This window comes from Ursus maritimus, unplaced genomic scaffold (genome assembly GCF_017311325.1).
Source record: "Ursus maritimus isolate PB19 unplaced genomic scaffold, ASM1731132v1 scaffold_21, whole genome shotgun sequence".
Classification (NCBI taxonomy): domain Eukaryota; kingdom Metazoa; phylum Chordata; class Mammalia; order Carnivora; family Ursidae; genus Ursus; species Ursus maritimus.
The window spans coordinates 40720570-40792658 of record NW_024424564.1 but is presented as its reverse complement, the minus strand read 5'-3'; the positions used below and the strand labels follow the sequence as shown (position 1 = coordinate 40792658).

Sequence of the window (72089 nt, the reverse complement as noted above, 5' to 3'; positions counted from 1 at the left end):
TGACTTGGGGAAAGAAACGTATGTGCCATCTCTAGACCAGATGCTATCTAAAGTCTTGCTAAACTCCAAACATTCTATGTTCTGTGGGTAGCCTAACCTGGCTGGAAAATTGGGTTCAGGCAGGCAGTAGACAAGAGAGGAAAAGGTAAGAGGGAGGCAATTTCTATGTGTTAAATAGCTGCCATTTATACAGCGCCTACTATATACCAGCTATACCAGCCATGGTGCCATCTGCTCTCCACATCTTCTTATAGGGCGCGCACAAAGTCTGACAACATCAGCACTTATTTCCATTTTCAGATGAGGCATCTAAGGCCCAAAGAAGACTCAGGTAGCAAATGGCACCCCGAGATTAGAACTGAGGTCTAAATTCATAATATTCTCATGATATCTTGGATCCTCTCACATGGCTCTTCAGAAATGGCCAAGTAGGGGCGCCTGGGTGGCGCAGTCATTAAGCGTCTGCCTTCCGCTCAGGGCGTGATCCCGGCGTTATGGGATCGAGCCCTACATCAGGCTCCTCTACTACGAGTCTGCTTCTTCCTCTCCCACTCCCCCTGCTTGTGTTCCCTCTCTCACTGGCTGTCTCTCTATGTCAAATTAATAAATAAAATCTTAAAAAAAAAAAAAAAGAAATGGCCAAGTAGAGTTAGGGCTGTGTAGAGCAGACACGCTATGTTGCGGGTGGCTTTTGAATGGGAAATATCGGAGAGGTATGCCTCATGAGTGTTCAGTAACAAGGTAGGTTGGGTGACTAAGTCTATTGCAAAGTCTGAACATGAGATGAAGTCTGCACGTGGGTAAGAGTGGGACTGAAGAGGAAGCAGCTGGCAGTTCCAAATGCTGAGTCAAGATGTCCTACAAGTAGGACTTGGAGCACCGTGCAAGAGACATCTTCCAAAGGAACAGGGTAGATATTATTCCTGAAGCGTTTGAACAGCACAGGCCTGAGGCAGAAAACATATACTATTGGAAAACAAATGTCTTTCTTTTGGAACTAATGCTAGTGTTGATTTATTCCCATTATAATTTACCTACCAGTTGAAGGGAAATTGCCCTTTATGATGATTGGAGGGCTACCTGGCTGGCTCAATCTTTCTGTTGATCCAGTGGTAGAATCATATAGTTAGTCAGAGAGAGGGAACAAAGCTTACAGTGTGCTGTTGCTTGTATCGTGCCCAGCTTTGAATCACTGAGGTACATAACTCTAACATTAACTTAATACATTTGAAGCATTTGTGTATTGCTCTGTACCTTCTGGAATGCTAAATAAAGCAGAGGGACTCATTTTCAGTGTTGAATGTAACTTAAGTTTTCACCTTGTGGTCTTGGCCTGGACTGTTTAAACTGGACCCGTTTCATTATTGACTTTCTTTCCATCACTATACATTGTTCCATTAATTTCTCCAAAGTCATTTTTCTTGAGGTCCTGCCTTTGTAAACTTTGCTGGGGTGAGGAAGGGTGAACGAGTTGCTGACATGTCAAATGCTGACCGCTCCTGACCTGTTTGAGTTTGTGGTTTGACCGGTCTGTTAGCAACTTTATTCTTTCATTACTAGATCAATATTTTCTTCATTTTTTTCCTCCTAGGATGTAGGTATTGCAATGGTACTTTGGATCTCTAGATATGTTCAATGCCTATATGAAATCGTACTAAGGGACCATGTGGACATTCATGTATCATTCACTCCATAAATATTTTGAACAATGAACTGTGAAGCATTGTTACTCCACAAAATACCAATCCCATGAGGTGTTCTTAAAAAAAAAAGAAAGAAAAGAAAAGGATGCCTGGATGTTTGAGGCACCTGTCTTAGAGGATCACAAACGCACCTGAACCTATTACAAGAGTTGATCTGTGTCATAGTAATTTTAGTTTAATTAGTTAATTAATTAAGTTTAGTTTAATTTCTTATTGCGGTCTATCTGTCTGACCCTTAGAGACACTGTGTATGTTAGCTATCTCTGTATATCCTTGAATGTCAGGCCTCCCTGGCTTCCATTCCAACTTTGCTGATCCTTTCTGTAGTTCTGTTTACATGATTTCTGAAGTTAAGCACCATCTCCTGACCTCTCCCACCCCACCGCTGCTAGGAAACTCATACCATCAGCTCACCCTGCAGAAGACAGGCATCGCTAAGCTTCTGAATAATGCTCGTGCCCTCCTGTCCAACATATTCCTTTTTTTTTTTTTTAAGATTTTATTTATTTATTTGACAGAGAGAGAGAGACAGCCAGCGAGAGAGGGAACACAAGCAGGGGGAGTGGGAGAGGAAGAAGCAGGCTCATAGCGGAGGAGCCTGATGTGGGGCTCGATCCCAGAACGCCGGGATCACGCCCTGAGCCGAAGGCAGACGCTTAACCGCTGTGCCACCCAGGTGCCCCTGTCCAACATATTCCTAATCACCTTGGTAAACAGAATGTTCTCTGAGCCCTCCAAAGGAACATGGACAGCCAAAATATTCTCTGGTCTTCTTCAGTAGACCCTCTCTGAAATACCCACTTTCATGGGCTTTTTGGTCTTTTCCTCCACGATCTGTCCAGTAGGTCTTTTATCTACTTCATTTACTATTGACGTCCTAGTTTCCAATATCCATCTCAGGAGTCCCTATCAGACTGGTGCCCAGGTCAGTATTTTAACAACAATCAGTGTATTCCAACAATTGTTGGGGATCTGTATTACAGAGAATACCCTAACACTGCAAAACTTTTCCTTATCCAGTGTTACATGTTAGTCTCCTTGATCTAATATCATCACGATCCATCTCTCACACTCCAGTTCCTACTGGCGCATTTATCTCTATCTGTAGTCCAGTTGGTGTAGAGTTTATTTTCTGCTTTATCAGGCCAAGGACTTCCTCAGTCAGGTCAAGCTGAGATTTAACCCTAATTACGGGTCTGGTGGCCAGGAGGGGAAACTAGAGTCAGATCCTGAGAGAGGCAAGCATTTTCTTCTAATACATTTGTCTTGTTTGAGGTTTTTTGTGTAATCTTCAGGTAAGACTGGGTGGGGATAGGAGGCTCTGTCTTCTAACAAGGGGGTGGGGGTGGCTCAGTTCTGCAGGCCCAGAGTGTTCAAGGAAAACTGGTCGCTCCAGATTCTTAAGTACATCTACTCACTTATCCTCATCTCAAGCCTCTGGATCCCACTTCTTCATCAGAGCCTAACTTTGGTATTAGAAGACTTCATTAGAACTAGAAATCAACCTTCTTTGAAGTTCTACTACTTGTACAATTAGGTTTGAGCCTAGTTTTGGCTCAATCAGCCCTCTGCTACAAGATAAGAAAATGTCTTCAAGCGCTGTCAAGGAGCCCATTGGATTTCACACTTCTAGTGAATTGATGAGCAATCAATCTGAACCTATGATGTTCTCTTTTTTAGTGTATTAAGGGCACTCACCAACAGCTACCAATTTCACTACCTTTATCATTATTTTCTCATACTCTCCCTTGCACAGATACATTGCACCAGCCAGTGCATCTCCTTACACTTGTATTCTATCCAAGTTCGGGGGAAAGCATTTACTGTGCTGCAGCATGCCAGGGCCCATCAATCTCTAACGACCGGTAGAGGTGGGGGACCTCATTGCTGGCTGCAGTGACGTGGGTGACCCAACTCCAGAATCCTTTGAGGTGGTTTCCTGGGATAACTCTAGGTAATAACTCTTTTACGTTTGGCTTATTAGAAGCAGAGTCTAAGATGGGGATTATTTTGCAAGTGATTTGTGAAGGGAGCTCTCAGGAGAAATCTGTAAGGAAGTGAGAGAAAAAGCTTTGCAAAGACATGGGTTCAGCTGACGTCTAGCCTCAACTACAACCCATAGGGAGCTGGAGAGCATGAATGATGCTACAGAGTCGTCTCATCTTGAAGGAAGTGGGATGAGCCTTCTATGCCAGTATTAGACAGTTGTCACCATAAAGTGACCCTTTGGGAGGGAGGGCAGAATCTCTTTAAAACCCCTAGGCAAGAAGCTTCCCATAGGCTAAGGGCAATCTTTCTTTGTAAAGGGCATAGCTGTGAGTTGTTAGTAGCTAACAGATCGTTGAGAGGATAGATGCAGCAACTCAGGAAAGGAGATGTGGGTGGTAGAGCTAATAGCATCTCCTATCATAATGACCTTTGTTGATATCGTATGGAACCAGGGTTCTCTGAAACACCTTTTAGGAAGCATTATGCTATATGCCAGACGCTAGAGTGGGAGACACATGAACAAATAGTTGCAACACAGTCACCTGCATCCAACATTTATTTATTATGCCTCACTAGGTGACAGGCGCTGTGTTAAATGTAAAGTGACTAACCATCTTGGTTTATCCAGGGCTGAGCGGTTTCTCAGAATGCAAGACTCTCAGTTTTGCAACTATGACAGTCCTGGGAAAACCAGGATGAATTAGTCACTCTAGTGAGATGCTGGGAATATAAAGTGGAGTAGCAGCATTGTCTACTGCAAGAACCACAGCATTTTCTAAGTCCAATGAACGAAGTGCCAAGGATTCCTGGAGAAGATGGCTACTGACTTTGCTTGTGGAGAAGTCATAGAGCAAGAAGAGGCAGCGTGCTGACTTGTGCATTTCTAAAACCAGTAGGCTGTATCATTTTCACTGGGCCCAGAGAATTCAACCAGTGCTCTTCTCCTGAGATTTCACCTTCCTTCCAGGGGTCAGCCCTACCAGCAAATATGATCCTATTCTAAAAGACATGAAGGCTGCAGAAGTACTCCCATCATGTTAAGCCTGTTCCTTGATTTCCTTCGGGACAGAAGGGGCTAATCTAAATTGCAGCAGGTATATTGAAAATAGTGCCCACATTCCCATTGTGCACAAGGACAGAAGTTGAGTAGCCAATTGGATGTATGAATCTGGAGTTCAGGAGAGGGCTGAAAGGGCTAGATAATTTGGGGAGTCTTCCATTTAGGGATGGTATTGAAAGCTATAACCCTGATGAGATTGCCAAGGGAGAGGTGTACATGGAGAAGAGAAGAGGTACAATGACTGAGCTCTGGAGGATGAAGAAGAACCAGCATAAGAGACGAAGAAGGAGCACCAATGAAGTAAAAGCAAAACTGGGTGTGTGGATTGTCCTGGAGGCCACAGGAAGACAGTGTTTCAAGAATGAGGTCATGGTCACCTGCACGTCAAGTGCAATAAAGACTGAGAATTAGCCGCTGGGTTTAGCAACATGGAGGCGACTGAGAACTTTGATTAGTCCAAGTTTTGACTACTAAACTGGTGAATTGTTTCAGATCTCTCCCAACTTTACTATGCAAATGGCCCAAAGTTTCCAAAAGAGGGGCAAAGTTTAGCGTTTTGATTCTCAGTGAGACCACGGTAAACTCAAGTGTGGGGCTTTTATCTTATTTATCTCTAATACAATGCTTGGTACATAGTAGATACTCAGGAAATATTTGACATATAAATGAAATGGATGTGATATTCAGCACGAAAGTCTGCTCCTTCTCCTCCTTCATTTCCTTATTTTTCTGCTGGATACGGTCTTCTGCTTTTTAAATTTCTTCCTTGAAAGATGAAAGATTCAATCTTTCATGGATCCCCATTCTTGATAAAATGAACTCATGTAAGAAGAAAAACATACAACAACAATAATAACAACAATTACGCTCTGAGGGCGTATTGCACACCTGTCACTAGACCAAGCATTTCATAAATGTAACTCCACAAAAACATCATAAGGCAGGCAGTATTCTTCCAATTTTATCATCTTATAGGTTAAAAAATTGAGACTCATGGCAGTTAAGTAATATGCCAGGGTCTATGGAGTAGTGCTTGCTATGTGTTCGCCTAAGTTCATTTTATTTTCCTTCTGGACACGCAGCTTGATCATTTCCCAATCTCCTTTGCAGTTCGGTATGGCCATGTGACCGAGTCCACAGTGCAATGTGGGCACAATGATATGTACCCATAACAACCTTACATACATAATCTTCTCTTTCTTTCTGTATACAGGAGCTATATAGAGCAAACCTTGAAGCCTGGTGGACCCACAAGATAGAAGGAAACAGGGTTCCTGAATGACCGTATGGAGCTGTCTGCCAAGTAAGAACATGGACATTTGTAGGTGCAAGAAGTAAATTTATTTTGTTAGGCCATAAGATTTGGGAATTTGTTCCTACAGCTAGTATTACTTACCTTAAATGGTTATACAGCTTGCAAGTCTGAAAGCTTATTTTACGGAGAGGCACACCTGGAGGACACTGGACTAGGGGATACCAGGCGTGAAGTGTAGACACATATCAAAGAGAAGGGATTTAAGTGACCATTCATACAACACATGCTATATGCTGAGATGTCCCTCTCTCTTCCCCATTTCGATGAAAGAATGCCGTCAAGATCTTTCCCCCCCAGGCCAGAGATGAGTAGAGTATTCTCTGGGGTCTCTAAACTCCAGCCAAGAAAAAAGACTAAAAGGTACTGACCAAGGGGGTTTCCTAACACACAGTCCGGTAAAGTCAATGCTGATAGGCTCCACTGCTCAGACGAGAGCTTCCCATCAGTTCTTTGATTTCTCACTGTCATTCATAACAAGCAAGCAGGAGGGTTACCAGACATGAGAAGAGGCGTTAACATGAAACACAGAGACCAAAAAAATAAGCAGAGGAAATACAACAGAGAGGGAACACGGACGAGAGGAAATGTCAAAACATCTTTCACTAATGTTCTTAAGAGAGATAAGATGGTCCATGAACGAAATGAGAAAAAGATGCTCTAAAATAAAGAAAGAGAAGAAAACAAGTTTTTGGTCATTAAAAACATGAGGACAGAAACAAAAATCTTCATAGAAGAATCGGAAGATAAATTTGAAGAAATATCACAAAAAGTTGAGCAAAAGGACCAGGAAATAAAAATAGAAGTGAAATTGTGACAATATTAGAGGATTGGTGCAAAAGAAATCCCAGAAAAAGAGATTGGAGAAAGCCAAAGAGAAGGCTGGAAACAATCCGTGAAATGATTTAAGAAAATTTCCCAATACTAATGGACATGGGTTGACGGACCAAAAGAGCCGTCACCTGGTGCATAGGGGCTGCACGGGGGAATAAGTGATCTGCATAAAGGCTTATCATGAAATTTCTGAATATTGGAGACAAAAAAAGATTCTGTGAGTTTCTGGAAAGAAAAAAAAAAACAGATTACCTACAAAGGTTCAGGTATCAGAACAGCTTCAGATTTTTCAGCAGCAGTATCTCCAAAAATTCTAAAGGCAAACAATATCCAACTAACATTTATATATTTAGTCAAATAATTAATTATAACTGAAGGCTGAATAGTGATATTTTCTAATATTTAGGGTCTCAAAATGCTGTCAAAAATCCACTGGAGGACGTACTTCAACAAAATGAAAGTACTTCAATCAAGAACGACGGAGGCATGGAAATAGCACGCAGCAGAGCCCAAAGAGGAGGGAATGAGGGGAATCCCCAGGAGCACGGTCAAGAGATATCCCAGGATAAAGGCTGTGTCCACATATGAGGGGCAACCCGCCAGATCTGAGCAGAAACAGACCCACTGAGCGCTCTCAATACCATGTTCTGAGTAACCTGAGCAGAGAACACTCTGGAGAGTCTGGTCTGGACTTTGAACTAGACCTGGTTTCTCTTCACCATATGCTGAGGAAGTTCTTGCTCTCTGCTTCATGCCCTGGTGCTTAGATAAGCTGAGAACACTCATTTATGTAAGGAATGTTCTGCTTTGATCTGGCCTTGAGAGCTGGACTTAGCCCATGTAAATTCAGAGCAGCCCACTCACCCTATGTTCCTTCCGTACGTCTGGTTCTTGACCCACGTTACCGCCTTGTCAGGCAAGTTCCGGTGTTCCTGAAGTAAGCTCTATGTTTTTGAGGACTCGCTTGTGACCTTATCCAGTGACTTCCCCAGAAGGGGTTCTTGTGAAACCTCAGGGCAGCTGAAGCCAGACCATGACCTAGAGACTCAGCTCAGCCTGTTTTCTCATGTGGGTGTCTCTCTGGCAGGGACACACATAGCTTTGTGCTGCTATCTCATTTTCCAAAATGCTATTATTTGGATCTTCACGCGCAAGTGGAGACCCACAAGTAAAAGCTGGGGAATGATTAACACAGAAGGTGGGATGGTAGTTACTTCCGGGTGGGTGTGAAGGGGTAAAGGGAGAGGCACGTGACTGGGAAGGGACACAGTGGGTACCTAAGGGACTAGTAATGTTCTTGTTATTAACTGAGTAATAGTACAAGAGTACTTTAAATTGTTCTGTATGTATGATCCATTTCATAATTTTGAAAAATGAACGGTTGAGCCAAGAAATTGTCCAGGGTCCTTCCAACAATGATAAGTTCTGATTTTGTCAGGCTGTGATTGGAATTGGGTGGGAAGAATGAATCCGATGGAACAATTCACTGAAGTTTATGAGATCACTCTGGTGGGGAGAATACAGATTTGGTATGAATATTTGTAGGTCCTAGAGACCAGGGTGGTGAACTGCTGACGGACAGTAGGGGTCAGAGAAAACTCTGTAAGGTAGGTTGACCAGGAAATGCTTTGTCCTTGCATTACCTCCCCCAACCTGGTTTATTCTCAACAGTGTCCAGAAAGATTCCTTAGTAACTTAAGTCAGATGGTTTCACTTCTCTGCTCAAAACTCTCCATGGAGTTCCCATGTCTTACAGGGTAGAATCCAGAAGGATAATGCGTTATCTGGCCCCATGCCACCTCTGTGACCTCTTCCCAACTATCCACGTCCACCATCCACCATTCACAATGCTTCAACTCTTCTAATCTGCTACTCTTTCTCAAAGAGCCCAGGCACACCTCCACCCCAGGGCCTTTGCACTTGCCAGGTTCCTCTGCCTGAGGATCACTACCTGCGGATATTCGTAGGGCTTGCCTCCTCATTTCCTTCAGGTTCCTGCTGAAATGCCACTCTGTGAGGCCTTTCCTGACGATTATTTATGAAATTTCAATTCCTTCTTCCATCTTTAACATCCCCATCCCTTTGTATTTTTCTCATTTCATATATTTATTTGTTCATTTGTTACTGCTTTTTCCCTCCCCGTATTCCCCTCCTGACTAGAATATAGCCTCCACAGGGGCAGGATTTTTATCTGCTTTGTTCCCTGGAATAGTCCTGATATGCAGAGAGTGTCAAAGCAACACCTAAGTTTTCCTCTTGGTCTGCCCGCTCCTAGGACTCCAGTTTTCAGATCTGTGGTGTTTCCTTGCATAAGGAGTAATCGACGGTATGGCTAAACAGTGCATGTAGATAAAAAGTATTCCCCTGGGGAGCATGAAGATTGCCAGTCAAATGCCAAAGCTTATTACTACCATTAGGAAAACACAAGGACTTCTGATAGGCCTGGGAGTAGCCCAACCTTCCGGACTCCAATGGCACCTTCCAGATTGCCCGAGCTGCCCACTGGCATGCTCTGAGCCCTCATAATTCAGCCAGTTACTTGGCATGCACGCTCTTATTGCCTTATAATGCTTTCATCGAATTATGACTTACAACAGATCAGGACAAGCCTAAGTGAAAACAGAGCGTTGCTCTTTGGGTGGGGTGCGTCCAAGCCGACAGCAGAGCAAACACCAAAGACTGCTCAGGGCTTAATGGGAACTACTCCCCCGATTTGATTTGGAAGGCTTTGTTGATCCCAAATAAGAAAAATTCAGACTCCCTCATACCCAGAAACTGAATTTGCTTGAATGCCCCATGAGGGATGGGGAAGCTGGGATGAGTTTTTAGAAGGAAAAGTAAAAAAAAAAAAAAAAAAAAAAACAATAGTGAAAACTTTCTAAGTAGGCAAGGGAAAATTTGTGACCTGCAAAGCTCTTTGAATGGACCAGTGGATTTGCTTTGCAGAGACTTTGGTCACGAAGGAGGGGGGAATGGACCCACAAAACTTCCTCACCTTAAAGTTAGTCATGCTGAATGATGATTTATTACTTTAGAATAAAAGGTCTGGGGGCGCCTGGGTGGCTCAGTCAGTTAAGTGTCCGACTCTTCATTTCGGCACAGGTCCTAATCTCAGGGTCATGGGTTCGAGCCCTGTGTTGGGCTCTCTGTTGGCTTCTTAAGGTTCTCTCGCTCCCTCTGCCCCTCCCCACTTCCCCCCAAAAAGAAAAGAAATAAAATGCCTGGACGAATGCATTCTGGTTTCTTGGCAATAAAGCAAACCTGACCATCTTTGGTAAAGGAAACGATTGGGCTCTTATCACAGTCCTTACATTTGCATAATGTTTTATATTTTACAGAGCATGCATACTCCATTGGTTTACCTTCTCAATAGTTCTGGAACAGGGACAGGACAAGGAATACGGTCCCCATTTTGCCATTGAAGAAACAAGGGCTTAACTATGTAGTTTCGTCCAACATCCTTTGTGCAGTGCTGCCCGACTTTCTGTGCTATTTTGGAATATTCTATAGTTACATTGTCTCATGTGGTAGTCACTAGCCACAGGGGCTATTGAGCACCTGAGACGGGACTAGTATGATGGAGGAGCTGAATTTTTAATTTTTTAAACATTAATTAAAACATTTAATTTAAAAATTTTTAAAAACATTTTATAACATTTAAATAGCCATTTGTGGCTAGTAGCTACTGGATTAGATAGCTAGCAAGTAGACACAGCAGAGATTTTAATCAAGAACGGCTGACCACAGGACCATAGGGGAAGGGAGGGAAATCCAAAGGGGGAGAACTCAGAGAGGGAGATGAACCATGAGACCCTGGGAAACAATCTGAGGGTTTCAGAGAGGAGGAGGTAACAGGATGATGGGTATAGAGGAGGGCATGTGCTGTGATGAGCACTGGGTGTTATATTTAACTAATGAATCATTGAACACTACATCAAAAACTAATCGTGTGCTACATAGTAGCTAACTGAACATAAAAAAAAAAAAAGAAGAAGAAGCATGTCTCCGAATAAGACGCTATCGTCTTACCAGGGACAGTTCCTAGGTTACCTTGAGCCCCGGATTTGTATCTTTACAACATGGCCAAAAATAGTCTTCTTACTTTTAATAGGAATCCTGAATTTTTAAAAAATAGTCATCAAGAGCATGAAAGTTATATTTAACCTTAAAAAAAAAAAAGAATGCTGATTCCGTGCCCATTGTTTCCTAGCCTGGGCAAGTTGTAATTAATTATGTCACAGGAAGTGAAATTTGCTAAGAATGTCATAGCTTTAGGAAAGAGTAAAGCAGAATTGGTCCCAGAGGCCCTTAGTCCAGCATACCTGGGTTCAATCCCTCGGGCGTTTTCATGCAGGCAAGTGCCTGCAGCTTGGCTTTTCCAGGAAAGCACAGGATGAAATCTGGTTGCCATTATGCTTGCTGTATGATCTTTATGTGGCTTCCATCTCCTTAGAACAAGAAAAAAGGCCTAAGCCTCCCAACATGTGCTAGAATGATAAGTACCTATTTAATCTCTGTCACTGCAAAGAGAACAGAATATCTCCTTTGAAGTGAGGAAAGTTGTTTTGTGAATTTAGGCCAATTCCCTTGGGCTGAGGTGGGAGTGAGGGAGGTAGAGAGTTAGGCCAGGCCTCATGCTTCCCAGCAAACTTCTAGATCTGAGGATATGTTAGTATTCTGTGCCACAGAAGGAGGAAGGAAAGACCGGGGGGGGGGGCAGGGGGGAGGATTCCCACTTAGTGGGAGCAAGTTATTCCTTTGTTTCTACATCATCCTTGTGGGTTTGGAACTATTATAAAGCAGAGTTTCTCAACCTCAGCACTATTGATATTCTGGGCCAAAGAGTTTTCGGCCGTGGGGGACTGTCCTGGGCATTGCAGGATGTTTCATTGCACCTCTGACCTTTGTCCATCCCCCAGCTGTGACAACCAAAAAAAAAAAATGTCTGCGGATATTGCCAAAGAAATCCTGGATGCATCCAGGTTGGGAACCACCGTTGAAGAGTTACCTTACATGAATCTATCCAATATCACTCAGCCAGGATTTTGCCTGGAGTATTTTTTAAGCTCTGGTTCTACCTCCCACCCCCAAAGCCCATTATTTTTATGTCATACTGTTTTTAACTCTTGGTGGAGTTTGGGGAAATGCATTAAAGAAATTAAAACCAGAAAGAGAATAAGAACCTTTAACATTCTTCCCTTCCTTCCCTAATCCAGTAATCATGTATCCTTAGTGTTTCAAATAGAGCCTGATTCAGAGAGTGCATTCCATAAATATTTTCTAGACTGTGTGCATGAATGAATGAAGCTCAAAGATATTATGTCTTCCATGTTGGAACATTGGATGGGCAGGGCCAGGCACTATGTTCTAAAGGATCAGAAAGTAGAAATAGAAAGGCTTCAAAGAATCTGAGTTGGGGAAGTTCCATGCGGTGAACCCAAATTAAGAGTCTTTGGAAGATATTCTCAAATCGGTATCCCAGAGATGAGCCACAAAGACAAAACTTAAGCGGTAGGCATCCCAGTGGTGAAGAGCGTGAATGTGAAAGCAGACCGATCTGGTTTGGATTCTGGCTTTTTTGATTGTTTGGCATGTGACCGTCACTCTTTTTCCAATCCTAAAGAAAGAAAGATCCACCGGTGGGCGATCAGAAGAGAACAGGACAGGACGGAGCTGGAGTAGGTCAGGAAGGGAAGCCGAGGGCCAGGATGGCCGCCCTTGTGAGACTGCCAGGGCGGGGAGCGCTAGTGACTAGGCTGCTGAAAGATGCACGGTCTCAAGGAGTCGCCTTCACCTGGGCGTCTCAGGACAGGCTCCCCAGAAGCAGATCTTGAGATGGCCATTTGTGCACAAGTAACTTATTAAGAATATGCTCCCAGGGGAAACGAGAAAAGGAACAAGGAAAGCAGGTTGGAGAAGAGAAAGTTGATCAAGGGTACAATTTCAGGCACAGTTCCAGGCTCAGCCTGCTCCTGTGGGGGCCTCTGGAGTGTAAATTACATCCTGAGAGTTCCTTCTGCCTCGGGGCCAGGGAGCTGGGCTTTCCTACTCCAACCACTGGCCATTGGCTCTAGGATGCCTTGAGAGCTTCTGGCTCTCTGCACATTCAGGCAATTTGGCTCCCTCGCTCAAGAGTACTTCTCTAAAGAAAGTTGTAAATAAAAGTAATTAGAAGTAAAGCCTACAGGAGCTGGAGCTATAGATGTACAAAACCTGTACACGACACATGTGAATGAATCCGGGCGCGGCATTCAAAGTGTCCGCTCCAGGTGCTGAGGGCTAAATTGAGCTGCTCCTTGATCAAAGTGCTGAGTAGCCTTATAAATGGTTGTGAAGCTGTCGGGAGCAAGGCAACTGGATAAACCAGGGCTGCTTGGGAAGGCAGATTGAGGGACAAAGCTTCAGAGGTGGCCAGCCCTCGGTCCTGAATTCTCTCAAGGTATTTCTAAGCACACTGGGGATCTTGACCCTTTTTTATGGATTCGGGACAACTGTCTTTCTGGGCCCTGGGCATGGGCATACGAGGCTGGTCGCACAGACGTAGAGGGCTAATTTGATATAACAACTTCCATCGGCCCAGTGAGAATAATGAGAATAACAATAATAAGTAACCGTTATTGGGACACTTCCTACCTACCAGGCAGCGGGCTAAGGGCTCGGGGGGCATCAACTTATCCTTTATCATGGGCCTGTAAGGCAGTTACTATTACCACCGCCGTGATTTCTAGATTAGAAACTGAGGCTGGAAGGGGCTGCTTTTGCAGGTTATGTAGCTCTTGAATGATGGCGTCAGAAGGCAAATTCAACTCTGAATCCAAAGCTCCTTTTCTTAACTCCCAAGAGACAAACGCCCCCCCCCCCCAGTTGTCACTAAGCATTTATTGAGACTCTTGATTCTCTCCTGGTTCTTGGAGGGTTTGTGATCCAGGGGAGGGAGGCGATAAGTGAGCTCTGATTACATGAAAGCCAGCAAGAAGGGTTCGGACATATATCATCAGACCAGTATAATGGTGTTGGATACCTAGAAGCTTTTAGTTTGTGTCTTATCAGCAACCTGCAGCAGCAAAGCCAAATGCCTCAGCAGTGATGTGATGGGGACAGGGAGGTGGGGTGGTTTGGAAGCAGATGAGGATTGGGGACAGCAACCTGGGCTGGCGGGGAATTTGACGACTTATTCCCCTTCTTCTTGTACTGATCTCTTGGAAGAGAAAGAACATGCGGCCTGGGATAAAAGGAACCCTGGAGCTGCTGCATGGGAAAGGCAGCCTCCCATGGGCCCTGCCTGCCCCCTACCCCTTGCCTTTGCAGCCAGGGAAAGGACAGTCCCCCACCTTTGGCCTTAGTCTGTGTTGAGTGCAGGCTAAACAGAGAGTGCCTGGATTCATCTAGAAGTGGCTGAGGTGTCCTGGGGACATCACAGTTTAGAATCTGGTGACTTGGTGTGACATGTTGCTCGCCAGCTGAGTGTTCTTGGGAAAGTCACTTAACCTTTCTGAGGATCACATCTTCAATAATAGGGTAGCTAACATTTATGAGGTACTTACTAAGTCCCAAGCATTGCTCTGAAAGCTCTGCCTACAGTATTTAATGCAATCCTTCAAACAACCCTATAAAACAGCTATTATCATCGTCATTTTATAGATGAAAAAATTGAGCTCCAAGGAGTTTAAACAGAAGGAGACCACTTGTCCTGGACTGCCTGACACTGTCCCCACTTATACTTGTTATCCCAGCTTCTCATTAGGCTTAACCTTCTACCACCTTCCAGGCTCAAAAGTTTGTATATTAAATTATATGATCACTTAGATTACATAACGTGCCCCAAATCATAGCACTGGTAAGTGGTAGACCAGATAGCCACACCTGGGGAGTCACATTCCAGAGCCCATACTCTTAATCAAACTAATACTGGCCACATCCATTTCAAAGGGTTATTGTTTTCCTCCCTCTCTCCCTTCCTTCACAGCTTCTTCTTCTTTCCCTCCTTCCCTGTCGGTCTCTTTCCTTCTCTCTTTCCTTCCACATTTACTGGGCACGTGCCACAGTGCCTGGTATAAGGATACAGGATGGTCTGTGTCTCAGAGAGCGTAGAGTCTGTGGGAAGGCATTAAATCAGAAATCAGAAATCAGTCTTTGCAACTCAAAGCAAAAAGTGTGATGCAACCGACAAAATACCAGGTGCGGCAGGAACACAAGACAAGGGATCCTAACTGTGCAGGAGAAGCTTCTAGCAAAGCTGAAGCATGAGGTGGCTTTTAAGCTGTGTCTTAAGGATGTGTGGAATTGTCTAGACACTTGCCAGGGCTGTTAAGGATGGGGTGAGGTGCAGGGCAATGCGAGTGGAGGGAACCACGTGCTCCTGCACGGACATGGTGTATCAGTCAGGGATACGCTCAGCCACAAATAGTAGAACTTCCAATGAAAAGTGGAGTTAGGCTCAGGCACTGGTTTCCTTGTCGAATAAGAAGCATCGAGGTGGGCAACTCTTCACTGTTCAATCTCCCATCAAGGACCCAGGTTCTTTCCATCTTTTTGCTCTGCCGTCCCTCCTTAAATAGGCCCGCTCTTTCTCCTTGCGTTTGATATCTAATGGCCTCAGGGTGGCCTTTGGAGCGGGACAGGCCTGCCCTCAAGCCTAGCCCAGCCACTTCTCTCCGGAATCTTGCACAAGTCACTTGACCGCTCGGTTTCCTCATCGGCCAAATAAGGCATGGCAACAGTTGGGCTGCCAGAGAGACAACATGATGTGAGTTACTGCAAGTCAAACACAAAGTAGAAAACAAAAGAGAAAATGGATTTGCTTTCCTCTTTAATCCATTTTTGTTGTTGTCATGCTTGCATTTGCATTGTTTTGTGTGGAAGGTAGGGGCTAGGGTAAAAAAAGAGAGGAACCCACATTTTGGGCTACTTTTAGGAATTAAATTTATAATCATAGTAGCCAGATTCATAAGAAACCACCCATCCCTTCTAGGTAAGTATAGCTTATATAATTAGCAGACGGCAGGCCAAGCTGGCCACAACTGCTGACCCATTGCAAAGCCTGCCATGCGGTCAGCAGCTCAGAAACTAGGGCAGTCAGGAGGCGCTGGAGAAGGCCAAGGGGCGTCTGGGTCTTTCCTAGGCTTTTACCTTATGTGGTTGGCAAAGGCAGCTCAGCATTCTGAAGATTCATATCCAAGTTTGTTGGATTCTTGTCCAAAGCCAGAACTTGAGATCAGCCACAGTTATATTGGAGAGCTTAACTGTTCCATTAGGGAAGGGTGGCCATTAATTAAGCCCCAGAGGCTGTCGGGATGAATTATGGCCTTGCAAGAGGAGTGGCTGCATCCTGCTCTCAGGGGAGATGGAATCAGTTTCCGACGAGCTTTGTGAAGCTTCCTTGGACATGTCCTATTTTCCCTGACTTTTTCTTAAAGTGTTTTTGTTTGCGAAGTGTATAAAAAGCAAGATGACTTTATTATTGGTTCAGTTATGACAGTGATCCCTAACCCAGTGAGTTCATTGCTTGGCCTTTTGAAAAATCAAATACCAAAGAACAGGAAATGTCTTAAATGATTCTCCTCTGCAAGCAGGTGACTTTTACATAACGTCTTATTTTTAACGGGAAACTAGAAAGAGTTCATTTAAAACAAAGGCAAACCTATGGCCCAGTGTAGACATGGGGACTAGATCAGTTTCTGTAGGTGGCAGTGCTGGAATCACCAGGACCATATAGGAATGTTGTTTTCACTTAAAAAAAGAAGGTAAAAGAAAGAAGAAGGAAAGAAAGAAAGAAAGAAAGAAAGAAAGAAAGAAAGAAAGAAAGAAAAAGAAAGAAAGAAAGAATTCACTCTGTCCTGAAGACACTCAAGAGGAGTCTGAAATTCTGCAGGACGAGCCAGCTTCTTCTAGGGCATATCCTATCAATCAAGGGTTGGCAAACCTTTTCTGTAGAGGGCCAGACAGTAAGTATTTGAGGTGTGCAGGTCATATGATCTTTATTATAACTCCTCAATTCTGCCGTAGTGGCACAAAAGCAGCCACAGACAATAATAAATGAATGAGTGCGGCTGTGTTCCAGTAAAACTTTATTTAGAATGACAGGTGGTAGGCTGATTTGGCCTATGTCATTGTTTGCCAGCTCCTGCCATAGAGGGTATATTGGAAGGGCAATTAGAAATTAAATATATTTATTTAGACACCAACATTTTTATTGGGTTCGAAGTGATGACTCCAATAATAATCATCGTAACAATAAACTTTTAAAAATTACTTTTTTAATAATAAAAGAAATGCTTTTATTAGTGACAAATAGGAGAACACAAAAAATAGAAATGCAAGAATATATATATATATATATATATATATACACATACATGTAACGTGTTGCAGCAGACAAGTTGGGTTGGCTAGTCTGACACCCATTCACCTGCTTCTTCCTTGCCACCTCTATTATAGTGGTTGGAAAGCCAACACATTCACTGTCCTGGCTTTTCTACTTCTAGGGATAGCCGTGTAGCTCATAAATGTCCAATGGAAGGCAAATGGAAGTCTGCACAGGGGTGTTGGGGTTGTTGGAGGCCTCAAGGATAGTTTTTCTTTCACCTATAAAAGGAGAAAGCCATTTCAGGAAATTTTCTCTAGCCTCCTTATTCTTCCTCCTTGGAATACAGATGTGATGTCTGGAGCTACAGCAGCCAAACTGTCACCTTGAGGTAAGAAGCCAACAGACTTAAGTCTGAGAAGAAAGAAAGAAGGATCCTGGATTTATGGTGACATCACTAAACTGAAGCATATTTTCTTGTGTCACCTGCTACCTTGGAATTCTTCTCGTATGAAATAAAAACAACACTCTCTTGGGGTGCCTGAGTGGCTCAGTCAGTTGAGCATCTGACCCTTGATCTCAGCACATGTCTTGATCTCAGGGTTGTGAGTTCAAGCCCCACACTGGGCCCCACACTGGGTGTGGAGCCTACTTAAAAAACAAATAAACAAACAAACAAACAAAACCAACACGATACTCTCTTTGTTTAAGCTAGTGATAGTTGGCTTTTTGTGAAATGCAGCCAAATACATCCCTAACTGATACACCATGGAATTACAAAATTTTGCCAAATAGCTTACATTAGGAAACTTTGTTCTCGGGGCGCCTGGGTGGCACAGCGGTTAAGCGTCTGCCTTCGGCTCAGGGCGTGATCCCGGCATTATGGGATCGAGCCCCACATCAGGCTCTTCCACTATGAGCCTGCTTCTTCCTCTCCCACTCCCCCTGCTTGTGTTCCCTCTCTCGCTGGCTGTCTCTATCTCTGTCAAATAAATAAATAAAAAATCTTTTAAAAAAAAAAAAAAGGAAACTTTGTTCTCAAGTCTTCTTCATGTGTTTCAGATCTAAACTTAATATGCAATGGATGGGTTGGTGTTCTTTGTTTTCGAATACTCTGAAATGAATGTCTACTTAATGTTGTACTTGTACCTCAGAATAAAGCTTCCCTTATATTTGGGAAGGTTTCAGTTGTAAATCTGCAGATGGGATGGGGACTTAATACTTAGAATATACCCTGGGAGTACATACCTAAGAAAATTGTATTATGTCTCCGTACTGCAGTGAAAGCTGTTTCTTCTATTCAATGCATGGTGTCCAAAGTGAAGTAAAATTTCATATCATGATAAATTACCTGCTTGAAGGAAGCTGAGGTTCAGAGAGGTGGTGACCACCAGACAGAGATGGCGACAGAGTCAAGCTTCTACTGTGAGCGTCGTGGTGTGGACAGTAGGAAGGTGGTCCCATTGTTTCCCGAGGCAGGAACATTCCAGACTTTTTCTGGACAGATAACTCCGGCTAAGTCATGTCATCCAGGCAGATTTCAGAAATGGCTCTCCTCCCCAAAGCAAGGCAACTTCGACGCCAGATTGCTATTTGTTGCCTTCTGTCTTCATTTCCAGGGCCATTCCACACTCCCTAAAACAACCCCTTTCAAAAGCAGTGATGATACTGCTCATTTGGAATCTGTAATTGTGGCTTTACTGAACTGCATTTAAAGCATAGTAACTAAGAACAAAGACCAGTCACAGATGCTGATTGCAATCCAAACAAGGGTCAAAGGTCAGGGAGGCCTCTGGAGGCTAACTTCTGGTTATAGGCATGCTTTTGCTTGACAGTTTAAAGTTGAGTCATCATAAATATTTGTGTATGTAAAAAAAAAAAACCTTCTAAAGCAAATTCAACTGAAAATGTGAAATTCGGAATCACATGTCCATTATATATGACCTAGTTTGAGAACTAAATTATTTTCTAGTTTTATTTTACTCTGGAGAAGTTCATTTTGGAATCTTGGATGAGTTTATCTTCTTCTGTATTAGGCTGGTGGAAAAATCCACATTATTTCTTGAATTTTTAAGACTGAGTTCGGCAAACTATAATCCATGGGCCAATTTTGGCTTACCATCCTTTTTTTTTTTTTTTTTAATAAATAAAGTTCTATTGGAATACAATCATATCTATTCATGTGTTTTTTGTGCTACTACAGCAGAGTGGAATAGTTAAGACAGAGACCATATGGCTTGAAAAGACTAAAATATTTATTCTCCGGCCCTTTATAGAAACAGTTTACTGAGTCTTTTAAGATCTGGAATTAAAACTTCTTGCAAACACACATAAAGGTGGCTGAATGGAGTGAAATTGTTAGTAAGTGCTCACGAAATATTTGTGGAAAAAATGAATGAGGGAGAAGAAATACAAAAAACCTAGGTTTCACTTCTTAATACACTGTGACCTTGGTACCTTTCGGGCAAGCGCTGCCTGCATTAGGGAAGATAATCTGCAACTTATTAAGAACCTACTTGGCCATCTTAAGCCTGTGACATCCATGATCTAGTTTAGGTCTCCCAACAACCTGGAAGGTTGTATTACCATTGCGGGCTTGGTGATGGCTCATTTTCTTGTGCTCCGAGCCCTGTTCGTTTCATCTTAGGACTCCAGGTCTATTCCAGATGACTGAGCTTGCTAACCATCTGATTACCTGATAAATAACACAGTTTTAAAAACCTTTTGTATAGCAATTATTTTTTATTTATACAAAGTTGCAAAAGTATTACAGAGTTCCAGTATATTCTTCATCCAACTTTTCCTAACATAAACACCTTCCTTCCATAGCGCAATGCTCAAAACCAAGAAATTAGCATTGAAACAGAACTATTAACTTCAAATACAGATCTAACAGAAAGTTGACCAATTTTCCCAGAATTCTCTTTTAGAATGAAGTCCAGGATCCCATACTGCATTTAGTTGTCTTGTCTCCTTAGCGTCCTCTAACCTGTGACAGATTCTCAGGTTTTCCTTGTCTTTTATGACCTTGACATCTATGCAGAGTGCTTGAAGTTATTTTTTTTAAGACTCTCTCTCAATTTGATTGTCTGATGTTTTCACATACCTAGTTTGAAATGATTCATTTTGGTGAGAATACCAAAGTAATGTGCCTTTCTCTGGGGGCTGGGGATGTCGCCATGTCTTATGACTGGTGATGCTCACCATCACCTGGTTAAGGTGGTGCCTGCTGGTCTCCTCCACTTAAAGACGTGTGAACGCCTAGATACACTGAGACGTTTTATTACCTGCTTGAATTCTTCTAAATAACCCCTTACATCAAATCCCATTCTATCTGCAGTCTTGAGCGGGATGCTTTTCTTTTGCATTTACTCACGATTCTAAGTCTCTGGGTTAGGTTACCCACAGAAATCCTTATAAGCTATTACTGTGTTTTCTTTAAACTCCACTCTAGAAAGGAAGGTAAGATGACATTTGTTTATTTATTTATTTATTTACTTTCTTACTTATTTATTTTTGCCATCCAATGCTTCCTCTTATCTTATGATCCAAGAAAAAAAAAAAGAAAAAATTTCCTTTGTAACATACTGTTACCTGCACATATCCTTTCTTCCTGTTACAGTGGGAGAAGTGTCTTTCCTCACCATACGGCCAATTACTCACTGTGTGCCGGATCTCAGTCCCTATCCTCTTGCCAGGTTTAAGTAATGATGGTAGATCCTTAGGATAGAAATGGTGTCGTGGATGAGTATTTAACCGTAGAAACTACTGATGTGGGACACTGTTCACAGTGTGGTTCATTCCTTGGTGGGCATCCGTATTTCCCTCTGGTATCATTTTCCTTCTGTCTGAAAAAGGACTTCCTTTAACATTTGCTGGAGTGTAGCTCTGTGGGTGATGAATTCTTTCATGTTGTATATATCTTCAGAAGTTTTTATTTTACCTTTTAAAAAACATCTTTATTGAGACATTACTCACATACCACACGCTTCACTCATTTAGAGCATAAGTTCGACGGTAGTGAGTGTAATCACAGAGCGATGCAGCAGCCATCACTATAACCTAATTTTAGAACATATTTTCATCACACCTCGAAAAAGCCTGTACCCATTCGCAGACCCTCTCAATTCCACCTTCCCCTTGGCCCTTCCAGCCCCTGGCAACCACTTATCTGCTTTTTGTCTCGATAGATTTCCTGTTCTGTACATTTCATAGACACACATCACAGAATACACGGTCTTCTTGTAACAGATTTCTTACACTTAACACGTTTTCAAGGTTCATCCACCTAGTACTTTATCCCTCTCTATTCTCAATAATATTCCATTGTATTCATCTTTGTTTTTGAAACATTTTTGTGGTGGGGAAAGGATTCTAAAAAATCTAAGGATTTTTTTTTTCCCTTTTAAAGTTTTAGATATGTCGCTCTGTCTTCTCACTTCTCACTTTACTGTTTCTGTAAATCTGATAAATCTTTTTGTTGTTCCTCTGTATATAAATATCTTTTACCCTGGCCACTTTTAATATTTTGTCCTTGGCCATTTTTCATATTCATATTTTTTCATATTTTATTATATTCCTATTTTCTATATTTCACTGGTTTTGAGCAATTTCATTATGATGTGTCTTGATCTATTCTTTTTATTATTTCTTATATTTAATGGAACTTGGGTCTGTGGGTTTATAATTTTCATCAAATTTAGAGCTTTTAGGATCTTTTTTTTTTCAAATATGAATGTATTTTTGTCCTAACTTCCCTCCACCCAGCCTCCTTCAGGTCTTCAGTCATATGTATATTAGAACACTTGAAGTTATTGGTTTGTTTGTTTGTTTTTAAAGATTTTATTTATTTATTTGACAGAGAGAGAGACAGCCAGCGAGAGAGGGAACACAAGTGGGGGAGTGGTAGAGGAAGAAGCAGGCTCCCAGTGGAGCAGGGAGTCTGATGCGGGGCTCGATCCCAGAACCCTGGGATCATGCCCTGAGCCGAAGGCAGATGCTTAATGGTTGAGCCACCCAGGAGCCCCTTGAAGTTATTTGTTAACTCTAGGACCAATGTCAGTTTCAAGTTGGCATCAATTGATTGATCATTCTCCTCATTATACATCAAATTCTCCTGCCTCTTCATGCCTACTAATCTTTGATTGAATGCCAGACATTGTTACTTTTACCTTCTTGATTGCTGGATATTTTTGTATTCTTATGAATATTCTTGAGCTTTTGTCTGGGACACAGTTAAGTTACTTGAAAATAGTCTTGTCCTTTCAGATGCTCCTTTTAAGCTTATTAGGTGGGAGCAGGGTGACGTTTAGTCTAGGGCTAACTATGTTATCTCCTCCCCCTGAGGCAAGACCCTTCTAAACACTCCACCTAATTCCCTGTGATTTATGAAGTTTTCCAGTTTGACTCTTGGGAATAGACACTCTTCCCTGCTTTGTGTGAATGCTTTATGCTGTTCCCTCTAATCCTTTCGGGTGGTTCTTTTCCTGGCCTCATATAGTTTTCCCACATGCCTATACTGATCAGGTGTCTGCTGAATACTTAGGAGAGCCGTCTGCAGAACTCCGGAGTTCTCTTTCCTCTCCAGGACTCTGTCCCTGTTCTGGTCTCCTCGGTCTCCCTGGATTCTTAGCCGCGTGTCTTGACTCAGGAAATTCACTGGGCACTGCCTGGGTTTCCCCTCCCTGCCCCAAGGCCTGGAAGTTCTTTTAAGACAATAAGCTAAAAAAATCATTGGCTCACCTTCTTTGTGTTCTATCTAGTCTTCCTTGCTTAATGCCCATTGTCTTGAAAAGCATTATTTGATATATTTTGTCTGGTGGTCTTGGTTGTTTCTGATAGAGGGATGAGTCAGTTCCTGTTACTCCATCTTGACTGGAACTGAAAGTCCTCCATCATGGAGTCGTAAAGCCAGAAAAAAGTTAGATCATTTAGGACAATTCTTTTTATGGATGCGCACGAGGCTGAACAGATTCCTGTGGTCGAGATTAGAAAGAGCTCTGAACTTGGTGGATGCTGTGTTATAGTCTTGGTTCTGTTATTAACTTGTTGTGTGCTCTTGAGTAATTTGCTCAAGAAAGAAAGGGTTTGTTTCTGCCACTTCTCCTGTTTGTCCTCCATCCCCTTCTCAGAAGTAACTGAAAACAGTTTTACCGAAGACTATTGACTTTAGTGCATCAGCAGTTAGTTCCTTCTAGGTCAGAGCTCAAAACTGATTAGACACAGGAGGCTGGCTCTACAAAGCTACTTCACTAAGGAATGAAAGTTGACATGGGGCGCCTGGATGGCTCAGTGGGTTAAGTGTCTGACTCTTGATTTCAGCTCAGGTCATGGTCGTAGGGCCATGAGATCAAGCCCCACATAGGGCTCTGCGCTGGGCATGAAGCCTGCTTAAGATCCTCTCTCTCTCTCTTTCCCTTTGCCTCTCCCCATCCCCGCATGTGCATTCTTTCTCTCTCTAAAAAAGAAGAAGAGGAAAGAAAGAAAAGAAATTTGACAGAAGGAAATAAATCATCATTCAGTGTGACTACAGAATGCAGAGCTGATAGCCCCCTAGACCTCACTTGATGGCTTAACAAAGCAGTGAAATACACAATATTGATTAAAATTTTCTACCCAAATGGTTAGTAATCTAAGCTCTCTGAAAGTATGCTTAAATTGAAACTCACAGATATCAGAAAAGTTGGTTCATAGGGCATCGCTGTTTGCGTATGTGGAGCCATGATACTCGATAGCAGCCCCTCAGGGGTGTCCCCTAAATAACCCCACACACACCTTTGCTTAGTTACTCCCTGACACATCGCGCTGTTTGCTTTCTTGAGAGCATTTGTCACAATCTGAAATTACTCGTTTACCTCTTTCTTCTTGCAGTCTATCCCCAGCCCTTACCCCCACCACTGGGGGGCGAGCTCTGTGAGGGCCAGAGGCTCCCTCACTGCTGGATTTAGTGCTTCACACAGGACCTGTCACAAAGTAGGGCCTCACTGAGGATTCTTTGAATCATTGGATAGAAGGACAAAGCTCCTGTAGGAATTCAGTACAGCTAGGATGGAGCAGGACAGCAGGAAACTGAACTTGGGTTCAGAAACTTTCAACCCAAGATCAGTGCTGACATGAGCTATGTTCATTCATGTAAAAAGTATTTACAGCGGACTGACTCTGTTGGAAGCTCTGGGCCGTATGCCAGGCCTTGGACAAGTCGCTTAAACTGCCTGGGCCTTATTTTCTCCCCCTGCAAATGGACACATTGAGCTCTACCTCACAAGAGAGTAATGTAGGTAAAATGACTCCGCACACTGCAGTGGTCTACATAAATGTATGATATTCTCGACTATTTTGATATAGCTTTATTTTGAATTTCTAATCCATCTAGAAGGGTCTTCATGATCTCAGTCTGGGAAGACTTCAATGGTTTCTATATTTATTATAAAAGTCTCTTTCCTGATATAAGCAACTATAGTGATTTTCCTTTATCTTATTTTCTTTTCTTTGGTGGGAGCACCCTAAACCTTTTGGATTTTCTCAGGGAGTGATGAGTTGTCTTCATCCTCTCTTGACACCTCTCTCCGAGATATATGTGTGTAGGAGGCTTGCTTGGAAGTTGGCCACAGGGGAGGAGAAGAGGAAAAAGGAAAATTTGGTGTTTGCACGTTGCCTTGGTTACAGGTATCACCTCCCTTCTGATGAGGGCCTGCCTTCCCAGAAAGCCTGGTTTTAATTTCCCCTTTGAAATGGGGACTGGACCTTGTTGCCAATTTAGATTTCACTGGTCAGCTGTTTGGCAGATTCTGGCCCCCTGAGGCTATTTCTTTTGCTCAGGCTACCCACTGGCCTTTTTGCAGCCATGTCTCGTTGGTCCAACAGTTCTGATTTGGGTTGGATGAATGGCCTTAATACTGCTGCTCCCTAATTACCTTAAAAGAACCACTCTAGCCACGATTGTGGGGTGGGGCAGGGTGTCACCCCAGGGGAAAAAAAGGTGATGAAAACATAGAATGAAACACTCTATGTTTTGATAAATGCATTGCATGGTTGGGATGTCCCTAATGTTCTTACAAGTGGAAGGTGAGCTGGTGTGGGGAAAAGAGTGAGGGTATAGGTGTGGGAGTTGCTGAGAGCTGGGGTGACATTAGGGTGACACAGTTTGGTTGGTTGTATGCATCTGCCAGATGGAGTTTGCTGCCCAGGTTCCATCCTTGGAAGTGCTGGGGAGATACTTATGGGGAAACACCAAGGGAAGGTGGTGAGGGTCAGGCTGAGTTGGCAGAGAGGGACCTGGAAGTATGTAAATATGCAATCATCAAACTAAAGAGGAGAGATAAAAGCAGAAGCCAGGAGGTAGGCCAAGACACCAACACCAGGGAAAAAGTGAAACACATGGTGAACTGGTGGGACTTACGAATTATAGCTGCGGGGAGGGAATGAGGGGTTGGTGACGAAAAGGGGGAGAAAGGGATTTCAAAAAAGATTTAAGGGTAAGATGTAGGAGGGGAGAGCCTGCTGTTCAAGTATCCGAATTCTCAGATGCTGGATATCTGCTAGAGCGTTTCTTGGATGGAATCCCAGGGGAATTTTTCCTAGGTGTACCGGGAGTGGGGACCTGGCTTCCTCATTCTGAGAAGTCAGGCCAAACCATGCTGTTGTGAAGGTGATGTTAACACATGTGACAACGCCTTGCTAACTGTAAAGCAGTTTGAATGTTAGTGATTATTGATGTTTACTCTATGATAATAACAAACATGTGTATTGTTTCCCCTTCCCAGGCCCCTGGGAGGACCCTCTCTTGCCAGCTGACCTCAGTCAAGTCCATCTCCACCCATCAGAGAGGTTCTCATGGTGGAACCTACAAGGAGAAAGAGTCAGCCCCTTCAGCCCTCTCCCAGTGGTCCTCCTTGCCCTCACGCAGAATTGGAAGAGACTGGGAAGGAGTGGCCTTTTCTAAGCCAAGAAACTGTCCTCTTGAGCCCTTCCTCCAGAGCAATGGGGCTCTTCTCATCCTACATGCACATAACCAAAAAGGGGCCTTTGAAGGCGTCTTCCAAGAACAAAACGATTTCCTGGAAAATGACTTGTTATCTTCCCAATTAGAAATACAGGCATTTGGCAACTCAATAGCAGCCTCCCTTGCTAAAATGAAAATCATAAAGTTCTCCACCCTGATCCGCATGCAACGTGCCAGGCACTATTATCAGTGATAATTAGGTGAATACATTCAGTCCCAGAGCAGTTGAGTAACTTGTCCAAGGTCCTACAGCTCGTACAAGGCAGAGCTAGGTTTGGAAGTCAAGCTCTGGACTGCAGACCCCACGTGGTTTCTTTGCCTCTAGAATGTCATACTACCTTTGGGATATTGTCTGCATGACCCCCAAATACTCATCCTATTTCTGGAAGAAAAGTATGTCTTTTGTGAACCATGCTCTTTAGTATTGAAAGCATTTTAAGTCTGGGGCATATTGTGAACAGTGTTTAACATTCTCAAGCTTGAGAACTGGCCATCTTGGCCTGCTCCCTTTGATGGTGAGTTAAACATCAAGGCTATGATTATAGACTCTGCATGTCTTAATAGAGAATAAAAGCTGGGCATTTTGCACGTGCACAGGAAATTCTTTTAAAATAACCAAATTTCAGGAGTTTATTTTTTATTCTTAAAATATGAGGTTGATTTATCTTCAGAAGTTCCTCCCCAGAACTCTTCTTAAACAGTGTATTTTTCAGATGGCTGTAATGTGAATGTCTGTTCAGCTAACATGAGTAAGACACAAAACCCATCCTCTTCTTTCCCCTGCATCATCGGAGAAGTCTCTTATCTGGAAGACCAGTTCTTCTGCCCTGTCCATTCTGCGCTTGTCTCCCCACCTTCTACTGGTCTTTTCTTTACTCCTTACCTATTCATTCAGAATGAATGTCAGAACAGTTCACTCCTTCCCTGTTTTAGTTTGTCTTCATTCATCAAATGTTTGCGGAGCCCTTACGGAATGCCAGGAGCTGTTCTAGGTGCTGGGAATACATCAGTGAATAAGGCAAAAATTCCAGCCTTAGCGGGTAAGACAGAAAATGATAAATTAAGCATAATAAATAAAGGGAAAGAAACAAAGACCGTAAGGAAATAAAGCAGAGGGAAGCAGGATCAGAGTGCAAGGGCTGAGGATGGGGTAGGGAAGAGCCTTTCCAATTTTAAAATAGGGTGGTCACATTAGACCACATTAAGTCTCATTTGAGCTCAAAACCCTCCCGTGGCATCCCATCGCACCTAGAGGAAAAGCCAGAGGCCTTACAATTGCCTGTAAGATTCTACAGGTCTAGACTTCCCCCAATTTCCCTGGCCTCCTCTCCTTTACTGTCCCCTTAGATCAGTGGTCCTCAAACTTTAGTGGACATCACCTTGAGGGCTTGTTAAACCACAAATTGCAAACACTAGTGAAATCCAAATAAAGTTTGTGTGTTAGCAGTGTTGTATCAATGAGAGTCTTGTTATATAAGGTGTTAACATTAGGGGAGGCTGAGTATCAGGAAAATCTCTTTACTAGCTTTACAGTTCTTCTGTAAATATTAAATTATTTCAAAATAAAAAGTTAACACCCTCCCCTTCCCCCAACCCCACACACACACCTACAACATACTGCTGGCTCCACCCCAGAGTTTCTATTTCTATAAGTGTGGAATGGGGCCTGAGAATTTACACTTCTCTAACCAGTCCCCAGATGGTGCCAATGCTGCTGGTCCAAGAGCAGACCTTGGAGAACTAGTGCCCCAGATCACTCAGCTCTAGCCATGATGATCTCTGTGGTCCTCCTAGAACAGCCCCACAAGCTCCACCCCAGGGCATTTGCACCTGCTGTTCTCTCTGCCTGAAATGCAACTCCTTTCAGAATAGGGCTTACAAAGTACCCTCCTCGCCTGCCCCAGGTGTCCATTCCATAGGGAAGACTGGTTACCCAAATTAAAATGGTCAGCCTGTTCATGTCTTCTGCCATTTCCTGACAGGATTATTTGTCTCTTAGGTGTTAGTTTGATAAGGTTTTTATAGATCTTGGATACCAGTCTTTTATCTGATATGTCATTTGCAAATATCTTCTCCCATTCCGTAGGTTGCCTTTTAGTTTTGTTGATTGTTTCCTTTGCTGTGCAGAAGCCTTTTATCTCGATGAAGTCCCAGTAGTTCATTTTTGCTTTTGTTTCCCTTGCCTTCAGAGATGTTTCTTGCAAGACGTTGCTGCAGCCAGGGTCGAAGAGGTTGCTGCCTGTGTTCTCTTCCAGGATTTTGATGGATTCCTCTCTCACATTTAGGTCTTTCATCCATTTTGAGTTTATCTTTGTGTATGGTGTTAAGAGAATGGTCCGATTTTATTCTTTTGCATGTGGCTGTCCAATTTTCACAGTACCATTTATTGAAGAGACTGTCTTTTTTCATTGGATGTTCTTTCCTGCTTTGTCAAAGATTGGTTGACCATAGAGTTGAGGGTCCATTTCTTGGTTCTCTATTCTATTCCATTGATCTATGTGTCTGTTTTTGTGCCAGTACCATGCTGTCTTGATGATCAAAGCTTTGTAATATAGCTTGAAGTCAGGCATTGTGATGCCCCCAGCTTTGGTTTTCTTTTTCAACATTCCTCTGGTTATTCTAGATCTTTTCTGTTCCGTGCAAATTTTAGGATTGTTTGCTGGAGCTCTGTAAAAAATGTTGATGGTCTTTTGATCAGGATTGCACTGAATGTGTAGATTGCTCTCGGCAGCATAGACATTTTAACAATGTTTATTCTTCCAATCCATGAGCATGGAATGTTTTTCCATCTCTTTGTGTCTTCCTCAATTTCCTTCATAAGTGTTCTGTAGATTTTAGTGTACAGATCCTTTGCCTCTTTGGTTAGGTTTATTCCTAGGTATCTTATGGGTTTTGGAGCAATCGTAAATGGGATTGACTCCTTAATTTCTTTTTCTTCTGTTTTGTTGTTGGTATATAGAAATGCCACTGATTTCTGAGCATTGATTTTGTATTCTGCTGCGTTACTGAATTCCTGTATGAGTTCTAGTAATTTGGGGGTGGAGTCTTTTGGGTTTTCCACATAAAGCATCATGTCATCTGTGAAGAGTCAGAGTTTGACTTCTTCTTTGCCAGTTTGAATGCCTTTTATTTCTTTTTGTTGTCTGATTGCTGAGGCTAGGACTTCTAGTACCATGTTGAACAACAGTGGGCATCCTTGTCGTGTTCCTGACCTTAAGGGAAAAGCTCTCAGTTTTTCCCCATTGAGAACGATATTCTCTGTGGGCTTTTCATAGTTAGGTTTTATGAAATTGAGGAATGTTCCCTCTATCCCTACACTCTGAAGGGTTTTAATCAAGAAAGGATGCTGCCTTTTGTCAAATGCTTTTTCTGCATCAATTGAGAGGACCATATGGTTCTTGTCTTCTCTTTTATTAATGTGCTCTATCACACTGATTGATTTGCGAATGTTGAACCACCGTCGCAGCCCAGGAGTAACTCCCACTTGGTTGTGGTGAAGAATCCCTTTAATGTACTGTTGGATCCTATTGGCTAGTGTCTTGGTGAGTATTTTGGGGGGAAAAAAATGGTCAGCCTACTCCTCCCCCCCAGCATCTCCTGTCCATCTTGGCTGCTTCCTTTTTTCCCCCACAGCCACTCACCACCATGTGACACATTATATATTCTGTTATTTGTATATTTTTCTCTCTCCATCACCTCTGCCCAGAAACGTAAGCTCCTTGAGGGTGGCTTCTCTGTCTCATTCTCTTCAGCACTTAGAACAGCGCCCCGTCACAGAGGGAGCGCAAAGACTATACACGTACTAGAGGAGGGAAGGGATGAATAGAGTAAAAGAGCCCATGAAAAGGCATAGCAGCTTCCATGGGGGCTCAGATTCAAGAGTCTGAAAGATCTGGGCTCAAATATCTACCCAGCCCTGTACAATTTGTTTCATCTTGGGCAAAGTACTTTCCTCAACAAAAATTGAAGGGCATCCCAGTGACACTATCTCATAGGCAAATGTAAAAATTCAATGCCATAGTATAGATAAAGCATTTAGCACAGGGCTGGGCATAGAGTAATCTCTCAGTAAATGTCAGCTAATAGTGGTTTCGCTCTACAAGTTTGGTCTTTGTGATCATTCAAGCAGGGCCTTGGTTACAATTCAGTTTTGCCTGGGAAGCCAGTTCCTTAAGAGTTGGTGAAAAGTAAGTAATGCTCCTATAGACTATTTGTGTGCCCCCCCCCCCGCCATTTCCCACCAATTCATATGTTGAGACTCAGTCTCCAAGGTGATGGTATTAGGAAGTGCAGCCTTGGGGAGGTGGTTAGGTCATGAGGGTGGGGTACTTGTGAATGGGATTAGGGCCTTTATAAAGGGCTGAGTGACCAGAGTTCTTCCTTCCGCCATGTGAGGACACAGAGAAAAGAAGCCCAGTGAACCAGGGAGGGGGCTCTCACTCGACCCAAATCTTCCAGCGCTGTAATCTTGGGCTTCCAGCCTCTAAAACTGTGAGAAATACAAGCCAGTCTACACTATCCTGTTATAGCCGCCTGGACGAACTAATACAAACCTTATGGGTAATATTTAAGCTACTAAGAGAGGAAACGATTTTCAAATACTCTCAAGCACTTTCAAAGTATCTAGTTGGTGTTCAGATTATATCTATACGTATTGAAAATCATTCTATGTAACCAAGAAAGTAAGACCCCCTAGGGATTACTCTGAACCACGATTGGAAATGACTCAAATGAACTTTGTTGACCTAGCTTATGTTAAAAATTACAAAAATATATTTCTTTATACTATATTTGTAAATATATAAGCTTATATATTAACAGACTTAATATTAATATTTAATTAATGTGTTATATTAACCGTGTTAATATTAATATTAGACCCCATCAATATTATAATATGCAAATATTATAATGCACTTTAATAAGATTCTTATATACCACTTTAAATCAATATAAATGTTAATATTTAATACAGTTAATCTATATATCTTCATAAATATTTGAATTTATTTATGCCTCTCTTTTCCCTTTGCTCATTTCTTTTATTTCTTAAATTCAACATACGAGTGAAATCATATGGTATTTGTCTTTCCCTGACGGACTTATTTTGCTTAGTATTATACCCTCTAACTCCATCCATGTCATTGCAAATGGCAAGATTTCATTCTTTTTTGGGGAATATTCCATTATATATATTCCATTTATATTATTTTTATGGAATATTCCATTATATATATATCTCACATCTTCCTTACCCATTCATCAGTTGATGGACACTGGACACTTGGGCTGTTTGCATAATTTGGCTATCGTAAATAATACTGCTATAAACATGGGGTATCCCTTTGACTTAGTATTTTTGCGTTCTCAGGGTAAACACCTGGTAGTGCAATTGCTGGATCATGTGGTAGTTCTCTTTTAGACTTTGAAAAAAAAAATAGACATTTTTCCAAAGAGGACATCCAGATGGCCAACAGACACATGAAAAGATGCTCAACCTCACTCACCATCAGGGAAATCAAAACCTCAATGAGCTGTCACCTCACACCTGTCAGAACGCCTACAAGCAGCAACATAAATACCAGGTAATGTGAGGATGTGGAGAACGGGGAGCCCTCTTGCGCTGTTGGCGGGAATGCACACTGGTGCAGACACTCTGAATGTATTTGTGAATGAGTAAATCATGTTCCACGATTTGAAGTTCAGGTGAGGTTATCTTTATTCTTAGTTAACGTAGCGTTTGTGTAGCCCCTTGCAATCTAACCAACGAGCACGTCCACATTACTTAACAGGTGCACCAGATGACCCATTTCATCTGGGTGCAGATGTATCAACTTGGATCTTACCTTTCCCCCCATGCTCCTTTCAACACTCATATCCTAGCCATCCACTCTTTAATAGGAGCTCCATGCGTGGGTGGCATCGTGGTCAGCAACCTCAGAACAGGAAACCGTAACCAACTGACTACCATCGGCTTAATAACTGTCCATGGAAGACTTAGAGACCTAAGTTTAGTGAAGAAAAGAGGTTGACTTGCAACAAAGGAAGGGAGTCAGGCTTCACTAGAGCTGGCTTTCCAAATACGAAACACAAAGGTATTTAAAGAACAAAACCACAAGATCGTCAAGGTCGCCAAGTATGCCTCAGTGTGTTCATGGCGGGGGAGCAGCATTCTTGCAAGATTATCATATGCAGAAAGGTTGTGCCATAGCTTCAGCTATCAACATTGCAAAAATCAGGAACACAGTTATTTTTGCTAGGGGTCTCTGCGAATGCGAAAAGGCTAAGTTCCATTCATTTGGGGGACCAGAACCAGACACAATTTTTTATTACTTTCAGGGTGCAAAGTTTGTGTGTCTGCTCTCCCCCCAACTGTAGAATACGTGGTGCATGTGTATTAATAATTTTGTTGGGGCAAGATGTCAGCATTGCTTCCAGAACATTGCCTTAGTTGCAAAGTTCAACTTCTGCTCAGGATCCAGCCCTCGTTCCTGCTGTTTTTAATGGGTTTCCTGTTCTCCTCAACTGACCACCCATTTAATTAACAGTAGCTGCCATTTACTGAGTGCCCATGAAATGCCAGGGACCAAGCTCACCCCTTCTGTGATAGTAGCTAAGATTTATCGAGCTTTACCTTGTTCCGTGCTCGTCTGGTCTAGGTGCTTTGCATGTACCATCTCATTCAATGTTACAACAACCCCAAAGCCAGGTGCTATTATAATCTCCATTTTACAGACTAGGACACTGAGGCACAAGAAAATAAGCAACTTATCTGCCATCACACAGCAGCTAAGCAGAAAAGCTGAGATTTGAGCCTGACCTCTGAGTCCCAGCTATGCTCTGCGGCTCCTCCTGCCTTGCGTATTATTTTATCAAATTCCCACACAACCCTGTGCGTGGGCATTATTACCCTCGGGTCATAAATGAGCAACAGAGTTTCATTCATTGGCTAAAATTATACAGAAAATGGCAGCAGGGATTTAAGTCTGGAATTTTTGTCTCCAAAATATTCCAGTATGTTCTCATGATGCCTGTGAGACACTCAGATTCCAGCTGGCCACTCTGTGGCCTTTGGACAGTCCGCATGGGCTGGCCGGGTGATGTATGACTCACTTGGGCCCTCACTCCAGTGCTCAGACCCGTGAGATGGGTGGTTTCCTTGAGCATGTTGGGAATAAGGATGAAGGAGTTCTCTTTTATTAAAAGAAATCCTTATCGTCTCATGATCAGTTTTATTATTTGGAGTCAGTTCAGTCTTCACTAAGAGACTTCTGTGTGCCCGGTCCGGTGTAAAGGTGTGTTTTGGGGGGTCAGGGAGAGAAGAGAGGATTTTTGTAAGATATAGCTGTCTCCTTCATAGAACTCACGGTCGGACTGAGCAAATAAAAATGACACTGAGACACAGGTGTGCACTGAACGTGTATTACTGATGGAAGGGGATAGGGATTCACAAAAGGGGTGCTAGAGCTCCTGGCAGGTTTGGGGCACGAGGACCTTAAAGGTCATGTGGAATGTGGATGCAAATGTAGCAGGTTGGGACAGAAAGGTTGGAAAGGAGGCCGGTGCAGAGATGTTCTTGTCCAAGGGAGAGGGAACTTGGCATTTCCTAAGCACCTCTACACGTGCCAGATGCTGAGCTGGGCGGTCAGTATATAATATTTCAGTGACTCCTCAGATTGGCCCTTGCAAGATGGGTGGGGTTGCTTCCATTTAACAGATGAGAAAACAGAGGCTCAGAGAGGTTAAATAATTTGGTTTTGGCCACACAGCTCCTAAGTGGTAGAGTGCGGTTCGAATTCACTCTTGACTGGGTGCCAAAATGCATGCTCTTCCTGTACTGTTAGGATTTTACAGTATTTCCAACCTTCCTGGGAGCAAAGATCGACGCAGGCAGCTTAATTCTTATGATGGTTAATTTTATGTGTCAATGTGACTGGACCGCGAGATGCTCAGATATTTGGTTAGCTATCACTCAGAGAGTGCCTCTGAGGGTGTTTCTGGATGAGATTAACATGTGAACAGGTAGACCAGTTGAGCAGATAGCCCTCCCAATGTGGATGCCTCATCCATTCTGTTGGAGGCTTGAATAGCACAAAAAGGCTGAGAATTCATTCTCGCTGCCTGTGTTTGAGCTGGGACATCAGCCTTCTGTCTCTGGACTCGGGTTGGAATTTACACCATCAGCTCTCTGGCTCTCAGGCTTTTGACCTTGGACTGGAAGTACACCCACAGCTCTCCTGGGTGTCCAGCTTGCACACTGCAGGTCTTGGGACCCCTTGGCCTCCATAATGACATGAGCCAGATCTTTATTCTCTCTCTCCACCCCTTTCCTTCTCTCTCTCCCCATTGGTTCTATCTCTAGACTACTACATTCCTTTCTGATTTAATGGCAAATACAGTCTGATTCTGGTAGGGCACAAACCCTGGCCATGGCATGGTTTGACCAGCTGCATCCCGCAGAGAACAGAGGAAGGGTCTGGAAGCAGAGTCCTAAGCCTAAGGACGGCTCTAGGAAAGGATGAAACTGGCTGCCCAGAGAATGCAGCCAACCTCTTGAAGCCTCTGATGGGTACCATTAGTTTGATTCCACCAACTGCAGCACAGGCAGGCCCTGCGCTGGGGGAGTAGAGATTCCGAAGTGAATGAGACACAAAGCTGGCCCTCAGTTTGGTTTGCATGGATGGGCAAAGAGATCATTTCAATAGCACTTTGCGTGGGCTACCATTCCTCCAGCCGGCCCGCCTCTGCCCTCAGCCTCCATAGGTGTGGCTTTGCCCAGAGAAAATCACCAATCGCTGAGTGCCTGGCATCCCGTTGCATCTGTGTGATCTACGCTCTTGTGACCCTGCAGGTTAGAGCGTGTCTCCCCAGGGGAATAGTCAGTCTCATGAACAAGCGTGTCACTTGGAATAATCGTTCAGTCCTGAATATGTATTTTCAAATAGAGGGGCACAAGCTAAGTATAGCCCGACGTGAAGATTCTTTGGTGCTTCATACACTGAAATTCCATCAGTTTGCGAGAGCAACTCGGGTACTTATGGCAAACTACGGTTGTAATGAATGATGGCAATTAAAGCTATTAATTTTAAATATAAAACAGTTATCAGACCTTTCGAGTAGTAGAGAGATGGCAAGATGATCATCTGGATATTTTAAAGGGAATGGTCGGCTAGATAAGTTTAAAAATAAGTTAATAGCCTTTTTGAGCCAACAAATGTTTATAAAGTTTGAATACCAATACACGACAGAATAATCACAATAACAGGTTAGGTTGCAGCATTACTTGGCATCCTAGTCTTTGTCACACTCCTTAAATAGCCTTTAAGACTCCGATTTCATTCTTTTGAGATTTATTTCCTGTTTAGGCCATGGGTCTTCTGAGAAAAAGTTTTATTTAGAATGCTTCACTTCTTGGGGCGCCCGGGTGGCACAGCGCTTAAGCGTCTGCCTTTGGCTCAGGGCGTGATCCCGGCGTTCTGGGATCGAGCCCTGCATCGGGCTCCTCTGCTGGGAGCCTGCTTCTTCCTCTCCCACTCCCCCTGCTTGTGTTCCCTCTCTCGCTGGCTGTCTCTCTGTCACATAAATAAATAAAATCTTAAAAAAAAAAAAAAAAGAATGCTTCACTTCTTGCGAGGATGAGTTAAAAAAAAAAACATGCCAATGCCAATTTTGCCTCCTGGGGGGGGTATCTCCAGAAGCATGTGAAGCAACATCTATGATAAATCCCCTTCAGCCCAGACATGAATACACAAAAGAGGAAGAAAAGAGTGTGCAGGAGGACAGCGTGATACTCACACTGCATTTTGTTCTGGTGGGGGTTTTAGGGGGGTCCGCCGTAGCTTCGAGGCAGAAGAGGCTTCGTTTTGGTTAGTCCCTGGCAGAAGAGAAGGACAGCGCCCAAGTGTGACAGCCACATCCGTGTCAGGAGCCTCTCCACTGCCACCACCAGCCAAGAGGAGCCGTGTTCCTCTGCCATCGAAAAGGTCTCAAGTGGTCACCGCAGTGACAGCTGGAGAGCACAGTGCTGAGAATTTCCTGGGCCGCACTGTCATGCCAAACATTTGAAATTCAATGGCAAATATTTTTAATAATAAAATGTCATAGCCAGTCAGTGGTTGATGGAACTTCAGACTTATGTTACAGACTGCTATGTTCCGCTTCAGATCCTTCTGGCCTCACTTATCTTGTCCCAGTGCCACGTGGCCATCAGCTCTGTGAGGTTCTGACCAGTAGGTCCTGACCTCCTTCCTGTAGAAGCAGCCCGATGGTGCCCGGCCTCAGTCCCCTGCACGAGCCTCTCACCTCCAGCCTGGGCTTCCCTGCTGACACCAAGGCACCCCCGCTAGGTGCCTTGCTTAAGCAACCTGGAGCCCAGGCAGATAATGCCCCCCGGGGAGGGGCACTAACCCACTGACAGTGGAAGCTGGTGAATCGATTCTCCTTTTCTCTTGCCACAGGTGGTCCTGAGACAATGTGTATGTCCTCAGGGGATGGTCCCACAGCAGCCAAGAGCCAGTGACACTTAGTTTGTGCTGAGTCAATAGTGCATCCAGCCCTTGGCTCTCCCTCTGTTGATTCTTAAAGATAGGTCAACAAATTCTCTAGTATTCCTTTCCTCAACTGACAGCATTTCATTCTCCTCTGTTTGAGTGTGAATTGGACTCCATACCTGCTTCTAGAAAACAGAATTCAGCAGAAGTCATGGGACGTCACTCTCAAGAGTAGGTTATTAAAAAAAACAACAGCAACAACTATGGCTTCCTTCTTGGAAGGAATACTGGTGGAATTGTGTCCCTGCCCTCCCCCTGCAAATTCACATGTTAAAGCGTTGGCCCCCTGGTATAAGGTCTTCGAAGAAACAATTAAATGAAAAATGAGGCCATTAGGGTGGGCTCTGATCCAATAGGACCGGTGTCCTTGTAAGAGGAGGAAGAGACACCAAGGTTGTGTGTGCAGAGGAAACCATGTGAAGACACAGCTAGAAGATGGCCATCTGCAAGTGGAGAAGAGGGACCTCAGGAGAAACCAACCCCACAGATACCTTCGTCTTGGACTTCCAGCCTCCAGAACTATGAGAAAAGAATTTGTGAAGCCACCCGGTCTGTGGCCTGCGGTTATGGCAGCCCGAGCCGACTACAACACTTTCCCTTTCTCTTTCAGATCACTGACCTGGGGGAAGCTGGCTGCCACGACATGTGAGCAGCCCCACGGAGACGTCCCTGTGACCAGAAACTGAGGTCTCCTGACAGCAGACCCGTGGGTGAGCCTGGAAATCTTGGAGCCCCGGCTGACGGTGTGAAGAAAGCTCTGAGAGCTCCTATGCCAGATCCACCTGGCTAAGCCGCCCCTGGATCCCCGACTCACAGAAACTGTGTGAGACGATAGCGTTTATTGTTTTAAGCTACTGAGTTTGGGGTAACATGTAACACAGCAACAGCAAATTAATGCCCCTCCTTCCCTGCCTCATTGCCCTTCCCTTCACCCCTATGGCTGGAGGTGGCCCCAGTGCAATGGCAACTTTGCATGGACCCTCCGCCTCAGGTCCTGCTTGCTGAGGGAACAGACTAAGAAACTCCAAATGGTCATTCTGTGGTGGTCATAGTCTGCCCTGACCCTTGGCTTTGGCTGAATATTGCCTTTTAACATCTGACCATTTGGGATCAGGACAAAACGAGTATTTAAGGTACCTCTAAATCACTTCATGATCCAAAATGTATCAGTCAAACACCTACTCTGGTCAGGGACAGTCTTAAACCTGAGATATGATAGTCCGCAAAAGCAGACAGGTGTGTTTCCTCATGGGGAGCCCAGGAGCTGGGGGCAGCCTTCAGTCAAATATGTCTGACCTGGTCACGGCAGCCCCTGAGGCTCCAGCCTCCCCTAAGCCCGTGGAGTATGTGCCCAACAGAGTCAACCCTAGAACCTATGGTCCCTTCCTTCCAGCTCTTTTCAATGAAAGGACCACTCACACATGACACTGAAGAATTTAGGCCCTGAATGTGCAGCTCTGAGTGCCACTGTCTGCCTCTTCCACATTTCCGTGGGTGTTTGTCAAGAGCTGCTGTTTGGGAGGCCAGGTGGGACAGTGGTTATGAGCAGGACTCAGGAGTCAGGCTGCCCACCATGGCCCTTACTCACTAGCTGTGTGACTCGGGCAGGGTAAGAAACCTCTCAGCTTCCCCAGCTGTGGTAAGATAATAGTACGTAGTCGTAGAGTTGTTGATGGCATTAGTGTTTGATATTTTTATGGTGCTCAGGATGGAGCCTGGCCTATAATAAAAGTCAGTAATTGTTATGGGCTGGGCCCTGGGGAGGGAGCCAAATACCTCATAATTTGTACCCCCAAGAAGCTAATGACCATGGGAGCACTCGAGTAAACCGGTTCAGCTGTTCCCGAGCTGTGGAAGCAGTGCCTGGGCCTGCCTGGAGCGCAGCGCGGCACAAGCTTGCTGAACGAGTGAGTGGGGAAGGCCCAGGAGCCCAGCTGCGGTGGCTGAATAACGGCCCCCAGCAAGGTCCACATTCTAGTACTCAGAACCTGTGGATGTTACCTTGCATAGTAAAAGGGACTTCACGACGTGATAAAGTTAAGGATCTTGAGATGGAGACATTATTTCAGATTATCAGTGCGGGTCTAACGTAATCACAAGTATCCTTGGAAGAGGCAGGCAGGAGGGTCGGTCAGAGGGGACGTGATGATGGAGGCAGACCGGAGTGATGTGGCCACGAGCCAAGGCAGGCAGGCAGCCGCTACAAGCTGGGAGAGGCCAGAAATGGACTCCCCAGCATCTCTAGAGGGGTCAGTCCTGCGCCGTGAGATTGCTGTTGAACTTCTGGCCTCCAGACTGTTAAGCACGATGTGGGTGGTTTGAAGTCACTAAGTCTGTGGCCGTTCTGTTAGAGCAGCCACGCGAGAACTCATACAGCAGCTTCACACTCTCGGGGGACTGAGTGAGAAGCAGCGGAAGCCGGTCCCCTCACAAAGGGATTCTCAGAGGAAGGGCCACTGTGCCTCTCTGGGGGACCCAGCTCAATGGGCTTAGAAAGGGAGATAGCCCCAGTTTCAGGGGTGGAGGGACCCCTGTTCCCTTGCATCTCCAAGCAGAGGGCCTCCGGGGGAGGACACGTAGAGTCTCCCACCACAGACAGCCTGAGCGTGGCCTGGAGAACAGGAACTGGGACGTGCTGGTGCCCAGAGCAGGGCCACCTGTTTCCAGAGATCAGACGGGATGGGGCGCCATGGGCCAACTCCATGCAGGAGGCAGATGGGAACAGTGTCAGGGTGGCAGAACTGCCCAGCCAAGGTGCCAAGAGCAGCTGCCGCACAGGCCCACAGACTCTTTCTGGGGAAGTGAGGTCCTCACACCACACCGTTTGTACAGAGCAGGCCTTTTCTAGACTGGCAGAGGAGACCTCAGTCTCTAGAGATAGGAAGGCCTAGCTTTTGATGTTGGCAGTTTTTCACTGCCCCTGTGTCCTCAGGCTCATCCCGTAATCTCTCAAAGCCTCCGTTTGCTCATCTGTAAAATGGGGATAGTGAAAGTAGTAATAATTATAAGTAGGTCACACTTATTGAGCACTTACTACATGCTAGGTCTATCTGAAGCACATTCTAGGAACTATTTTACTGAGATTCCATGGAAGGCCAATCCTCGGGGTGAGTCCTAGTATTGTCCCTATTTTAAAGATAATAGGACTTAACTCAGGGTGTTGAGTTGGGAGAATTCAATGAGTTAAATTTGTAAAGCTCTTACAGGCGTGTGGTCGGGTACGCATTAAAAGACATCTCTCCTTCCACCCCACCCCCCACTTCCCCACTAACAGCTGGCTTCCCTCAGATTCTTCTAGTCTTCTTGTGAGGAGTTTGAAACCCTCCAAAGTTGCGACATAAGGACTATGAGTTGCCCAATGTCTTACAGCCTTGGTCCGCTTCTCCATGTCCAGCTCAGTACTGGGCTGCACTTTTGGTAAAGTGTACGTGGCTCATGAAACTCTTTCTCAGATGTGCCTTTTTACCCCTCAACTGACCCATGAAACCCAAGGGCTCTCCTGAATGACAAAGGCAGTGATCAGATTTGTTTTTCCTTCTGAGCCTAGCGAATGGCTTTTCAGTGTGTCTGTCCCAAGCGGCCGGGACGTACCAACCGCGGGGCTGTGACGGAGCTAGAGCCGGATGGAAGGTGGCTGGCGTTCCAACGACAAACACGGCCCTCCCCTGGGAGCCCAGCCCAGCCACCTCTCAGGAATGCCTGCCTTCCCAGCGATGCTTGGCTTTGAGTCAACAGTAGCAGAGCCCTGCCTTGGAGGTAACACTGGGTGCACCGTTGACTGGAGTAAATGTAATGGGCTGGTAACTGTCTGAGTGTCGAAGAATGTTGGCTTCTTACAAGAATCCCTGCATTTGCCAGTCTCTTCTGAATGGGCCCCAGATGGAGCCCCACTGGCTCCGTCCCCCAGAATCAGCAGGGCAGGCTTCGCCCTCTCAGACTAGGCTACACTCGAGCATCTGTGTCCCCAGGGTTCTGGGCGAAATGCTTTCCAACCTGAATTCTCATCGGTTGACAAGCCATGCACTGTCGTCCTTGATGGAGGATTGTGAGAAAAGCCACCGCCTCATTAAGGGCCCAGGTTAACTGAGGGTGATTGATTTTCCATAGCTCTGAGAAAGCTTACAATCCTTTGTATAAACACTCGTTTGACAGTGAAAACAGTTTCTCCTTCTTCTGTTGAGGGCAGCAGACAGAGTAAATATTGACAAATGGACAGGTTTACTTTCCTAAGAAGCCTGAGGCAGGTAAATGGAGCAGGAGAGAAATGCTTTGGTTGAGTCATTACCAACAGAGGGAAAACCATTCATTGGACACCATCTTTGATGTGGTCTTTGGTGTGACCAGAGTTTTCTGAGGCTGAGGCTATAAGTGGGAACTCTGTAAGGCAGGGGGACGGGGCAGCCAGATCATCTGGGCCTGGACACCCCCACCCCCCCCGGGGATTCTGACGTGGGAGGCCTGGGGTGGAGCCCTGTCATCCCTCCGCGTATTTACAAAGCTCCCCAGAGGCTTTGATGTCAGCCAGAGCAGTGAGCCTCTCTTAAGAGAAAAATGTTTGTGCTTAGCATGACCCTTGATCCCCAGCCAGCCCCCAAGTGTAGGCAATGCAAAGATACTACCTTTTAAAATGTGAAGTTTGCACATTACCGGGAAGAAAGCCCTATCAGGTATGAAGACCGAGGCCCAAGTTGACTTCCATAGACCCTCAGAATAAAATCCAAATCCTGCCAGGCCCTCCTGCCCCTTGAATGATCCCGCCTTGCTTCGCTCTCTGCCTGGGGCACTTCAGGCTCACTGTCCTGACAGCTCCCTTCTCTGTGTCCCTCCACATACATAGTTCTCTCCCCCTCAACTCTCTCCATCCTGCTCCCCACCAGGCCTTCTCCGAACCCCACGCCGAGGGGCGCCCTGTCACTCTCTCTGCTCACACTCTGTTCCTTGCCTTATTGATCTGCATGCCTGGCTTTCTGTGTATCGTTTGTCTTCCCCGTCACACAGTAGGTTCACGGGAGCGGGCACGCTGTTTGATTCCAGCACCGAGGGATCCTCAGAGCCCTGCCGAGTTCCTGGCCCACGGTCCCCAGTCCCCGCTGAATGTGGGTTTATCTGGTGACTGAAAAAACCCATGCAGAGCTGTATGAACATGCCATGTGATCTCGGAGGAGGCCTGGGAACTACAGCTGATGTTTCACGCTGGAAACTGCTTTTCTAAGAAAGACCCATGGAAGGTCTGAAGACTGAGGCAGCATTCTTTCCTCCCTTCCTTCCTTCCCTTCCTTCCCTATCTTCCCTAACTTCCCTTCCTTCCCTAAATTTACTTCCTTCCCTTCCTTCCTTCCCTTCCTTCCCTTCCTTCCTTAATAAATGGCCCTTGAAGGCTCCTGCTATCTCCTTCTCCCATTCCTTGGGGCCTGCTCTTTCCTGCTTCTCTCTAGGCTCCACTCACCTCCCCTTGCTCATGCTGAGCTCCCCGTGCCTTTTTCAGGGGAAATCAGGCTGTGGGAAAACGTCCCTCAGACCTCTTTCCTTTTTCTCCTTCATTCTGCCTATTCCTTCTCTGTGCTATAGTCCTTCAGAGGGTAAGATGTTTTATGCTCAGGATAAGTCCTGGAAGGAGTTGAAACCAAAGCAGGTTCCCATTTCCCCAACCACCAGCCTTCTGGATAATCTCCCCAGGGGACTAGGGAGTCCAGGCCAGCAGGAGCCACTGTGGACGATGTCCCCTCCACACACCCTCACCACTGAGTCCCACAGAAGAAAGATGAAATCAGGTTCACCTTCAAGGTCATCTGAGTCAGATTTTGGCCTCTCTTCTCAACGCAACACCCCCCCACACATACACACACACAAGTGCATTTGCTCACACACACTCTTCATCGGACAAAAAACAATTCATGGGAAAAAAAGGAGAGAGTTTATTCTATTGTTAGATTGAAAATATAAGCCGAGCGGCATTAACACTTTAAGGAAATGGCTTTTAATCGCTGAATTAGGTTAGCACAGCAGCGTGGGGTGGCAGGAAAGACAGGAAGACAAGGGGTTTGGCATCAAACCTATTTTACGTCCTGCCTCTGTTTGCTAGACTTTGGTAAATCACTTAAGCTTTGATGTTCAGTGAGATACTCTCAAAACTTGGAATAATTCCTATTTTTTCAGGAATTAATGATATTCTCAAAGTGAACGTTTCTGGTACAGAATAAGAAATTGGGATAGGTAACAGTGATGAGTGCGTGCTATGTTCCAGGAATGTTCCTAAAAGCTTTGCCTTTATTAACATTTAATTCTCACAACAGCCCTGTGGGCGTTAGTCCCACTTTACAGAGGTGGAAATGGACGTGCAGAGAGGTGGAGGAACGTGCCAGCAAGCAGGGATCCAGGACTCGTGCACAGAGGCTGGACCTTAGCTGGGTTTCCATGCGGCCACTCTGTCAGGGAAGACCGCACTCTGTATGCACTCCGCCCTGTTCTTTCCTTGCATGGACATGAGGGAAGAGATGGAAGCAGTATCACTTTAAATCTTTCAGCATGAAACTGGCAGGTGGAAGTGGAAAGGTCTGTCCCAGGATTGCAAAAATAAGTTGAGCCTGTGATGTCTTTTAAAGTATTTTGCCACGAGAGAAGTAGAAAATGTTTGAATTATAAGGGATGTCCTTGGATGCGTAAGTTACCATTGCCCCTCTGCCAAAGGCCAACAGAAATGCCCTCTGTTGGCATTTGGCCTGTGATGGGAGCTCCTACCCGTGTGGGGCAGCCCAGTGTATTTGTGCTTCCTTATCCTTTAGACAGGACGCTGCTGTTGGTCACTGGCGCCCTCTGCACCTGTGGGCTGCACCTGAAAGGTGCCTTTCTCATCAGCAAATGCCGGAAGTTCAGACTTACACGAGTCAGCATTTCCAAACATTTATAGCTCTAGATATTTCCGTTCGTGCTCACTTTACTAGGTATTTGCTGCCAGTGCCTAGGTCCAGGGATGACATTTTGATTGGGCAAAACAGCTGGCCTCAGCCCATGTTTCCTGTCTTAGCCTAGTGTTTCCATTGCTCAGTTGCTAACTGTGGCAGTGTGGAGTGTTTGGGCATCCAGATGACACCTCAAAGGAAGAATGTCTGCTTTCCCTTCCTGCCCCCAGGCTCTGAAGTCACTGACACCTCTGACACTATGCCTCATCCTTTATAACTCTAACCTAAGTCCTTTGGACTACAAAAGGTTGGTGTTTGATTATTTCATTCATTGCCCCATCCATCATCCATCCATCCATCCACCCATCCATCATCCACCCATCTTTCCTTCCATCCATCCATCCATCCATCCATCCATCATCCACCCATCCATCATCCACCCATCTTTCCATCCATCCATCCATCCATCATCCATCCATCCACCCATCCATCTAAGTCCTTTGGACTACAAAAGGTTGGTGTTTGATTATTTCATTCATTGCCCCATCCATCATCCATCCATCCATCCACCCATCCATCATCCACCCATCTTTCCTTCCATCCATCCATCCATCCATCCATCCATCATCCACCCACCCAACCATCCATCCATTCATCCATCCATCCATCCATCATCCATTCATCATACACCCATCATAAGCACTTATTGAGCACCTATTGTGAGCCAATCCAATTGTGGGGAGTCAGCAGTGACTCAGACACTCAGCTCAGGTCTCTGAGAGGTCACCATGTAATATCGGCCATCTTTGAATTGAACTTGCTCATGCATCATGTCCATACCTCCCAGATTTCACATACTCCCCATCTGCACAGATTCCGCCACATTCACATAAAACTTGTAGGATCATTTGCTTAATATTTCTCTTTAACCTAATCTAAAGAAACTTATTTAAATATAAATAAGGAAATAAATTTAAATAATTTATTTTGAATAAATGTATTTTGAAAGAAGCTCGATATCACTGGTAACATATGCATTTGATCTTTGCGTATTTTCATAAAGACTAGAGTAAGTACCCAGAATGTACACTGTGCACTACCTAAAACCATCCCAGGAGCCACCAGTGGTCACTACAGCACCCCGAGGAACTGAATGATTTCATGTTTCTCCTGCAAAGCCACTCTGAAAGAATTATGACACCAATTTGCAGAGGCAAACCCTCAAGTAAGGTGATTCTAAGAACAAACACTGGTAAGAGTTAGATCGCAGCCTGAAACACAGATCTCCTGGCTCCAGGTCCAGCAATCCAGGAGTTGAGGCCCATCAGAAGACTGCGAAATTAATTGTATCGGTTGCAGCCAACATTTAAAAAAATTAAATAGAAAATTAAAAGAGAGTAGAGACTATCTTATCACCCTAAGTGAGGTTAAGCATGGCTTTGTGAAGCTTGATCGTGGTATGAAATGTGTATCTTTACTGTGGGGGTTGCGGTCAGATATACCGCTCTGCTGCGTCATGCTATTTAAAAATGGGACTACCTTGTTGGTACTACTGTGGGTAAAGACCGCTGCATTACCAAACCCCAGGGGCTGCCATTCGCATCATCATCAAAGCTGCCCCACTGCCTGCTTTTATAAAGAAAGTTTCATTGGAGCACAGCCATGCCCATGCATTTCCGTTTTGTCTATGGCTGCTTTCCCATTACATAAAAATGAATGATGTCCTGTATTTTATCAAACTACCCTAGCTGTAACAGCAAAGCTGAGTAGTTGTGACAGAGGTCAAATGGCTCAGCAAGCCAAATTATTTATTATTTGGGCAGAAAATGTCTGCCCTTCCCTGGTCTGTGTGAATGGCTCTCTCTGGAATTATGCAGTGCCCAGACTGTGCAGCTGTATGTGGCGGTACTACAGCCAGCCAGTGGCCTCTTGGCAGCTGTACTTCCTTCCAACTTCTGATTCTTCCATTGCATTTCAGTGTTTGCTTCTCTTCAGGGCTCTGAACCAAGGTTGTGTGAACAGAGAGAGCTGAGCTTTCCCTCGTAGGAGCTTTCCTGCTAATCTCTCCCAGAACTGCCCTTTATCCCTGCTCCTGGCTGCCCCCATCACCACTGCTACTCTTCCCAAGCCTCAGGCCCCCTAGGATATATGAATGGAGGCCTTTGGACTCTTTCTGTAATAAACCCTGAGTGACACCCTTAAAAAGAGGAGTGGGGTTTGGGAATAATGTGAAAAACTGTGAAATTCTCCCCGTGTGAGGGGCCCAGCCCAGTTTTGGACAGTGAATCATGGCCTTGGCCAAGATGTTCTCATTACAATCTCCGCTGACCTCCTTGGAGGAGTGAAAGCTGTTGCCTGCAAAAATAGGCAGCTTCTCAGCCCCCTCTGCCTCCATGGCCCTGCCCCCCTCCCTGGTGGTCTGATTCTGCACACTCCCTCTATCGCTCTGTCCGTCTTCTTCCTGAGCCACTGTTCCTGTCAATTACCGGAGACATGGGCCCAATCTGAAGCTTACCTATATACAAGAACTAGAATGATGGAAATTTTAAAAGTGGCTACATGGTCCACCAAGAACTCTGATGTGATGGCAGTTAGTCCCTCCACGTTACCATGGGATGAAATTAATCAGCTTTCGTTGTTTTCCTCTTCTGGCTTTATCATCATTGTCCTTGACATCATCGTCACCCTCAACATGGTGTGGTCTTCATAACTAACACTTATGGAGCGCTCACTGTGGACCAGCCCTGGGGTAAGCTCTCTGCACATCTTACCTTATTTAAATATCAGAACCCTGTGGGGTAGATATTATCCTTATTTTAGAGAGGTGGAAACTGAGGCATTGAAAAGTTGAGTCACATAGTAATATCAGACTAGCCCTTGACCACAAATCTGTTTGACTTTTATGCCTTGCTTTTTTTTTTTTTTTTTTTTTTGGTCTACTGCTGTTTTTTCTTGTGCCTAGAATGTGTCTGACACATAGTACGTACTCGATAAACATTTGTGGCATGAATGAACGTATGGAACCAAAGTTGGCGCTCTTGACCATTTGCTGGTGGGTCTCAAATTTGGCTCACCATTAGAATTGTTTCCAGAGCTTTTCTGAACACAAAGGCTACAGGCCCCTCTGGAGATTCTGAGATGAGGCCCAGGAATCTGATTTTTAATACATTTCTCACCAGATTCTGAGGAAGCCAGCTCAGCCCCAAGCTGCAGACAAAATTTGGCATCTGCTGCTGCCACGCTATATTGCCTCATGACAAATCCGCAATTTTTTAATACTTCTGCAGAACAAATAAAACCACAGTTTATGTTTCACAATTCATGTGGCTGATCTCATGTCCTTCTGACAGACCTTTCACATTTCAGAATGTTCCAAATTGCTTTCTTTTCTGGGCTATCAGGACATAACATTGAATCTTGCGAGACCATTAGTCCTTCCCAATGGAGCCCCGCAAAGTCATACCTACTTCTTATTCTCAGCCCAGGGAACTTTCTACTAAAGAAAGCAGCCTCCCTTATTCATTCTAGAGGAGAAAAGATCAGGGGGTAATTCAAGTGTTCTTAAATACGAGTGACTCTTAAGGAAGGGGAACTTGAATTATTCTAGTTACCCCTAGGGTAAACCTAAGACAGGGGCAGTCTTAAGTCTTCTTTTGTCAAGAGAGTTCCAATTTACTTCTATTGTCCTGGTATAATTATTAAGAGCGCCCCTATTTAGTCTCAAACATAAATCTGGGTTTGGACAGTAAATAATACGCTCATTCTACCTAAGACCAGAAAGAAAAGAACTATAAGAAGATAAGTTTCTGTTCATTACAAGGAAAGAATCTCAGAGACGTGAAAAATAAAACCCCCAAGTCCCCCAAAATATGCAATCAGGCTGCCAATTTAAGGAGTGAGCTTCCTGTTACTGGAGGTGTTCGAACAGAAGGCTCATGGCCGTTTGCTGAGCATGACGGAAAGGAAGTCAAGCATCAGTGGAGGACCTTGAAGGTCCCTTCTGACTAAATGTCAGAGGACAGCAGGATGTGTGCTGTCTGAGCTGTTACAGGAGCACGTGTCACGCCCACATCCACATGGAAAGAAGCTGGCAACAGCAGAGGCTGTCCCTCTTGGGTAGAAGGCCATCCCATGGTCAGCAAACACAAGATGTTTTCCCAGTACTGTAGAATTGGAGAAGGCTCAAGGTATTTAGGATTTGGCTCTTAACATCACACCCAAGTTCCAATGGCCTCTGCTGAACAAGCTGGGCCAATCCTCAGGATGTGAGGACACTAGAGGGGGTTTCTTTTCTAGGAGCCAGAGCCACATCTGCTCCCATCCATCTCTGTGGAAAGTGTGGAAAGGTTAGGCCACCACTCTACTCCCCACCCCTTCCACCCCCAGGTCACTGGGCAAATGTCCAGTTGACTGACCTTTGGTGGAGTCTGACCCCGGCTCACGCTGAGTATCTCAGAGTTGTGCAAAGTGTTAGGGAGTTCCCCGGCATTCTTCAGGGGAATTATCACTTTCAGCCCTGCCTTACTTCCTGTTCCCTTACACAGTCAGAAACTAAGGCACTGGCCTCTGTGAGTTTCCCCAAGATCACGCAGAGCATTGGCCGTGGGCCGGGGATTCAAACTCAAGATACCTGGGGGCAATGGGGTGGGGGGAAGGCTGACCTAATTGCTACACATCTTTCCAGGTGGATCCAGAGAGGCAGAAGCAAACTGCAAATCCCCAGGCTGGGACACTGATTCTCTTCCTTCTCCTTTCCAAAGTCAGTTTATCTTTAATTAGATTGGGAGAAAAATGAAGAACCCGCTGGTAGCAGGAAGAAGCGAGAGTCTTCTAGGGCCGGGCATCGCACGAGATTGATATTCAGTTAGGGCACATTTCCATTACTTTTCCATGGCTGAATATATGGCAGATCCTTGGGAATCTGCATGCCTGAAGTCAAGGTTCTCTCATGTTCCATAACTCTGTTGCTGGCAGGGCTGTTGTCACAGTGGTTGGCTGTGCCCCAGATCTCATATGAGGTGCATCTGTCCCACAAATCTTTATCCCAGTCTTGCTCGCAAGGAGGGCACTGCCATGTGCTCTTAGAGTAATCTTGTCCAAAGTTCCTAGTTTGGTTGACAACACCCTGCTCAATACAACTTATGTCATGGCTTAAGATAGGATGGCTGGTTTCTGCCAAGGAACCTGGTGGCGACAACTGAAGGAATAAGTCTGCGACATCAGGATGATGCATAAGTTTCAGCCATGTTTAGAACACCGGAGCTGAGCATAAGCACTCCCCACAGCCATCTTGGCCCCGCATCAGCCCCTCAGCAGGGCTCACTTCCGGCCCCCAATGTAGGGATGGGGCTCCCACTTCCGGTGACAGATGGTTTCCTCCCCGGCTTCCTGGGCCCTCCATACTCGGGGTGGGACATTTTTTGCTGTTGTAGAATAGAAGCTTCTAGTCCCCGTGGCTGCACCAAGTTGGGAAAGAAAGTGACACGGCGTCAGAATGCAGGTTCAGTTTTCGGACCAGAGTTGAAATGATGATCTGATTCTGCCTGTTCATCACACACACCACTGTTCTCACTCCTCAGAGTGGAATTTGAGTGGCAGAAGAGAGAACAAACCACAGACTTGGAGTCTCAGGTACCTCCGAGTGTAGGGAAGTCTTTTACTATTGTCTTAGCAGGTGACAGAATTAGGTTATTTTCTTCCACTGTAGATGACACTTTGTATTTTCAATATTTTATTGCTTTCTACTGATTAAAGGATTTTACGCTCATTGTAGGAAATTGGAAACTACAAAACATTATAAAGAAGCAAAAACAAAACCAAAAACAACCTTGCATATAATCCCGCGATTCAGAGTCGATCACGACTAATAACTTCACAAATAAATTTTCCCTTTCCAATGACATTTTTTCTTCACGCAAATTGTGCTCTTAATGACTAAAAACTTGTTAATCTATATGCCACCTTTCTTCTGAACAGCGCAAAGAACTTACCTTTCTAACTCCATTTACTTCTTTTCAACCTATATGCTACTGTTCTGTATTTTAATTATCTCTAAAAATATATGTTAAGCCTCATGAGATGTTATTATTTTTCCTTTATATTCACTTAGTCATGAATGTAAATATTCACTTAGATTTACTCACATTTTTATTACTTTTGTGGCTTTTCAATTTTCCTGCATCTTTAACTTTCCTTATGGGATCATTCCTCTGTCTGAATAACACACTTCAGAGTATTTTTAGTAGTGCAAGTCTGTTGGTCCAAACGCTTAGTTTAGGTGTGAAATGGCTTTATGGATGATCTCCCAATGTTGAGAATTCTTGGCTGACCATTATTTTCTTTCAGTTCCAGTTGAGATTGTCCAGTTCCTTCCAGGTTATCATCACCCACCGTGCTCTGGTTTTCATCGTTGCTATCAAGGAGTTGGCTGCTCGTCTAACTGTTGATTATTTGGAGGTAATCTTTTTTTTTTTTTCCAATTGTATTTCTGACCTTTTATTATGATGTCTCTAGATTTCTTTTTTAAAATCATATATTGAGTTTGTTTGAGCTTCTTGAATCTGTGTGTTAGTATTTCATCATTTTGGAAAGTTCTCAGCCATAAGTTCTCCAAATATTGCGTCGGTCTTGTTCCATTCTTTTTCCCCTTGTGGGACTTCAATTAAACATGTGTTTGTCCTTCTAACTATGTTTTCTCTCTCATAGCCTCTTATCTGTGCTTTTCACCTTTTTTTCTTTGTAATCAGTTCTGTATTGCAACCCTTACCACCGCTCCTCTCATGTCTGCCCTACCTGCTTTGCTTATGGTTTATATGGTTTCCAAGAGGCAAGTGCCATGCCAGTCCCTCTCGTGCTCTTTGCCTACTTGTTTGGTGAGAGTTTGGGTCTATGATTGGGTTAAAAAACTGGTTTTCATTTAGAGACAGGGAAGAAGAGCAAAGTCACAGTGACTAGGTATCTCTTAAAAGCACGCAACAGGAGGAGGGATCCCGGCTTATTTTCTGGTTAGAATGACTATAGATGACAGGCAGATTTTAGCTTACATGCCAATCAGTTAATTAGTTGTGGCAACTGAAACATGGCTGACAAAGACTCAGAGACTATATCCAGACTCAGTGGGAAGGAATGCTCTAATAGATTCGTGGTACCTGCCAGGGGCTTGGATGGGAGATGTAATGGCACTCATGCCATATATTTGCGATCTGTGACTCAGCCCTTGCATCTCTTAGCAATACAAAAGTTTGGGGTGGAGACATGGTCTTCACGTATGCTTTCAGGTAGACGTGGTATTTGTGATGGTACTAATTTGTTGTTGACGTTCAAAATGTTGTCCACACCGATGTCTCCATTTCATTATCTCTTATTCATACTTTTATCCACCTCATCTTGACTTTTTCTCTCAGAATTTGCCCAAAACGTTTTTCCTAAGACCTCCAGCACACTTCACATTGCTCAATCCAATGGACATGTCTCAGTCCTCATTTGATTTGACCTCCTACCAATAATCACAGTCTTCAGTACTTGTTCTTCTTGCCCTTGGGTGACCATTGAAACTTTCTAAGCCTTGATTCACTAATCTGTAAAATGGGGGTAAAAATAATCTATCTCCTACGATCACTGTGAGCATTAGATAAAATCATACTTATAAAACGTTTAGCAGAGTACCTGGCACGTGGGTAAGTGCTCAGCAACTGTTAGCTAGTGTTATTAATATAAATTCTGACTTCTTTTTTGAAATACTCTGGATCTTTCCAGGCAAATATTAAAAAACTCAATCCATAGTGGTTAAAATAATGAAGGGACTTATCAGTGCATTGAACTGAGAAGCTTATAGGTGGTAGGCTGGGATTTAGACAATGTTTGCAGCCCTGGCATTAAACATCATTACCTGTCATTTCTTCTCTACCTTCTGTGGGGTCTTCTCCGTTACAAGTCTACAGTTCCTCATGAATAATAAGTTCCCAGAGACTATAGCCATCTAACAGGGCTGGCATCCACAGACATTCTCTTAAAAAAGCAGTTGGACCTCTCTCCCAGAAGCTCTCAGTACTTCCTCCTGAATGACATCCACTTAAAATGGATTTTATGCCCTGAACCAGATTCTGGTCAGAGAGACATGGGATGGGGGGTTGCCCATAGCTAATCAGGGTCCACTCCTGGGCTGGGGGTACAGCTAGTGGGTGTGAGTGAGATGAATACTCAGATACAAATTTATTTTTAATGTTATCAGAAGGAAGGGAAAATGGATATTTGGTGGCCCAAAGCAGCAAACATTATGGTTTACAGATGACGACACCTTCAGTGTCCTTCCAAATCCTGATGTATATTTCTTTAGTCACACTGACTCTTCTGTATATACATATCCCCTTATCCATCTTTCTCTTCCCATTAGTGAGTGAGTTCCTTGAAAGTAGGGTCCATGCCTTATGGATCTTTAGGTCCCCCGCCCCTAATACCGACATCGGCATTCAACAAATGAGCATCGAATACATCAATAAACACATAATTGAATGAGGAATGTTTCCTTCTTGCTTCATGGAAAAATCTATTCCCCTAGCAGTGGGAACAGAATCCCGGCTAGAGACTAGAAGTCAATCTGTCTCTATAAATTCCAATCCCAATGCCCAGGATTTCCACCCAACAGATGCTTTTTGCATTGTGAAACACCCAGGCATGTGGACTGCCTGAATTCACGTGTTTGCTCCATCCTTCATCACTCCATTTCCTGGGAAGAAGCAAGAGTCAGTGGGGGCCCTGAGCTAGCTGCACATGTTTTCCGTTTCATGTTTCAGCCAATAAATGAGAGGCTCTCTCACGGGCCACTTAACATGTATTACAGACGTTTCCTCGGACAAATGGTCTCTTCTCCTTCCTCTGGGAACCCAAACCCTGACTGATCTGCAGACCTGATAGGGACGGGGAGCTGGGCTTAGAACACCCAGTGGCTGAACCTAGAGCATCTTGTATCTAACTATGTGACTGGGAGGTGAGCAGCCCAACCTCACATAATCACATCCCCATACAGAGCACCGGTGGGTCTGCCGTGGGCCGGATAAGGCTGCACGGAGCTAACAGCTGGATGACCGCACCCATGGAAGGATGCTGGTACTAGCTGGGGCTGGGGCATTGGGACGTTGCTTTTCTTACTCTTCCTTTCATTTTACTTTAAAGGTTTTAGCTCTTTCTGAAAATGAACAGGGGCCATTTGAGCCATGATGGAAGGGAGAATTGTCTCTGGGGCTGTTTCATCTTCCAGACTCATCGTTACCAGTCAAAGTAATATGAAATTAAAACAGAGGCTTGGCTGTCTGCAGCAAGGAGCAGAAATCTAAGACTATAATACATAAAACACAACCTTTTACAGAAATAAAAATCTGCACGAAGCCACAGAGCTCAGAAATAGCATTCGGTTCTTCTGCGAAGCTACCACTTTTTTTTTTTTTTCCTGCCAGATCAAACCCCAGAGAGAACTGACCGCACGCTTGCTACTGTCCCTCCAAATGGAAAAAGAAGGGAGCATAAAATGAGGAAAGTGAGCCCAATATTCTAAGACTGGAAAATAGCAAGGTATAGAAAATGTGGGGGGTTGGCCTAGAAAGGGAGAACTCAGAGGAAGAACAAGGTCAAAATGACAGTGGCATCAGGCTCGCCTGGCAGCGTGGCTTATCTCAGGAGGGGCTCGCTTCCAGCCTTCGCAACTGGCCACATTTTGCCCTGGAAATCTCTTCACTTCATTCTAAAAGAGAACCGGTTCTCCCCATTCACCTGTAAGTGAAGATTATGCTGAAGAAATACATGATGTCGTTCGTGCGCATTAAAGAGATAGATAAATAAATAAATAATAAATAAAATCGAATCTGTAAAAGAGAAGTTTGAAGTAACTTCTACATGGCTGTTTTCTAAAAATCTCTTCTCTCCCACTGACCAATCTCCAACACTTTGCTGTAAGCAGCAAAGTTGCAAATGTTATGGGATGCTTGTGCATACCGCCCAAGCCCCCAGTGTTTACAAAAGCGAACTGGGAGTGTCCAAGAACAGTGTGTCTGTCTGGTAGAATCGCAGCATTTCCATTTTCGCCTAACTCTGGAGCCACAGGTTAGGGATGTTGCAGGATCCCTAAGGCTGCGTCACGTTGGAGCTCACGTCTCATGACTTACGAACCGTTTTGGAAAGAAAGATTGAGTTTCTAGCGCTTATGAAACTTGGGGCGGGGTTGGGCTTTGGAGATCTTGTCTAGAAATGGTTCGGTGCTTATTGAACGAACTGATCAATCAGAGCATATGTTAAGGGTTTGATGGACCAACAAATGTAAATCCCTCAGCAGAGCGCTTGGCAGACTATAGGAATTCAGTAACTATTAGCTCCTATTTTTATAATACAATTATGACTCCATTGACTAAAAATGCATGTGGTCCTTAAGCAATCTCATTTAACAGATGCTATTCTTTTTTTTTTTTTTTTCTGTTTTGTAGCTTGTCTTTGGTCTCTGACTTGTCTAATAGTCGAGTCTTTCATCTGATTGCCCAGATTGGCAATAGTGATAATACTAGTTGCAATTTTTATGATTATTATTCTAGGTAGAGAGATAAATATTATGAGGGCTAGAGGGTGAAATTAGGCGTGGTCATTCATAAAAGAAAAATTAAAATATGTGAAAAAAATCATCTTCTCTGGTAACCAATGAAATGCAGATTAAAACGTGAGGACTCCAAATGGTAATTTTTCATGTTCTCAAGCGCTACCAGGAGGAGCAGAATTTGGCATAATTGATTTTGGGAAAGCAATGTGACAATATAAATGAGAGCCATAAATATGCATCTATTCACTGATCCACATTTAAGAATTTATCTGGAACCTCCAGGAAGAAAATGGAATGTAGGCAAAGAGTTAGATACAAAATGTCAATTACCATGGGTCTCTGTCAGGAAACAGCATGCTCAACCTGAGTCATTGGAAGACGGTTTAATACAAAGAGTGAAACAAACAAAAAGACGACAACTTACAAAGTTTGGACAGCGTGTGGAGAGATGACAAGGCACAGAGCAGGACTGTGGGGCCAGCCACGAAAATTCGTGGATGCCCGCTGGTGGCCAAGAAAAAAAGCAGGGAGTGAGGAGCTTCCAGAACCTGGAGGGAGATGCTGCTTGGAGGGGGCCTCCGTGTGACCAACCAGGGGAACAAATGGCCCATCCTCACTCTCCTCCCAGCTGTTGGTCTCTAGCTGGCACCTCCCATTCTGAGTCCGAGCGAAGCCAAAGTCAAAAGAGCTCTTTGACAAAGTCCATATGGGCCCGGGGTGAACAGTGGCTCTGCAGAGACAAAAGAAAAATATCCAGCACACTTTGTTATTTTTAAGAGCAAAAATGGAAGCTGGTACAAATGCCCAGCAATTAGGAAATGAGTCAATAAAGTGGTACATTTTGCAGCGGGATGTTACACAAGCCATTCAAATAATGCTTTTGAAGAAGCAACAACATAAGGAAATGTTTTCAATATAAAGTCAACAGAAGAAAAGTAGGGTAGAAAATTATATTTGACTCCAAATGTGAGAAAAAAAAAATATACGACCCATTGGAAAAAAGCTAGAGAGAACAAGCCCAAACTTAAACTATGGCTATTTCTGATTTGGAGCGTGATGGATTTTCTTCTTCCTTTTTTCCCCCCCAGTTACCTGAATTTCCCAAATTTTACATAAGTATATACTACTTATAATCAGAAAAAACATTATTCAAAATAACTGGCCTTTTGCCGTCTGCAGCTCCCACTCTAGTGGGAGAGAAAGATTCGTTTCTAATGAATTACAGCAGAACACAGGGAAGGAACAGAGGAATAGCACATTGATTTCAGCTGACAGGCAGACTCCAGAAAACTTCCTGGAGTAGGTGGCATTGAAACTGAGCCTCGAGAAATGAGAAATAGTTCGATTGGTTGAGAACTGACAGCGCAGAAGCCAGGTGAGAGGACAATGAAAAACAAAGATCGAGAACTCTGGACGGTGTAAATACCCAGAGCACAACGGGAGATGGATGATTCTAGAGCAATATGCTGGCAAATCAGAGGAACTTTTACGGTGTACAGATTTCTGTGTCCCTCTCCGGACATACAGTATTGGCTTCTCTGCTGGGGAGCCCAAGACAAAGATTTTGAAAATGCTTCCAAGGTCATCGTAAGGCATGACCAGGGTTTAGGAACATCAGTGGGCAACGTGTATAAGAGAGTCTAGTGTGCCTGTGAAGTGGCTGCTAGCAGTCTCTAGCTGTGTCCCTCTCCTGGGGAGAAAGGGACCCAGGCCATTTTTGAAATGTGACCCTGCCCCGTGACTGCAGTGAGTGGGCTGGGGCGGGCCTGAATCCTTGGGGCCGAGGTGAAGCTCTAAACTGGGCCGTTGGCGGCTTCCGTCTGCTCCGTGAGCTGGAAGAGCAAAGGGAACAGAAGCACAGAAACAGAAGGAAGCTGATATAAAAAGTAGAGAAAGGGAAACAGAGCATCCTGCCACCTTCCCGTCCCTGCTTCCAGTACTTTCTGAGGTCCCACTGGATCCCTGCTCCGGAGTTCCCTGAGACCTCCTTTGTCCTTGTAAGAGAGCCGAGTTTTCAGGGCTGGCCTGGCTGGAACTGGCCTCCATTATCTGCAGAGATAGGCAGGGCAAGCTTTATCTTCAGACACAGCAACATCGCCTGTTGCCAAGCCCCAGCTGGCGTCTAGGGAACGCGGCTCTGCCGCTCTCAAACCAGCTAGTACAGCCTTTCTCGAACTGGTTTTCGCAGGACAGTAGGCTCTGTGAAATTAATGGGTGTCGCAGCACAGACCCACACACACATGAAAGAGCCATCCTTGGTCAAGTAAGTTGGGACATCTCTGGACTAGCAAAGTGAAACTGGTTTCTCAAAACAGAAAACACCTCGAACTTTAAGTTCATGTTATATATCAGTCATACCTTGATGAAACTACACAGAAGAAAACCAAAAACCTTTCAGACTTACACGATAAGCACATCACCAGCAAAGGAAGAAAAAGGTTTCTCTCCTCGGGACTTCTCAGAGCCTTTAGAAGCCCTGTGTATCGTGACTCTCTGGCGGGGATGAGAGAATGCAGCGTTGCTCATAGTTATTTAACCCTTTTTTTGCTTTTTTTTTTTCTTCCAAAAACACGTTTCAGAGCTGGTTCGCGGCCTGTAAGAGCTAACTCATTCATTCATCTGTTTCGTCTTTCCATAAACACTTATTCGAGTGGCAAAAATAAGAACTGTTTCTGGAAATGGCATATTGTCTCATAAGGAGGACACACTAGCTTCCTGCGAATGATGTGTGTCCATGTACATTTGTGTCCGTGTCTGCGCGTGTGCGCACGTGTGTGCATGTGTCCGTGTGTGTGCACATGCTTATGTGTGCGGGGCTGCATGTGAGGAAGGGAATCAAGAGAGGAGAGCAAGGCAGAAAGGAGGAGCGATCCTTGGCTCCAGTGCCGAGGCTCCCACTTCCAGACGCCCAGTGACAAAGCCATCATCTCCATCTCCAGATAGAATGACATTATGTTGCGTAGGCTCAGGCTGTCGCTCTGATTAATCGGACTGCCGTTAAAAGAAACCTCCAGATCGTCGATCCCCCAGTCCGTCAGATGATATGTGTGCCACAGCAGAATGTGCTTACGCCCCAACCAATTCTTATTTTGTGAAACCGGCCTGTTTCTGTAATCATCTTCCATTTTTTCTCTTAACAGGCCTCCATCAAAAGACATTTCCCATATTAATGAGGATAATGCTTTTGTGGGGAAAAGAAAGTGGTGTGAACATTTGAGGGCATCCCTTCCCAGCCGCGGTGGCCGGAGCATTACAAACACTCACTCTTACTTGAATCTTCCGGCGACCCGGTAAGGCAGGCGATCCCTTTTTCTTTTTCAGATGAGAAAGTTCTATGAAAGGGAGAACTCGAGGTCTTTTGCAGTCCTTTGGTGCCTGGCCTATCGTTGGGCCTCTGTAGCATATTTTTGGAGTAAATGAATAAACGGAGGAGGAAACTGAACCTAGGAGTTGGCTCAGGATCGCCCAGCTGGTCAGTGTCTAAAGCCACGTTTGAGCTCAGGTCTGATTCCAAGGCCCAACAGGCTTCCGCCTCATCTTCGACCTGAACAGCATGCTTTCATGCACATCATTTGATTGAATTCTACCACCTGTGGCGGGGGAGCCATGCACTACCGTTCTCATTTCCTAAATGAGGGCACTGGGGCTCAGGAGAATCAACAGACGTGTCTAGAATCACCCTATCCTAGGGCTCCTGATTCCCATCCCAGTGCTCTTCCAGCTGCATCAGACGTATTTTGAAAGCAGCTGGAGATTTCCCTCAAAGTGAGTGGGCCTGAGCTGATGTCCCCACGGCAGACACCTCGCCACCCTCTCCTTCGATTCTAATCGTCAGCCCCTGTTGTCTCACGTAATGTTCACGCTAGTGGGGTGTCTCCCTGCACCCTCCTGTCTGGAGCAGCCCGCCCCGGACTGGCACTGGGGAAGTCTCCTCAAGGGAGATAGATTGCTCAGCCCCGGCCTCGGCTCCTCCGTTTCACCCTTGTTCTCCATCAGGACCCTTTGCCCCCTGCTGTCTCCAAGTTACAAAGCCCCTTGCTCCCGAAACGCAGGCAGTTCTGTGGAGACCACACTCTGTTTTCTCACAAAAAATGTCCTTTAGAAGAGGATTGCTCCCTCGGTCTCCACCATGAACACAGATGCACACATTTCTCCAGAATCTTCTTCACTGCAATTTGCCACCCCGCTTGAGGGGGAGCCTGAGATCCTCCTTCCTTGGGATGGGGAGGGCCAGGCCCAGGCTGGAAGTTCTCGAGTCCATTGGCTGCTTCGTGGGGCAGAGATGGGTTACTTTTTACTTTTATCCTTTTCTGTTTTCATTTTTCAACTTTGCTCCAAACTCATAATGTTTCTTTCGGCTTCCGTCCTCATGATGCCAACACTACCAGTGAAAAATGAATAATGACCTCAGAAAATCCCAGGGTCGTGCATTTCTAGACACAAAGCCAAAGAACTGGTCTGACTCAGATTTTGTTTCCCTCCATCAAGTGGAATAGTTTAGGCATTTTGGGAAGACAGGTTCTGGGGACTGCTAGAAGTGGTTAGAAAAAGATTCTGTGTATATTAATTAATCTCTCCCCCCACTCTCTTGCTTTAGGCTCTGGACATCTCTCCCCTGGACAATTGTGATAGGAGGTACTTAGGGACTGAACTGTGTCTCCCCTGAATTCACATGTTGATGTTCCGACCACAGAATGTGACGTATTTAGAGATAAGGCCTTTAAAGAGGGCATTAAAATGAGGTGATATGGGTGGCCCTAATCCAATAAGGTGACCTTATAAGGAGAGGAGATTAGGACACAGACAAAGAGGAAAGACCGTGTAAGGACACCGGGAGAAGTCAGCCGTCCACAAGCCCAGGGGAGAGGCTTCAGGGGAAACTAACCCGCTGACACCTCGATCTCGGACTTCTAGCTTCAGACCGGTGAGAAAATCGCTGTTATCCGAGCCCCCAGGCTGGTGCTTTGTCCTGGCAGCCCCAGCACACCGACGTGGGTCTTGGGAGTGAGAAGGACGCGCTGCTGTGATTAACACGGACTTCAGAAGTGGCTTTGGAACCGGGGATGGGTAGAGGCTGGAAGAGTTTCGAGGTTCATGTTAGAAATAGCCTAGATTGCCTCGAGGGGATGGTGGACAATCTACCAAATGGATACAGAGGTTAATGATGATAAGAATAAATTCCAGGGCGTGGGGAAGAAGTAACTTGGGGATCACTCTAAAGTTCCAGGCCTTGTGCTAGGTACCTTGCATATAATAGCTCATTTGTGCTTCATAATAATCCTACAAAGTGGTGATATGTATGTATTACACGTCTATATAAACACCGATGTTTATATGAATATGTACGTATGGGGGGCCTGGGTGGCTCAGTCAGTTGAGCATCTGACTCTTGGTTTCAGCTCAGGTCATGATCTCATGGGTCATGAGATCGAGCCCCACATCTGGCTCCCTGCTCAGCAGGGAGCCTGCTTAAAGTTTCTCTCCCTCTGTCCCTCCCCCACTCTCTCTCTCTCAAATAAATAAAATAAATCTTCTAGAAAATGAATAAATATTTATATAAAGTTTGATTTATATAAAAATATATTAATTAATATCCCCGTATTATAGCCAACAACAAGAAGCAACAAAACCAGTAAACATGTTATGAAGCTCTCTCTATACCAGACACTGTTTAAGAGTTTGGTATTTTTTGCCTTGATTTCTACATACCACTGAATGGTAGAAGATAAGGCCACATCGTAGTTAAGAGCACAAGTCCTGGAGCCAGATACCTGGGTTCATATCACAGTTCTGATACTTCGTTGCTGTGTGGCCTTGGGTGAGTTCCTTACCCTCTCTGAGTATCAGGTTCCTCATCTATAAAATAAGGATAATGGCAATGATATTAATACTTCCTACTCCATAGGGCTATTGAGATGGTTAAAATAGTTAATACAGAGGAAGTAGAGGTACCCAGGCTAGAGCCTGGCCAAATATGTGTCGACGATTATGATCCCTACTTTAAATATGAGAAAATTGAGGCTCAGAGAAATGAATTTGTTCTCTCTGAGCTTGTTCTATGAAAGCTATTTTTAAAATTGTATTTCGTATGCTCTTTACATAAAATCTTTGTTAATTCATCATTTTCTACAAAATAAAGTCCAGATTCCTTAGAATCTTTCCAGCCTCAGACCCCGCTGCTCTCCCGGTGCCCCTGTGCTGTAAGCGCCCTAACACGGGTCCCTCGTGACGTGGCACGTGCTTTCCTAACTCTGGCTTCGTACCACGTCTTCTGCCACCTGAAGTGCTCTCCTCTCAGCCCCATGGCCAGTGCCTGGTCCTTCTGGTTCTGAATCAATTGTCATTCATTCGTTCATTCATTCATACAGTTACATGAGTGTCTGCTTTGGATAAGGCACTTTTCTAGGCCCTTGGGTACAGCAGTGAATAGAAACATTCAGTGTCTTCCAAACACACACGCCCATGGGGAGACAGCCAAGTAAGCAGGCCTCAGGGGACAGTGTGATACAGACAGTGACAGAGTGAGCACAGGAGGGGCATCTCACAGGGCTGGGCTGTGAGAGAAATTTGTGAGACTGCCCTTCCCTCCCCTAGTTCTTTCTTTACACCCATGAGATAGATGGCCACCCCACCAAAGAATATTTACTTGACCGTGTCAGGTTGCCGTAGTTCCTTTCTACAAACGGTGGATCCCCAAGAAGAAAAACATTTCACTTTTGTAAATATAAAAACACTTGTTCTGTGTTTCATTCTAAAGGTAATGACCTATCTCTCGTCTGAGAGCCTTAGACATATCCTTACACACTGTGGCTTCGTGGGGAAGGGAGGCAGATGATGAAGAGACTAGATCAGCCTTGAGTATCACATTTGCCCCCAAGAGAGCAACTCACTCAAGGAATGAAGTTGTAAAACTGAGTCAGTAGCATGGAGCCTATACTAGACTGATTGCAAAGACGGCCCTGTTCTCTATCTTTCCTCTAGCCACGCCCCTTGTTTGCAAGGTGACTTTGCAGCTTCTCCCTTTGGGAGGCGGAACCTTGTATCTAGGATGCCCATGGAACTCTCTTTGGCCAATAGAATGCATGAGGGTAACAGTTCCACTTCCAAGCCCAAGTCTCAAGAGGGCTTAAACACTTGCTCACTCTCTCGAACCATCCATTGGCATGTGAACAAGTCTGGGTTCGCCTGGTGGAGAAAATTGAGAAACACATGGAGGAGAGCCCGTTCCTCCTGGCCAAGTCCATCACAGACCAGCCAGTCAACCTCCAAACGTGAGAGAGCCCTGCCAAGACCAGCAGAACTGACCCACAGCTGACTGTAAACGCATGAGCGGTTCCAGCCGAGACCAGAACCACCACCCAGCTGAGGCCCAGACTCACAAGCAATAATAAAACCACTGTGTTTTGGAGAAAAGTGTTACACAGCATTACTGTGACGATAGATAACTGATACAGGTGGAAAAGGGGATCAAATTTTCAGTGGAGACATCCTACAAACTATTAAAGTATAATAGAAAAAATATGTCTTGTGCCTGAATTTAGGGACAGTGTTTTGCTCAGTTATAATGAAGACAGTTCGCTTGTCAGGCATGCCTTGGAATGAAATTTGAAGTTGTACTTCTCAAAAGATATTTAAAATCCATATTTTGAAACACGGAGCAGTGAGATTTTCCGATTTCCTCTCGCTAACGTAGTTTCAGAACACACACTGTTTGCAATGGACCAATGTTCTCCTCGGTTCTGTCTTCCCAAGCGTGTGAGCTATGGTCACCTGCACAATCCATGAAAGAGTGGGTTGAGAATTCTAGAAAGTAGGTGGCAAGATGGGGACTGGAAACCTGGTTTTCTTATTCCGAGGTCAGTGTTCTACCCACCATTAGATTATTCTGTGACTTCTTTCTCTTCCCTGGCCTATGAAATTCCTGGTCCATGAAATTTAGTCAGCTATACATCTTATTTATTAAAATTTTATGGCAGTACATAGATTACTTCATTAAAAATTTCAAACACTATAGAATAGCATGGCTCACATTTATGGAGCACTCACCATGTCACGGTCACTGTTACTAGTACTTTCTGTGTATTAACTATACACATAATACAATCCTTACTACCCTATTACCATCCCAATGGAGACACAGAGAGGTTAGGTGACTTTCTCTAAGTGACACACTCAGTATAGAGCTGGGCTCTGAGCCGAGACAGTCTGCCTCCAGAGTCAGACTCTGAACCACTTACACACTGTTTTGTTATACCCAGTAAGAAACCACTTATATTGTGTCTATTCATAAAGACCAACTAATACGTGAAGCTCTAAAGGTACAACATTTACATGATTATTACGCATTTCAGAATAAGTGAGATGAATTAAATGCCTAGCACTTCTTAGGCATCTGATGAATGTTAGTTCCCCACCTCCCCATCCTATGTAGGTGACGGACATCGTTCCTTCATCTATGCCAAGCACATTGGTGAGAACTCTCTGGGCCAACAAGGCACTGGGTCTGGTAATCAATCAACGCAAAGTCATTGTCCTTCAGACGCTCCCGGTTTAGAGGAAGAGGGAGGTGGCTTAAGACGGCACGGCTTTCTAGGGGCACCTTGGGGGGCACAGAGAAAAGATGAATGAATGCTGCTCCTGAGTTTTGGGGCACTTTGCAGAATGGGTCTTGAAGGCTGATTCAGAGATCTATGATGTAAAGAACCAGGACTTAGGAAAGGAGAGGTTTTAAGTCTAGGTGGGAATGGTGGTTCGTAGAAGTTTACAGGACATACTAGGTGCCAGACACTGCTCTAGGTGAGGTAAACCTGTATCTATCACCTATTTTAATCCATTAGATTCATCCACAGAGAGGTTAAGTAACCTATCCAGAGTCGCAAAGCTAGTAGGTGGCAGGGCCGGGATTTGAACCCAGTGTGGTGTGGCACTAGAGTCTGTGCTGTCTTATTACCTCTGAAGAGCTAGAAGGGTTAGGAGACGTGGATCACTTGGAACCAAGCAGGTCCAGGCCCTTCTAGTCCATATACGTTCACCATCCAAAGGAGCTCAGGATCGACCTTGGGAATCCGTGCCTCCTTGTGACTGAGCGGGGCAGAGGAGCAGCAGGCAGGAGGCTCACGCTCACTGTCCTGCTGAGAACAGCAGGAGCTCCACTTAGGTGCGGAGCTCTGGCCTTCTCCAGGAAGATCACCCGGAAGCGGAGACGTGGCAGAAAGCCTCACTGGGCTAACGGGCCCTTTGCCATCGGGATTCCTTGGAAAACTTTCCCATGACATTAGGCCTCAGCTATCCCAGCAGTGCCTGCACTTGAGATTCTTACCGTGATCTCCATAAATCACGCATAATTCATGCAGAGCTGTGTTGAATGGTTCACGTTAAGCCAGACGTCTAAAGTCGTGAGTCTAAAGAGATTTGAGTAAACTGGAGATAGATCAAAGATGCCAGAGAAAGGACAAACATTAATGTGTTTGGCTCTCTTTTTCCCCCACCACCCTTGGTCCAGTGACTCCTGGTTTCCATTTGACTCGTAATGTGTGTTCAAAGGACAACCAGGTAGGGAGCCGTCAAAGCTGGCCCTGCGTGAAAGAGAGAAATTCTCCCAAAATGAAGTGGAGTCACAGGAGGGCAGAGGTAGCCGTTCAAAGTGCCTTCTGGCCTGCATTCCACCTTGTCCCTCCCCTCCGCCGAGAAAGTCGCTCTGTTTCTTCTTTAGCGGGTGGCCATAGGGTAGCACTAAGCTAGGAATGGGTGTTCATACCTGGACACGGACACAGTTCTCCTCTTGGGGAGGGGTTGGGTCAACCTAGTGGGGAGTTGAAGTGGGTTTGGGTTTTCTTGCTGCTGTGGTGACGCCCCCTGCCACAGGCCTGGATTCGCCCTGCAGGGCTGCTACCTATGGCTGGCCATGGGCCCAGCATGGAGGGGTTTCCTCTGGTCCCTGGTCTACCTTGGTTCCCAGCAGGCCTGTAGCCCCGTGTCCAGAGGGGCTTGCTGTCAGTCAGCTCTGGCCACCATAACAAAGTACCATAGACAGGGGGGCTTCAATATCAGACAGCGATTTTCTCACCGTTCTGGCAACTGGAAGTTCAAGGTCAAGGTGCTGGCAGGGTAGGCATCTGGTGAGACCTTTTCTCTGTGTGTTTATGTGGCCTTTCCTCAGTGAATTCACTGGAAAGAGAGAGAGGGGGAGAGAGCGCAACAGTGCTCTCATGTATCTTCTTGTAAGGTCACCAACCAGTCCTATCAGATCAGGGACCCACCCTTATGACCTCACTTAACCTTAATTACTTCCTTAAAGGCCCCAGCTCCAAATACAGCCACCCTCGGGGTTAGGGCTTTGACATAGGCATTTTGGGGAGACACAAACATTCAGTCCATGACACCCTGGGCCCTCCCAGTGCTGCTCCTTCTTCTGTATTGGGCTGCTGATAGAGGTTGGGCTGTCTCTGCCGCCCTGGCCCAGCCTCTGCGGTTCTCAGGCCACACGTGCCTGGGCTGTGGGAGGGGGGCCTATCGGCATCCCTGTCCCTCCGTTCTGCGGCAGCCAAACTCTGCCTTGGGTCTGCGCTCGATCTTGGGCAGGAAGACTTTCTTATCTTCTGTACTGGGTTGAATAACATCCCCCACAATTCATGTCTACCTGGAACCTCCAGATGGGACCTTATTGGGATATAGAATCTTTGCAGATGTAATTAGTTAAGATGGGGCTATACTGGATTCAGGTGGGTCCTAAAAGCAATGACTAGTGTCTTTATGAGAGAAAGGAGAAGGAGATACAGAGACATAGAGACGCACAGAGGGAAGAAAGCCCTGTGACGGAGGAGGCAGAGACTGGAGGGATGCATCTAAAAGCCAAGGAACCCTAAGGATTTCTGGCAACCACCAGAAGCTGAGACAGAGGCATGGGCCAGATTCTCCCTCCCAACCTCCCATAGGAAGCAACCTTACAGGCACCTAGATTTCAGTTTCTGGCTTCCAGAACTGTGAGAAAATACATTTCTGTTGCTGAAGATTATGGCACGTTGTTACCGCAGCCCAAAGAGTCAAATTCGCTCTCCTCTGGTTGTAGCCGATTTCAGCTTGGGGCCAGCTCCCCATCCTGGACCTGGCGGGCTTCCTGTTCTTCCCCCAAGTGCAAAGGGTGCTTCTGCCCCTGTCCCAGAGCAATGGATTTATCTCTGGGCCCTGTGGACAACGGGTTTGCTGCTCTTCCTTGGCAGCTTAAGGCTTTATGTTCTGAGGAGAAGGATCTGGGAAAGCAACAAGGCTTTGTGCCTGTCCCCTCCTGCACTTCTGGGCTCTCCAGCCTCCGGCCTGTCACTCGTGTTTCTCGTGAGCACACAGTGGGGTAAAGCTTGAGAGCAAGCGCCATCGCCCTCTGCGTCTGGGCTCCTTGCTTTCCCAAACTCACATGCTAGCCCACGCTGGCCTTTGAGAAGTCTCTAACATCTCAGCTGATGAAGTCCCACCCTCTCGAACAGCAGCTACCACTTTCTCCCATGTTCCCCCAAAGGTGAGGTGGCCGTGTGTCCTGTCTCTCCTCAGAAGGGCTTGCCTCTCGTTGGAATGCAGTTCACTAAATAACTTTACAATCTCAGAAAAGTGATGGTTTTATAAGTTATCCAGCATTTTCTTCCCCGTTATGGTAAGATCAATGTTCTCTTGGGGTTTTCATCATTCTAAGTAGAAATGGAATTCCTTAACTAATATTTGTCCTAAATATAAGTTAGTGCAATTTCTCAAGGGCCTAGATTTGACTCTTGGCTCTGAAACTCACTAGCTCTCGGACTTTGGGCAAGTTGTCTACTTTTGCTGAGACTTGGTTTCCTCAAGGTTAAAATGAAAGCTTGACACAAGTCTCATTCAGTTCTCATAGCCATTATTTTAAAAGAAGGTTCTGGAGCAATCTCACAGACTGAACTATTCTTAGTTTTGCCTTATTTTAATGTCAGATTTTCAGAGTACCTTGTCTTGATTGGATAAAATGTGTTTGTTTCTTTTGTTTGTTTGTTTGTTTGTTTCCAAGATGGGGTGGGAAGGTGGTTGGGTAAGAAGATTCTCCCTCTTCAGATGGCTGCCTTTGATGGGCTTCTAGTCATAGGCGAGGTGTAGCCCTGGAAGCAGATAGACCATAAGGCTTGCAGACTTCTTGAACCTACCATAGTAATTAAAGAACTTATTTTATTTTATTTTAAAGATTTTATTTATTTGACAGAGAGAGACACAGCGAGAGAGGGAACACAAGCAGGGGGAGTGGGAGAGGGAGAAGCAGGCTCCCGTTGAGCAGGGAGCCCAATGCAGGGCTCCCTCCCAGGACCCTGGGATCGTGACCTGAGCCAAAGGCAGACGCTTAACGACTGAGCCACACAGGCGCCCCAAAGAACTTATTTTAAACTTATTTTTAGTGTATTTCTAGCATGTAGGAAAAGGTGTATTGGTGCCAGGTAAGGTGAAATCTATCAAAAGGGACTTTTTCATTTTCTGTTACTCCTGAGAGACTCAGGCACTTGACGTGGCACCTGCAATGCCAGGGCCCTGGTGTGAATACTGGAAACAAGGAGACAGTTTCCCCAAGCAGATGTCACAGCCCCCCTCATCTGGCTTGAACAGTTTTTAATGGGTTTCTGTCTTGGGGACATGCCAAACCCGGGCTCCTCCCTAAAATAAAGCAGCCCATGTGAGCGGGGGCTGTTTACAGAGTGTCTGCAGCCTTTTGGCCTACCAGGATTCACTGTGGTCGCTGTTAGTTGGAGGAGAACAGTTCTTCTAAGAGTCCTTGTGAGGTTTCATGAAGGATTGCAGGAGGAAGACTCAGAAATAAGAAAAACCGGGGCGCCTGGGTGGCACAGAGGTTAAGCGTCTGCCTTCGGCTCAGGGCGTGATGCCGGCGTTATGGGATCGAGCCCCACATCAGGCTCCTCTGCTATGAGCCTGCTTCTTCCTCTCCCACTCCCCCCTGCTTGTGTTCCCTCTCTCGCTGGCCGTCTCTATCCTGTCGAATAAATAAATAAAATCTTTAAAAAAAAAAAAAAAGAAAGAAGAAAAACCACATANAGGTGCAACAGGACTTTTTTTTTTTTTTTTTTTTTTTTGGTTATGCTACTAAAAGAAGTATGTAAGTTGGGGAAATCATTTTATTTATGTGTTCATTTGTTTATTCAACACATATTTACTGGCTAGCCATTACAGGCCAGGTACTATGACAGATGCTTGAGGCACTATGGTTAACAGGAAAGATTAGGGCTTTGCACCCATGAAGCTTGGAGCCTAGTTGGGAAGGGATTAACTAGATATTCACATAAAATAATATTTTAAATTATATTTGGGAATAAATTCTGGTAATAAGAAGTATGGGTCTAGAGGATTAGAAAAGTCTTCCCTGATGAAGTAACACTTTGACTTAGATTTGAAGTATTCATAAGCACTGAATAGATTTTTCAGAGGGAAGAAGAGGATATTTCAATTAAAGAAAAGCATGTGCAAGGGCCCTGAGGCAGGAAGGAATTTGGAAAAACCAACTTACATAAGAAAAATGACCAACATATAGTGACGTTTGGAGAGTCCTCTCTCTCAAAGGCACAAATTGGCTCTAAATATTGTAAAGCCTACAGGGAGGCAAATCCTGTTCATTCATGCAAGGTTTCCAATCAGTAGTATATTCTTCAGTCTTTTTTTCTTTTTTTAAAAAAGATTTTATTTATTTGAGAGAGAGAGCAGAGCGAGAGAGAGAAAGAGATAGCAAGCATGAGCAAGGATGAGGGGCAGAGGGAGAGGGACAACCAGACTCCCCACTGAGCAGAGAGCCCAATGTGGGGTTTGATCCCAGAGCCCCGGGATCATGACCCCAGCCAAAGGCAGACGCTTAACCAACCGACCTACTCAGAGGCCCCTATTCTTCATTCATTCTTAAATAAAAACAGGCACATAAGGATATCCAAACCTTTGAGAAAGCCCTTTAATATGAGATTCAGAAATGCAAGAAAAAAATCAAGAGGAACTTGGTAGAACAATCTCATTTTCAGGGAGCAGAAAGAAATTCTAAAATGAAACAACACTCTACTAAAATATTCAGAGAAATAAGAAATTTTTGCATCCATGACAAAAGAACAAGTTAGTATAGAAAATAACATGTAGGGGCGCCTGGGTAGCACAGTCGTTGAGCGTCTGCCTTCAGCCCAGGGCGTGATCCCATTGTTGCGGGATCGAGTCCCACATTGGGCTCCTCAGCTGGGAGCCTGCTTCTTCCTCTCCCTCTCCCCTGCTGTGTTCCCTCTCTCGCTGGCTGTCTCTCTCTGTCAAATAAATAAATAAAATCTTAAAAAAAAAAAAGAAAAGAACATGTAGAGAAATAAGAGAGAAAGAGCTCTTGGAAATTAAAATTATGATAGTTGGAATGAAAAAATTGTAGAAGGGTTGGAAATTAAAGTTGGGGATATCTTTTCAAATATATAAAAAGTCAAAAAGAAAGAAAATAGGAAAGAAAAGAGAAGGAACTAATTCTATCAGTCCTGGAGGTTCAATGGTCTCCTAAAAGGAGGTCCAAAAAGATATAAAAGAGGAGAGAGAAAGGAAATTATTAAGGAAATAACATAGAAAAAGGTCTTATGGACATGCAGAAATAATCATAATACTCCTATCAAAAGGTGGAATCTATTTCTCTACCCCCTGAGTCTAATCTGGGTTTGTGATTTGCTTTATCCAATAGAATGTGGCAGAAGTTCTGAGCCTAGGCCTCGAGAAGCTCTATATTTCCATGCTTGCTCTTGGAACCACTGCTAACTCCTGCTAACCATATGAGCAAGACTGGCCACGCTGAGGGAGGATGAGAGGTAATATGAGGCACAGAGAGGTGAATCCAGCTAGTCCAGCCGATGTCAGCTGAGCCCGACCAGATCATTAGAACTGCGCAGCAGAACCCAGACCAAATCACTGTCAATAACTAAATTTGGGGGTGATATCCATTCAACAAAACCTGGCACAATGAATTTCTAGACTGTAGCGTTGTACCGAGGGCCCATCCCAATAAGTGAATCAAAGGCTCACACAAAGACACATCATTATGAAATTTCAGATCATTGTGAGATAAGGAGAAAATCCTAAAGGAAAAACAGATCACATTAAAAAGGAACAACTGAGGGCTTCAGAGGGGAGGGGGGTGGGGGAATGGGATAGGCTGGTGATGGGTGGTAAGGAGGGCACATATTGCATGGAGCACTGGGTATTATATGCAACTAATGAATCATCGAACTTTACGTCAAAAACCAGAGATGTACTGTATGGGGACTAACATAATATAATAAAAAATTATCATAAAAAAATAAAATAAAAAATAAAAAGGAACAGAAATGAGAATGGCATTAAAATTCTTAATAGCAACAGTAGATGCTGGAAGATACTAGGGCAATAATACCTCTGAAGTTCGAAGGGAAAAATACTTCCAATCTAGACGTTTTCTATCTAAACAAGACATATTAGTTCTCTTACTGCCGTAACAAATCATCACAAACTTAGCAGCTGAGAACGATACACATTTATTATCTCAGAAGGTCAGAAGTATGGCAGTCTTGACTGATTATTCAGGCTTGGGTCTTGCAAGGCTCAAATCACAGTGTTGGCCAGGTTGTGTTCATTTCTGAAAGCTCTAGATTGAGAACTCTCTTCCAGTCTCATTCAGATTGTTGACAGAATTAAGTTCCTGTCAGTTTTAGGACAGAGATCACTGCTTTTTCACTGGCTGTTGACCGGTGGGGTCATTGTCAGCTTGAAGAAGTTGCCAGCATTCCTTGGTTCATGGCTTCCTTGCTTGGTTTTCAGAGCCAACATTGCTTCAGCAAGTCCTTCTCACCTCAACTCTCTCTGATGTCACCTCTGCCTCATCTCCCTTCTTTTCAGCTGGAGAAAGGTCCCTGATTTTATGGACTCATGTAGTTATATGACACCCATCTGGATAGTTTAAAATATTTTCCCCATCTCAAGATCCATAATCTTCATGACATCTGTAAATTCCCTCTTGTTGTGTTATGTAACATATTCACAGATTCTGGAGATTACGGTGTGGATTACGGTTCGGGGAGGATTATTATTCTGCCTCCCAAGCTATGAAACAAGTGTCAGCCTAGAATAAAGACATTGTATTAAAATGTAGCTTCCTGTCTTCTGCTTCTCAGAAAACTATTTCAAGATGACCTTCACAAACAAGGTAGTAAAAAAAATGAGTGATACTGGGGACAAGAAGTAAGATGGCAGTGATGGAAGCATCCAGACAAGAACTCTGTGGCAGGCGTAAGTAAGAAATGTATGAAAAGCCTCACTGAAGAGGGTAGAGGAAAGGTGTTGAGATAAGAAACTGGAAATGAGTGGGTCTGTACGATTAAAGGCAAAGGGAACAGTACACAAGAACTGGACTCTAGTTGATAAAGTTGAGTCCCATACTGGTAGAGTTAATACTGAAACCACCATACACATATGCTGGAAGTGAACAATTAAGTAAGTGGATGACAGATGCCAGGAACCAGGTTTCTCACTGTTAGAGTAAGAGATTATAGACAGGTGAGGGATTAGATCCATCCACGTAGTACTGGTGAGAGCTGGATCTGTCAGTAAGAACTCATCTTTAGCATTGTATAGATACAGGTGTTTGCATATAGAAACATCTACAGATAAATATCTACACACTGGGGAGTATACACACACGTATCTCCTTGTTCTATGAGCTGAGAGGGTCTAGAAACAGCAACACTCTGGTGACAATGAGCACACGTCATGACCAGATCTTAGTTTCTAAGACCATTCTTCAGTAAAAGGAATCAGGGCTCCCTGGAGAAAAGGTTGACTCTAAGACCGTGGTAGGAAATGTATAAGATGATCATGGAACATCTTGTAGTGCCAGAAAATAACGTGCGCAAAGACAAACAAACAGAGCCCGCGATGATAGATAATAAAGATATGTCAAAGGTGTACAGGAGAACTGAAGTTCACCCACAGTTGTTTGGAGCCACGAAATAATTAAGGAAGTGGTATTGCATTATAACCCAAAGTATAAGAAGATTCCATGAGTCAATACTGATAGAAATAAATGATTGAATAAATAAGTAAGTGGAGGAAAATAGACAAATCTCCTATGCAAAGAATTCTAAATAATTTATGTAGATACTCCATCCTCGAAGTGATAAAGCATAACTTCCCACTCCTTAAGTGTGGGCTGCACTTAGTGGCTTTCCTCCAAAGAACGTGGTATGGAAAAGGGAAAGAAAATAATAATTTTACTGTGGAGAAAGCGGTCAAGCAAGGTCATAAAGGTTAAGTTCAACATTGCTGAGTCATATTGATAGTACATACCCTTGATAAGATGTGATGAAAATAGCACGTTGTCTTTCTGGTCTTTCTTGCCCCAAACCCAGAGCACCTGTCATATGATGAGAAAATAACAGACAAATCCTGATTGAGGGACATTCTATGAATATCTGACCAATACTCTTCAAAACCGTGAAGGTCACGAGAAACAAGGAAAGTCTGAGAAACCATCGCAGCCCAGAGGAACCTAAGGAGACATGGTCATTAAACATAACGTGGTGTCCTACGTGGGGTCCTGGCTCAGAAAATAAAAGCATTAGATAAAAACCAGAGGAATCTGAATGAAGTATGGACTTTAGTTAAGAATGTATTAATATTGGTTCATTAGTCGTGAAAAATAGATCCTACTGATATAAGATGTTAATGATAGCAGCAACTGGGTGAGAGGTAAATGGAAATTTTCTGTCATATCTTCACAACCGTTTTGTAAACTTAAAACTTCTAAGTGAAAAAAGTTGATTCAAAAAGGATAGATCAGGGGCACCTGGGTGGCACAGCGGTTAAGCG

The 72089-nt window shown here is 44.5% G+C and overlaps 1 long non-coding RNA gene across 1 annotated transcript; it reads left to right on the top strand.

Annotated features, from left to right (window-relative positions):
* The first annotated feature begins 45823 nt into the window (after positions 1-45823).
* LOC103676472 lies at positions 45824-59606 on the top strand. Its single transcript, XR_572140.2, has 4 exons — positions 45824-46400; positions 49997-50107; positions 57371-57520; positions 58828-59606. It is a non-coding gene; the product is annotated as an uncharacterized LOC103676472 (long non-coding RNA).
* The last annotated feature ends 12483 nt before the right edge of the window (positions 59607-72089 follow it).